The following is a 72089-nucleotide window of genomic DNA, read 5'->3' as shown; positions in this document are numbered from 1 at the left end:
TTTCAGTTCCAGCATGCATCTCTTTACACGCATGTTCCCTCGGATAAGAAGCATCTTTCAACACTGTAAGAAAAGCAGAAAAGGGGAAAGAGGAGAAGTCATTTAAGATTATGTTCTGCTTTAGGTGCATGGCCTTCAAGCTGCTGCTGCCCACAGGATCCATTTGCCCGGACCCCAGCAAAGCAGAGTTTACACATAGCATCTCTGCCATGGCGCCCTGTGAAAGCCTTTGTGTCTGAATGCACCCTGAGGTCACTCCTGGGCCAGCTAGTGTATAAGAAACAATTTTTTTGAAGGTTAAAGTCAGAATTTCAAGTTGCATTTTATGTCTCCTTTTGTGGTGTAGACCTCACTGCTATACCTCTGGGTAGGTGACCTGCTTCCCATCACCTCTGTCTCTGATTGGCCTCCCCCCTTCCACAAAAAACTCAGCAGCGGTTAAGTCACTGAGACTGCTCCATATTGCACTGTCCACATAGGAGTGTGTTATCTTCACAATCTCTAGTCCGCTTTACACATCAGTTGGTTGTCTGCTATCTCTAAGTAACATTATAGATAACTTGACGTATGGGACATCTTTGTTTTAGAACTTTAGCAAAGTGGAGGTCTTGGCCATGGACAGAGGACTGGACTCCCATGTTAATTCCAACAATATGCACCCTAATGTTACTCTTATGATTAGAAATGTTTTTAGAGTACCACTGAATTGTTTCTAATTTTGCAAATAATATCATACATGAGACAAAAAAAAAGATATTTTCTCCTTTTAACCTGTAAATATCCTACATTAAATTAGGTCAGTAGATGAATCTCTAGTTTAAAAAATGCACCAGGTATGAGGTGACCCCGTGATTGTAAAACACAGACTTCAGTCTGGGTTTCATGCTTGGTTGAGGCATAGAGATTCTGTGCCACAGAGTAATCACGTTGGGTCAGACCCCACAAAAGGCCTGAGTGCCTTGTATGGCAGCTGTGTAAGTGTTTTAGAAGGAAATTGGTGGAGCAGGTATAATCTGAAACCAAACATAAAGGAAGAGGAAGAGGGAATGGACGCCAGGGGAATGCACACATTTATGGGACTTGAACACATGGATGTAGAACTGACTAAAAATATAATTGTGTCTCTGTTTCATGACTACTAAGATACTATTTTTTCAATTTCTACATTTTTTTCAATTTCTACATTTCTACAAAGAGTGAAAAACTGAATAATTCCATATTTTGGCAGATGGTTGGTGGAAAAAAACCCCAACAAACTAGTTAGAAATGCCATTTTGACCATTTAAAATCTCCTCCCTGATCTCCTTGCAATAAAATGGTTATAGCAATCTTTAGACACTATTGATTAAAAAGAATAAAATAATAATAACTCTGTAATATCGAGCAGTTTTCTAAACTGTTTATTGAGGGATTTGGACATATACAGAATTTCTAGTAATATATATATATATATATATATATATATATATATATATCTGATTCATGCCCTGAATCTCTGAAATTCATAGTCAATAAATGCATTAAATAATACAACAATAAAACTTTGACATGAAAAGAAATACAAGAAATTAATAAATTATTTGCTTGGTAAATAAGTTCAGGCCATGTATCTCTTCAAGGAAATTGTTTAAGCCACTCTCGTACATGGTATAGAGCAAGTAATATGTACGGAGCCAGTTCTGCAGAGAATACAGATAGTGAATGTCCAATTTGAACATGTTAATCCAACCTAAGTCTTTTTTTTTTTCTTTTTTTTTCTTCCACCAAAGCTTCAATATGCATCTGATCTCAGGATATTGGATTTTTCTTTGAGGAAAGAAATAAATGACTTATCTGGGGAATAAACCCAGTCTTCTTTCTCTGTACTGCTCACCATATATATTGTGCTAAAATAAGGTTCACTGATTCTAATGTAAATCTCTAAATCTGAACCATGATAATATAAGTTTCTGCATTTTATGTGGTAGGTAAGTAGGTTGCATCTTTGAAAAAAAGTAGTGAGAAAGATTAGTGATGTACCTAAGGAGAAAGGGAACAGGCTGAAATACCTTTAGGGTCTGAAACTCCTTGACAGACTAGGAAAAACTGTTCAAACACATTTGTTTTCTTTTAAAATTAAGATGCATCTTGCAATACGATGGTTTCCCCCCATCTTGCTTTTTACACACACATTTTGTGACATCAAGATTTGTCTGTATGGGTGATTCATACCAGTACAAACCAGCTTGCATCACTGCTAAAAGATCTGCAACTATACGATCCTATCTTTGTAAGGATGTCATTGTCAACATGTCTGGGGGATTTTCACTCTTGCAGGAATTATTTTATCTTCCAAGGAAGTTACACTGTAGCTCTTTGCTGTCTGATGTGATGCTTTCCCACATGGCTTTGCTGCTAACCCCAAATGTCCAATCTGCTTATTGAAATACCTTTTCTTAACCTGAAGTCAAAGTAATGGATGATAACTCTCTGTGCTAGCACAGACAGGTTCAGCTTCTTTATAAGTCCAGAGTGTCTACCAAAGATACCTCCCACTTCTCATCAGGCAGCACACTTCAGTGTCCCAAGCAGGCTATGGATCACATCTGTCCCTGGAATACTTTGACTTGACAAGAGCACTGACTATAGCAATGTCTGGGAGAGGAACTGCACAGGATCTGGGATCAAGAATGGCGTCTAAAAACAGAAAGGAGAAAGGTGGAGCTCTCATATTGTTGTGAATATCATGCTTTGTTACAGCAATTCTGACAGGATTCCCGGCTGGCAATACCATCATAGATTCGATGGCAATGCAAAGCCAATTGGCAAGAGTATTCCAGTAATGAACAAATAAAAAAACACTTTTTGTTTTTCAAGCAGATATGCTTGTCAGACAAGAAGTTGTTTGATGTCTAACAATCCAGCTGTAGATCTGTAGATTGATCTAGTCACCCAGGCTAGTGCCTTTCCCACTGTCACTAATCTTTTTGTTCCTGGAAATGTTGAAGATGCCACAAGCAGGGTATGAAAGACTAATAAGAAATATAGGACTTACAGTGGTACTGTGCTCTGTCATATCGAGTGGATATTTATTGCCAGAGATGGATGTGGTCATATTTCATGGGAGTGAGATACTGTAAGTTCTGAATACAACTATTTCTGTTTCCAAATTGTGCCTTCCCTGAGAATATTGAGAAGGAGCAATTACAACTTGTAAGCATGCCCACTGTAGAAGGGGCTACTCCAAAACCTCTAGTTACTCTTCCATGATATCTTCTCCCATCTGTCCTATGAAGCCATGTCCCAGCTTCTGGATCAGAGAATCTCTACAATACAGTTTACTTAACTTATCTGTTCTCTGCTGGCCTCATTTCCTTCTCTATGCAAGATGGGCCAGATTTAAGAAAGTGTACTACATAATTTGGCTGTTGAGAGCCATCATTCTGTAGCTTTATTATTAAGTACCTATCCTGCTTTGATCATCCAGGAAATGAATCCTATTAATCAGTGCATAATTATTATGAGTTTTTAAAAAAACAAAAGTCTTATCAGGGTACTTTTCCCAGAAGAACCGTAGCAAGATTTTTTTTATTGATGCAAATCTGAGAAAAGCACATCATAAGTGCAACTTCAACTTTTTTTTTTAAAAAAACTGGTAAAGAAGTTCATTCCAGTAACTGCCAAAAATATAGGCAAAATATCATATAGCACTAGTAAGTCAGAAGTGCCTCAATGCCACAAAATAATTTGAGTATTACTGCAGCTATAGCAAGTGACATCTGAAAGACAGAAAGAAGGCTTCAGCTCTTGCATAATGGACCTACACCCTTTAAATAGTGAAAAGGCCCTTCCTGTCATGCAGATATGTAGGAATTATGTCTGGGTTGAATAACAGGAAGTTACCCAGGAACTTCTACTGAACCAGGCTTTCTAGGGAACAGGAAAGAAAAGGGTTACCTTGGTGTAAGCCTATCTGGTCTGCTGAGGAGACTAGGGAAAGAGATAGGAAGACAAATAGGCAGTTAATGGTGTTAATGGATGGAAGGCATTATTCTCAGAAAACATTCTCTGTCAGACTAGGCATTCCTCTTCTTTCTCTTTCCCCTTAGGCACACTGTTGCATATCCTGATTTTAGGAAACTTGTCATGTTAAAAAGAACAATTTTGGTTTGTTCTGCTATCACACTTTCCTGGCCTGGCGGGGAAAACAAGAGGTAGATGACACCTACATTTCTCTGATTCCTCTAGTGCCCTATCTCAGATAGTGGGATTGAGGCCAATCACATCAGTCCCTTAAATTCCTGACCAGCCTCCAACAGCAAAGCATAATATACATCCTAGGAGCCCTTTCTTACCTTTTTTCAGGTGAGCTCCTACTTCCAAGTTTTGTGAATTGAAATCTCATTTGTCCTTTATTTAAAATCTAGAATTACCTGGTCTTTATGCCTATTTGGGAGTCTATGGATTGAAAACAAAATTCTGGAAGATTTTGATTTTTACTTTTGTTGGAAGGGTTCTGCCTAGGTAGCAACATTGTAGCACATGATATAGAGAATGACTTAATTCATAATGAAATCACTACTTTTATATAGGAAACCAAACGACTTTGAAGAGGCAAGGGCTGTAGCATAGTAAGAGAGGAAGTATGTAATTTTTGGAGTTCTTTGTACAGATACAGGGTGATTGTACTTTGTGTATGTCTCAGTGTGCATGAAGTGCAGAACCATACACTGCATAAGGGCTTTGAGTGATAGAAAGCAGTGCTGGATACTTAAAGAGTGCTGAATGCACACATTGGATGACAATCCTTTTGTAATAGCAGTGACTCATAACGAAGTTATCTTTACTTAAATTCAAGTGCCTGTTTATAGGAAACATTGAATGATTTTCCTGAAGTGAAATCTTTCTTGAGGAGATAAAATCCACATACAGGTAGTTCAAAAATGGTTCTACAGCCCAATATACTACTCACCAATGTGGTCAATGTATTTACAGACCAACTTCCACTAGGGTTGTCATGGTTTCACTGAAGGAATCATGGTTATCAATTTCTGTCTTGTTGATTCCCCATACAATTTACCAAAGACTAATATGTATTGGCAAAAGAATTTACAATTCTCAATAAAAATGACAGGACATATATTTATAGAATGAAATTACAGAGATCCTTGTTTGGGTCAGATTCAGCAATAGGAAGGATTCAAGCAGTGTGTCCTGTGTTAGCAAATCTGAGGGCAGGTTGGATTTTTCTGGCAGGGAAAAGGAGGACAAAAGGACAGATGTGCTGGAGGATGAATAGTTGTGTGTATAGAGAGTATTCTGTCTTAGAAATATTGTCCCACAAGATTCCTAGAAAAACTCCTAAGCACTTCTTAGAAAGTTTTTAGTGTCCTGGGCATTCTGATGATCTTATTTGCCCAATTTTAAAGATTCTGAGTAAAACTAAGACACATGACTAAGCATCACTATCCAAACACAGTTATTCATTGCTATGAATAATAGGTCAGCTAAAGAAATTCTGGTTTTGTAAAGGTTTCCATTATCTCGCAGTTGCTCTCTGTTCTTCTTATCTTGTTCTCTCTCTTTTGACTCTTATCATGCTCATTCATCTCTAGACCAATACCCCACTGTTTCTGTGATAGGCCCTTTTGTGACTTTCAATGGGATGATGATGCCCTCTCTGCACAGCACACCTCTTCTAATTTGTCTCTCAGGAAAATTCTTTCCTCAAGAAAAGCTCCACGGAAAGCCCAGAATTAGAAGAAGCTAAGGAAAGAACCTCCCTGGAGTTTATTTTTCATGTGTCAAATCTTACTATATGCATTTTCTTACCTGCAAGCATATTTCAGATGCTAGCTACTGCATTGGTGAGGACTGAACTCAGTAATAAATATTCCTGAAACTTCAGGAATATACTCATGGCAGTCATGGTATCAGACTAGTGGAAGCAAGAGGCATTCATAAGTGCTCTGTTTCCTTTACACTGAATTTTCTCAGCGTACCTTGTTGATGTTGGTCAGTGTTCACTGACAGTTTTTTTTTAATGGATTCTCCTATTAGCTCAGGGATTTAAGTCTCCCTTTTTAAAAATTGAAAACATTGCAGCTCCAATTCCCCCCTAGTGCATCCCATAGCCTGGAATATTGTGTACTCAGCTCCTGCAACTGGAACTTGCAGCAGCTGAGTTCAGAATGTGTCATTAACTCTTCACACCTTTGCCAATCAAACACTTGTCAATATACGCCCAGTTAAAGCAAGGTCAGGTGACATGTGAAGAACAGAGATGCTGCTTGGCACTGTAGGGAGAAAATTCCGGTGGCCAAAGCTCAGCTGGAACTGAAGCTGCCAGAAACATGGGGAACAATAAAAATAGATTTTTCAAATATTCTACTGGCAATAGGCGGTGTTAAAAGAACATTGTCCCATTCCAGGATGAGGACAGTCACCTCATAAACAGGGACAGGGACAAGGCAGAGGTGTTAATGCATTCTTTGTCTTCAACACAGATGATGGACCAAGGGGTTCTTAGAGCCCTGAGCTGGAGGACCATGACTGCAAGAATGATCAACTCCCAGCTGATCCTGAATTTGTGTGGGATTTGCTGCTCCAGCTGGATCCCTACACATCTATGGGGCATAATGGGATTCATCCAACATCCTCATTAATGACTTGGATGCAGGACTGGAAGGGATATTAAGCAACTTCATGGATGATACAAAACTGGGAGGAGCTGTTGACTCCCTCGGAGGCAGGGAAGCCCTGCAGGACCCAGCGATCATCAACTGTATGAAGTCCAGTAAGGACCCAAGGGAATGGCCTAAAGTTGTGTCAGGTGATGTTTATTTTGAATATTAGAAAAAGTATTTTCACCCAGGGGGGGTCTGAAATAGGTTGCCCAAGGAGGCGGTCACAGAGTTCAAGAAGTGTTTGGACAACACTCTTAGGCACATGGTGTAACTCTTAAGGATGGTCCAGTGCGGGGCCAGGAGTCGGAATCATGATCCTTGCAAGTCCCTTCCAGCTCAGCTGATTCTTTGATTCTGTGAGCTCTAATTTGCTACAGGAAGAGAGAGGGAAACCCTGGAGCATTGTTAGTATCCAGGTCAGCAGTGGCCTGGATTTTGCTACATGAGTGTGTGATCGCAGATAGCAGATCACTGAAATACCTGAGCATGCAGCACCCATCAGACCCAAGGCAACTACCAGGAATACTGAAATTTGGGATTAGTCATATATTCTGAATGCAATGCAACACCCCTTGATGTACCATGACAACACCTAGTCCAAAAATTCACATGATGAGCTTTAATTTTTTTATCCTTGAGTTTTTCACTCATCTAGTTACAAAATTCTTTCCATAAGGTAATCAATGTCACTCTGAATCAATATAATTTTATTTTTGGCTGGAAGTCTGTTTGTCTGGAAGACTGGTTTGTCTGCAGACTATTAAGCATTTGGAGATTGAGAAATTTATCCAAATTTTGTCTGTGATTGATTTTGATCTTTTGATCTCCTGGTGATATTTCAGCTTAGGTAATTCCCTGCCACCAAAGAGATTCACACAAGCTCATGGTCTCCTGCCATGTTGCTGTTCCTACCCATCCAATGCTTTTAGCAATCACTGCCACATTTAAAGGCAGCTGTGGCAGGTCAGTGCTTTATGAATGTGACTGGTGAGTTTGATACTAGACCTGAGGTTTCACAAGGACAAGAGGTTCTCTGGGAGGAGGGATGCAAGGGTGACCCAGGCTGGCTGCAGGCTTGTCTGATTGTTTCCTCTGGAACTGAGCTGTGAGGACAAGCAGAGACAGACATGTCAAGGCAGAAGTAGGACATGTTTACCATGGTCTTCATTCCACCTTCTGTGTTGTGTTTACTTGAGTAAAGGGAAGATGGTGGGAGGAGATTGGGGCATGCCAATGCAGAATTCAGCCATATTCAGCCACGCAGAATTGTAGCTGCCACAGGGAGAGATCACTGGATATTCAGAGCGGAATACACAGAATGTGTTTTGCATTGTAAAAGAAACACATTTTTCAAAATCACTTTGTTTTGGAGCTAATTTTAGTTTGTGGTTGGGGCTACATGGAGCTGTGGTGGTGAAGAGAAGATAAAATTTACTTGTATTGTGGAAAAATCCTAGGGCTTCCCTGATCTTTATTATGAATATAGATTTACTTCAGGAGTGCTTTAACTTGATTCTAAGAAAAAGATACTAACAGCCATAACCTGTCCTGTAGGAAGGCTTACATTTAACTCCAAATGTCCTGCCAGTGACAGCTCTTGTGTCACTTTTGCATTGTGGAGATTCCCTGTAAGCAGGCTATTATCAGACACTCTCTGGCAGCTTCTTTCTGTTGCCAGAATGACTGAAAGATTTTCAATACAAACAAAAATCAAGTAGCAGTCAAGGCTTAGAGTCACCTCTATATGGATCACCAGGTTCTTCCCAGTTCTCCCCCATGGAGAAATAGAAAGTCTGGGAATCAGTACTTCCAGTCCTTGTATGCACTCTTAATAATATTTAAATAACACATATACCTCACATGCCTTATTTAGTACAATGGATTTTTTTCAAATGCTGTGAAGGAAAAGACACCATTTTGAATGCATTTAAAGAAGAAGAGAATGTCTTTCTCTGAGCTACTGCATGCCTGTCCCTTTTTGTTCCCAGAGCCATGCCCCTGGAGTGTAAATGCAAGTCTCACATGAGGTGAAGAAGTTATGGTGTGGAGTTGTGAGAATATGGCCTTTATCTGCATTCTGGGAATGGTTTTGTTCTCCACTCTCTGCTACGTGACGAGGAAGGACTAAAAAGCCTGGACACCCAGACAAAAAGAGGGCCATTTAGCCTTTTCTCTGAAGCCCAGGATCCTTGCTGGGGGATTATTTTAGGCGGGGCTGTGTTTGGGCTGAGGGGTCTGGTTTGTACTCAAAGCCAGGCAGCAGATGTCAGGCCTCAGAATTGCTCACAAAATGATGACCTTGCTGGGTCAGGGCCCATACAACCTGCTTTGCCTCAAGCTGCGTCAAACACAAGCAGCAGAAAGACTTTCCCCAGGCACGCCTGTCTGGGCGACCAGCTATTCCCAGGTCTCCCTGTAGACTGAATTCCTTGTGAAATTCTACAGCTCTGAGGAAAAAAAAAAAACCTCCTGACAGTTAACTTGCCTTTTTCTTTTTAAGTAATGAATAAGGCAGTGAACGTTTTTCAGGGGGTAGAGGTCCAATTCATTATTATGCTTTTTTCGTTGTAACAATTTATATTGTGGGTAAGTTTGTTTGGGGTTTCCACGTGTGTCTAAAATGTGTTAGTACAGATAGTGTCAAATACAGAGATGAAGAAACGAATGTGAAAAAGAGGGCTGTGTATGAGATGCAATCCATGGCAAATTCACATTGTGTATTGGATGTAAATATCTCCAGTGTGATGATTTTAGAGGAGGAAGAACATCTACTGTGATTAAGAACATCAAATTATGTTTGCTATAGTTATTGTCTTATTGGGAAATATTCACAGTCAAGGGTTTAAAAATGTAATATAAAGTGGATCAATATGTGTTCGAGGATTTCATCAATTGCATATTAACAGTACTAGTCCTTCTGACCTCTCTTCTTTGAGCTATTCCCTTGATCAGAGCAAAAATGATCTAATAAATTAAGGGTTTATTCATCCATGTGCTGATTTTTGTTTCATATTTCTATTTTCTTGCATGCAAAATTGAAAAAAACCAATGTATGATTCCTGAACATGGTTTGAGTCTTATAACAATGGATAAAAGCTGCATTTCTTTTAAGCAAAAATTTAAACCAAATTTCTGCAGAACAAAAATCAAAGAATTTTGAGTGATATCGCAAGATATTTAAGACTTCAGTTAATACCAGTATAGATTGGGAAATCAACAACGGGTGGCAGTTTTCACATTGAATTTACCCTTTCTGCACAAGCTGAGTTTCTGCAAATTTTGGAAAAGTTTTGTGTTTTATTTTTTTTTCCTTTGGCCCATTTCTGCATAAAGGTCACTTGAAGAGTAATTCACTGGACATTGCAAACTGATTTGCCTTCTGTATTTGTGGTGACCTGCATCTGCCCCTTGCTCTAGGTTCTGTATCCCAAGGGAGTCATCAGAATGATGTTCCTGAAAAATAAAATGTTTTGAGGTGTAGGAAAGGACCAAATTGATTTTTTAGGACTTAATCAAAATGAAGAAGAACAGTTATAAAAGATATTTCTGTTGCTTTCTGAGTCTCCCCTGAAAAATCAGACAGAATTCACTCTATGCAAATAAATAACACCTGCTATAGAGTCATCTACAATGATCTGATTTTTTTTATAGACAGAAGCACAGAGGCAGAGAAAGACAGACATCAGCATCTTTTGTTTTCCAGTAATTCATGTTCTGTGAAGAGGATAATTAGCTCGATGTAAAACTATACACATATAACTATGACAGTAGTGATTCAGTGCTTATTTTTTTGCCTTTTTTTTGTTCACATTTGTGCAGGTGAGCTAAACATTAATGAACTTTTACTCAGGAGTGTTCAGAGTTGCATAGGAACAAGGAGTGTTGTCCATTAATAATGAAAAGAGGAATTTTTCCTTTGATTTACATGGAGCCAAGATTTCAGGACATTTTATTACATGTGTCTTCTCAGTATGGAATAAAACATTTCAAGACAGTGACACCGAACATTACATCTCTCAGAATAACATACATATTTTTTCTTAATTTACTTAAGTATGTATGTGAAAATGTATATGAAAATGTATTTATTTATAACTCCTAACTAAAGAGTTTCTAAAATACATCATCTTTGCCATGTGTCTATGCTTTAAGATGTAGTGTTTCTCAGGAAACGTGATGCTGAATCAATTTTCTGCAGTGTTTGCAAATGCTTAGCTGTCCTAAGCCAAACTCACCTGTTGCTTCATTTGATTGTGGACACTGTGTGACAAACCTGAAAGGACTTGCTGCTTTCTCCTAATACTAAATCTATTATAGAGCAAATAAAATTATAAAGGGAAGCATTTGCTTAGGAAAACATTTTCTTCTTGAAAAAGGTTTCTCGGTTTCTCTACCACATGAACTTTTGGAATAACTGCATTTTTTGTGTAATAACATTTTCTCCTTTTGTTGTCTAGGAGCACCTATCCCCAAACTCCAAGGGTACTGTGCCAGTTCCTGCTCGAGGCTATTGATATGCAACTGCCTTTACCATAAAACTTTTTCCAGAGCTATTAAAAAGGCAAAAAAGAGCTTGTGCAGATAATCAGGGAGAACTATTGTATTTGTTAATTCCAAATCACAGAAGTCACATGAAGTTCAATATAAAATTCTGATTTTTAGTAATTAGAGCTGTATTTGTATGTCTCTCTTCTCCTAGAAAAGAGATGCAGGCTCTTTAAAAATTTTTTATCCCTCTTTCTCTGTCTGAACATGGATACCATAAAAGAAATTAAAATTTTAAAAAGAGAAAAAAGAGTATATGTGTAGTAAAGTAAATGGTTATTCCTCTCAATATCACCCAGTCTGAAGCATGAAAAGAGATATTCAAAAGGTCTAGAGCTAAATGGTTTTCTAGGTCAATGCTGGAAACTAGCCATTTTTAGAACTAGACTTACCCATTTTTGTCCATATTTCACTCTCAGGTAACTTTTAAGTACTACTGTCAAATAGTCCTGAGAAAGACTTATTAAATTTAATTCATTCCATATGTCATTATATACCTTTTGAAGGTGTACTGTATGGAAATCAAGAAAATATTCCCAGACTCTCTAGTCACATGTTTTGTGGATAGATTTATTCTAAAGAAGGTGTCAGTGAAATAAGAATGTTAAAGCAAATACAAACCAATTTACTTCAGGATATAAAAGACACATTACTTTTCTTTTTTCTTTTTTCTTTCCAGAGTTTATTGAATAGACAGGAAAATAATGCATACCTTTATTTATCCTGACATTTCTTGACAGTTTGCAGTGCAAATCCTAATCTATATTAGAAATAATCATCTCTCTAACTATCGTGAAAGCTTGTAGCTGAAGGTCAGACTCATATGTGTTTATTCTGTTTTAATATCATCTGCTTCAACAAACAACCATATTGATTTCATGAAAATGGTTCCATTAGGTAAAGCAGAACTTCCCCTCTGTAAGCAGAAGGAAGGTAAAAAGCTATTCTTTTTAAAATCTCAATAGAGAGTCAAGATGAAAACCAGTGTGTAGTCCTGTAACTGTAAGAATAGCATGACACTGTTTGCCTTGAGTTAAATGAGTGCTGGACTTGTCCATTCTTGGGGAATATTACAGATTCATTTTGGTACCAAGGTAATATGAGATGCTCAGCTTGAAAATAGCTATTCTTTGTTCCTAGGAACTGGAGAGCTAATCTTAGGGTTTTGTCATGTGAGTAGGAGCATTGTGATTTGAAATTAAATGAGGCTTTTGAGCACTGAAGTTTTAATGCTTCTTTGATGCACAGATACAAGTGAAACTGTCTTACACAAGTAAAAACTATCATCAAGTTATTTTAGTTGCATCTTCCTTTGGTCAGAGTTCAGTATCTCAGAGCAGATCCAACATTAAGACTGGTATATAATATCTCAGGAGATTTATTAGAAGCAACCTGCCCTTTTTTGGTAGCATTTGGGAGATGAGCATTGCGTCAACCCTGAACATATTTAGTTTTGCATGTCATACTTTTAAAAAACTTTGCAAATGGTAGCTCCTAGATCTAGACTGATTACACATATTCTGGGTGCTTAATGATATGCAACACATGGAGAGATACAGCATACAATTATAAAGATGTCATTCATGTAGGCACATGCCTGATTATACAATAGAAGTTGTGGTTTTGCATCTCCTAACCTCAGAAACTGTGATATTCAGCAGATTGATTTTGTGCAACTCCTGATTATCTCTTCTTTAAATAAGGCTATCTTTGCTTAGCAAGGCTTTGAGCTGATTGGCAGAGCCTTCCACACCTGACAATCCTGAACTGCGTCAAAGTTCCAGCCTCCTCCATGTGCGTTCATATTGGTCTCCTAATTTCCCATTGAACAGCACATCAGACGTTTGCATGAAGACTAATGTCCACTTTAAGGAAAGGGATAACAATTTTCCAATTTTCTGCTTTGTTTCTGGTCATAGTGAATAATGCCATGCTTGAACAGTGCTCCCTGCCAGCTGGGATCTCATGTTGAAACAGAATACAAATCTCCTAAGTTACAGTCACATTAAAACAGGAACAGGCAACTTACTCTTGTGGTAGGTCCAGCTGTACCTCAGTCAAGCCCTGGCAGCTACGAGATGAGTTTGGCCCTGTATTTGTACCTGTACCTTCCTTCAAAAGACACAACAACTATGAGGAAGTTAGTCATCTAAGGGTGCCAACATTTGCTCCTCCCGGAACAAAAGCTGCCACAGAGGAACAGATAAAAATGAAAACAAAACAACTTGAAAAAATTCAATTAGATTAACAGAGACAAGTGAGTGCTTGCCCAGCCATTCCTGAGCAACAATTTATTCCTAGGGTGGTGTGAGAGACTCAAGCCAGCGGTCAGCAAGCTGACAAATCTGTCAGCTTTGCTGGGTGGCTGTCACTCAAACTAGGTGCCTGCTGTGTGTTGTGGCGCTCCTTGTATTAACACCCTGCTGAGATAATTCTTTTTTATCCTTTTTTTTGCCACCAAGAGGGTCTGCCACCACACTGCTGTTTTTCATCTTGTTAATTGAGTCATTTATTTTGTTAAAAGGTGAAACTTTATCAGGGTTTATGTGCCAAATGTGAGAAGGCATATTTAATGATACATCAAATGTTAGAAGCATGCAGGTGCCTCTGTGTATGCTCTTTAAAATGCTGAGAGGCAAGGTACTTCTTGTAAATTAAAATCACCTGATATTAACTAAAAATAGGCATTTTGTTCCCAGGCAACAATGCAAATACACTGTACATATGTGTATGTGTGTTTGTTACTAAATATATAAAGCACATAGATATTTATATTTAATTTTCAATCAGCAGATTCATCCATATTCGAAAGCAGATAACTGCAGGGATAAACAATACAAGAGCAGAATTCAAAATTATGTAAAAAAGTCAGGAATTTCTAGGGTGGCTGCTAAAAATAATGTTTGAAAAAAACTTTCAAGCTTCTCCAAAGATTTTCCTATCATGATTACCACCACTCTTCCTGGGATAATTTGTTCATCTCCATTTTCTAGGTATTTCTGAAGCAGTTCGTTAGAATTTTTTTGTAGCCTTGTTAGGAAGGCCATTTAGTTGTTTAATTAGAGTCTGGGCAAGCCTCCAACGAAATTGATGAGAATCTCTCCACTGCCCTCAATGGCTGTTGACTCATCCCTCCAGGTCTGCTTTTGTGAGGAAATGAGTCTGGAGTCAAAGAAACCTAAGCTCTGCTGAAAGCAATGGGCCCTATCCTCCTCAGACATCCAAGAAATCACCGTGGGTTCCTCACCTGGTACTTGGATCACAAGATCAAACCCATCCTCCCAAAATCAAAAGGACAGAATGTGTCCAGGAAAGGGAACTATTGAAATATCAGGAAGGGTGGTTGGTGCAATTACCAATTTCTATGGAGCAGCCAAATTGGTAGTTGATGCTATTGCAAATTGTGTTCTGGCTTCTTTAATTTTTACCTCTTAGCAGAACTAGGGGAGATTGACAACACCAGCAGATTGTGACTTTCCTTTTAAAATAGCTGTGTCATTTGAAAAAAAGAAAAGTTGATTCAGTAATTTTTTTAAACAGTCCAAATTACTTAATTCCACAAACAAGGAAAAATTGCAGAAAATCCATCCTCAGTAAATGGCTTTCTTTCCCCTGAATCCATTGCTGAGTGCTGCCTCTCTGTTTGGGGTTAGCCATGACTCCCCCAGTTCCTGTCCCCCTCGTGATTGCCAAGCTCTCATTAGTTTAGGAGGACTAATACCATCTGTGTCTCAATGACATACTCCCACATGGTTTACTTAGTCAGCAGCTACCAATTTTGCCCTGCCTTCCAAGGCTGGGAGTAGGTGAGTGGATCTGAGATCAGACCACTGAGATCAGGCTGGTGTTTCTGAACCCAACAAAATGTGTGGGTAGGGTGTGTAAGTAAGAGATGCCTCACTTTGATTTCAGCATCACTCACTGTGCTCATTTATTGCTTGAAAATGTTCTAGTACAGGTGAGTAGTTTTATTCATGACACAGAATTAGTTTGAAAACATTTATCACCTCTTATAAATGTTTTCACCTGTCTCACCTGATATCCTTGTTCTCTCCTCACTTCATCCCCCATATACCAGAACGTGTATGATCATTTAGATGAATCTTCAGTTTTGTTGCAATAGCCATCAAGCATATTCGCTATGAAGAAAAGCTCTGTTATCTGCTTGTGCTTCTCCAAAATAGTTGAACCACAGTTCAACTTTTGAATGGCAACTTCTTTCTCAATAAACCCACTCTTGTGTGAGTTCACAGTCCCAGCTCCTCTGTGAGTGACAAAAATAAATGTTCACTGGTTTTTTTTTTACCCAAACAAGCTCCAGGAGAATAAACCAAAGTCTAGTAATGGATGTTACAGAACCAGAACTTCTACAAGGTGATAATTTTAAGGACAGCAAATCAATCGCTGACATTTTCCTACTTCTAGAAGGAACGTTTCAAATACTGGACCAAAGTTTTCCCTGCTTCAGCACTCCACATTTGATTCTCTGCAGCTGATGTGCTAACAGCCCTCTGGCAACCTGGAATCACCAGTCCACTTGCTGGAGAAGACATGTTTTCAGACCTGCCTGTATTGCTACATGTGAACATGATGCCATTAGGTGTCATTATGGCAGGAAAAGGAGTTTGAGTTACACTTGTTGCCACAGTGCCATTGCCTGTTTATTTCTGACAATTGACTTGGTGGAAGCTTTTATAATGGGTCTGGGCTATTGAAGATGTCTCTTTTTTGAAAGTTTTGAACAATATATTGCACCCAAATGTGGACAAAGTTCACATGAACAATACCACTGGGGTTTGCCAAGTCAGAAATCTTTTTAACTATCTGTCATTGCAAACATATTTAAATAAAAATAGTACAATCTCACACAAAAGGGACACAATGACACATCTTTTGCCTCGTGATGATCAGGATTATTTTTCTACTTGTTTGGTTACGCTAATGAAATAGTTTTGTCTTCTTCTCTTTACCAATGTTGTTGTTCTTGTTCTATCTGAAGGAAAACTATAGATCAGATTATTATTGTTCTGAAGAAACAGAGAACAAAATGAATATCCTGGCCTCCCCAAAATTTACAACTTAGTAGTAAGACAGAAGCTATTGAGACAGTGGGAATGAGACAAAGCAAGCACAAAGAAGTGAGTAAAGAAAATAGCTTGTTGAGATTGGGAAATACAAGGAGACTGTAATATTTGCACTGCATAGCTCAGCCTTGGTATGTAAGGAAAAATCCCCGTTGGGATTTTGGTGTCAGTAGCAGCTTTGTGTTGTCTTATAGTCCTGGGTGACATGACACTTAACAAATGTTAATTCTTACAGTTCTGAGATATTAGATAGAATTGAATTTTATTTACAGCTGAAGAAACCAAATTACAGAAAAAATGTATGCATGAGATCAGTGACAAGGACTGCATCTCATTCCCACAAGCCCACACTTTCCATTCTCTCTCTCTCTACTTACCAGTAACCCTGGCCTGTATTTTTCTAGTAGAAAAGCATACAACATAACCACCCCCTTTCTTGTACTAGTACTGTTTAGATACTATTTCCCATGAGGTCCCATCATTCTTTTCCTTGCTTGATCCTCTAATATGCATCATCTAGGAGTCAGTTTCCCCCCAACATTACTCTTTCCAGTAGTCAATCTGTCCCTCCACCCAAACCCTGGAACTTTCAAAGATAAGTGTTAGTAAAACTGAGATTTTTTGAGCTTAGCAGAAACATGAACAGCAAAAAGGAAGTTGCAATATGGAAACTAATGCTATTTGGAAACAAGTTATGAACACCTCTAAAACCTGATGTTTTTCTTTTCTATGAAGGGCAGAAACAGTTGTCTAAAGGCTCATGCTCTGTCGTGTTAATTTTTTAAAATTAGAGATGGTTGGGAAATCAGTTTCTCTCCTGCAATGCCTTACAAAATACAAAAAACCCCTGATTTTGCTGTAATTGAAATTATACAGCATTGAAATTTTCCCACGGTCTTAACTAAGAAATTATTTCCTGGTTTCTTGTAATTGAAAACAACTGGTAAATGAAAGCAAGGTGTCATTTTTTTCTGCTTAGAAGTTTGCACACTGTGCAGTCATAAGCTGAAAATTTAAAAATCATCCCAGAAGCAATGACTGGAACTCTTTTTATTTAGAGGAGCTCATCTTCTCTGTAAACTTCCTAAAAGCACACTATGAGTAAAGTATATAAACTACTGTTCAGCTTGGAAACATATTTTCAAAATAGAAATCCTTTGCCTTATTTACTGTGTTTGACAATTTCCAAATGAATACGATAAGGCAAAATTGGATTCAAATCTGTAGTTCATCAAGTAATGACCAGCAGGAATGGCACTGATTTATACCCCAGATCCCTTCTCCCAGTCTTTTGCTTGTGATTAATACCCTGCTAAGGTTGGGTTGATTTCTTTTCTTCCATCTTGTCTGTATCAAGCTTACCATAGCTTACACACTGTAATAAGATAAAACCAGCTTAGGTAAGTAAAGCCATAATCTGACAAAAAGCTGGGCCTCGAGGCCTTTTTCTTAGATTTGGGTCATGATCATGGTCCCACTTACTACTGGCCCATCAAGCAAAAACTAATGATTGTAAAATTGCCATTAGTTACCAGGGTGGCCTCAGGCCATAAGATCTCAGCTAATTTTGAACTCTGCTGATAGATTCCTGAGCTTTGTGTCTAAAGATCAGCAGTTAGCTTTCTGTTAAAGGCAAACTTCACAGCAGAGCCACTGACAGAGTAGTATTAATTTATCCTTGTCATCCAATATGTAAAGCTTGGATGACAATGAAGTATAAAGTTAAAAGGGAAACACTTGCACTAAAAAAGTGACAAAGACCTTGTCCATTGTACCTGCACCAATTGTTATGTTGACTAGTTATTATTTATTTCCACTCTGGAGTCCTTTAAGCATATTCTCTATATTTGACCCTAGAGATGGAGGGACACAGAACAGAACGAAGTCTTTCCCTGGATCTAGCTGCTTTTCTCAGTGGAAAAAAAAAAAAATCAATGCCAGTAACATAGTCAGAAAACACATCTTGCTGCTGTTTGAAAATGGAAGAGCATTCAGAGCATATTGAAATCAGCATATAGGATGCAAAGAACTAGTGTTGTTGTCACTGCAAATGTTACTTTTCTTTTACCACAGCTAGGCATGTGATCTCCCCAGCCCTCCTTTCCCTCATCATTATAAAATTCAGTGGTCTCTTTCAAAAGGTCCACATTTGTACATGTTTTCACATGCACAAATGCTCCTCCAGGCTAGTGTTCATTGTTCAGTGCCATGCTAGGCAGAAAGACTCAGCTAATTTGAAATGAGTTAACTGGGTTAACCTCTGTGACCACAGCACCACTATGGCTAAATTACAACCAGTAGCATAGACTTGCTGCAAGAGCATCACACATCTGTAACAGCTGTCATCTCCTTCTGCAGGCCTTGGAAGGAAATTTGGTGTCTCAGACACCACATTAATATAACGGTGGGGAAATTGATGATCACTTTTCTTGAGTAACATGTTTCATTGTCTTTCTTCCACTAATTGCTCCTTCTCCTCTTCATTCTTTTCCTCTTTTTCTGTATTGCAGTAATTCTTGACATCACAATGAGGATCCAAGGACCCAAAAGCTGTATAAACAGACAGTAAATAATTAAAGAGGTCTTTTCCCAAAGGACAGAAGAGAGGAAAAGTGCTCTCAGACAAAACTCTTACTTTCTTTGCATTGCACTCTACAAAGAGGAAGCCCACAGTGTCTAGTTCAGGACTGAGATTCATCTCCCTTGCTGGTTACTAGCAAAATTCATTGTCTCAATAAAGTCCTTGTACTGGATTTAGGCATTTGGCAAGGAATAACTTATGGTTCCTCTATCATGGCTGACTAGCACCTTAACCAAAACTCTCTGTTAGGCAAGGAAATGTTAAAGCAATAATTTTCCAATGAGACGTCACGATGGTTTCTGCAGGAGCATTACACAACAATAAAGCAGAAACACAAAGTTTCTGGTAAGTATGCATTATAAGGGTTTTCTTATTAATTTACTCCTTTATATTTTTGCTGCAATATTCTCAGGTATTGTATTTTTGCTGGAAAAAACCATGACAGATTTAAAAACCATTCTTCATAGCAATAGTTTCTTCCTCCCAGTGACACTTATTCTTTAATTCTTTCCACACACTGAAGAAAGAGAAAAAATGATAAGCCAAATGGAAGGGAAGGACAAAGAGAAATCCTCAATCCCCCAAAACAGTAATGCTAATCTAAGGAAAACGTATTTAATTTTTCATTTTATATTCTTTCAATTTTTGAAAAAAAAATGATGGAGAAAAGAAATATAAAGTCTTTCCTTAATTTTGTTCCTTTTTTTTAGGGCCTTTTAATTTTTAAAAACTTATAACAAAACATTTATAGCACTATGCTTGCATACAGACTATTAAACACATATGTTTTGTTCTGGTCATAATTCCACTTCTTGATTTAAAAGCACGTTTTTTACTCGGCAATAAGTAGTGAGAGGTATAACTTCCCTGTTTCCAGAAAGCTACGTTTAAAATGTTTGGGCAGAAACTTCAGGAAGTTCTAAGTACCATTTCCTGTGCACTAATGATGGGTTGGCATGAGGTTCTTCAAAATAATTTTGGAAATGCATAAAACATATCACAGCTTCTTCATTTGCTTTACTGTAACAGAGTTTCCAATCTTTTATATGAATTTCTTCCAGGGAATTTCATGAAGTTCTAAGATAGAGAAGCTACACCGACTCCTACACTACTCTCTGCTTTGTGAAGGAGGTGGGTGCATTAAGTGAAAGTGGTGTGGGGCACACTGTGATGAGTTTGTACTGACAGCCTAACGCCTCTTGGAGTTTATCTGAAATGGAACGAGGAGGTGAGACCCTGAACTGATTGGTGCCCACCCTCCCCCCTCCCTACACCCAGCACGTCACTTGCATTGTGCTCCCCGCACTGAGGAGCACAGGTGAGGCAAACACAACTGCAGATCCCTCTGCAAGCACAGCTGCAACAGCCATTCTGTGAACCTGCTCACAGGTACGACTAACATTATTTGATTAAATGTGTTCCTCTTTTAATGGAATTCAAACAGTTTCTGAAAGCTTCACAGATACCTCATGAACACCATGTCAGACACTACCTTGGTCAATTTATTGTTCTTTTATGCGTTACCTTTGATCCTGTTTTCAAAACCAGCATTTACATCAATGTATCTTCACAGTTAGCAAATGATAGATTAGATGAAACAGAATGATATTGATATATCAGGTTTGCAAGGGTGCCAGTTATCCTCATTTATTCGTTAGGGTAAGTTCTACCCAAAAATGCATTCTTTCCGAAAGACTTCAGCTTTTTGCAATTCATTTTACATCCTGGCATTTTGTTCTGTATTAAGACTGGTCACATTGAAATCTATGAGAATTGTGAATAGAACCATGTGAGGCATCCAAAGAGTAAAAGAAACAGAAATGCAATCAGGGTATTATACTGTTTAGTTTAAAAGTTTTTTTTGCATTTAATAATTTCACGTAGCTACCTACCTGCATTATACGCACACATAGACACAAAAAATGTATATATTAAAGACAGATGGACAGGGAAAAGGAAATATATATGGTATAAATATTGTATATCTTTGTTTAGAAGCTACCCTCGTTTAGTATCTGCACCTTAACCATGCACCTTTACTATGCAAGCCGCAGGGGAAAGTAATTAAATTTAATAGCTGCTGCCCTCGTTTTGAAGTCGCCCTCAATATAAAGCTGCACAGGGAAGTAATTAAATTTAATAGAAGCTGTGGATTCTAAACAAAGATATACGGTATAAAGTCCATATAGTTCTTGGAAAGTTAATTTCCAGCAGTAGCAGGCCTGTCGCTTGAAATATTCATGGTTTTGTAATTGTTTGAATCAAATCTCCAGCTCCAAAGGAAGTTTCTCTGTATGTGAAATGATGGAACGATGAAGGATCTGAGCATGTACTTGGATACCACCATAACAAGAATAACAACAACAACAATAATAAAAGAATGATGAACAAAATAAGATTATAATAGAAGCCCCCCAAAAGTCACACGTTAATATTCCACTCTCATTTTCATCAATCACTGAAGCAATACCCCCTAGATCAGTGCATTAACTTGTTTATCTTTTACAATGAGGAAAAACTTCATAGCTTCATCATTCATTCCAGAGTGAGGAGAGAAAAAACAAAAGGCAGCCACCGAAATTTGCATGGTGCTCAATTATACATTAGTGAACATCACTTGGCAATCTGTTCATATCAATTTAATTGGATTTTAATACTGCCTCTGATCTTGTTTTCTAATTAACAGCAGTGCCTGGCAATAAAGCAGAACCATGCACCCAGCAACACCTTTGATCTCAACCATATGGAGCTCCTCCGTGCTCCTGAAAAAATTTTTTTTCCTTGCCTCCAATGCAGGCCGAGAGAAACTGGGGCCCCCAGATGGCCAAATACCACTCATGAGTGCGACTTCATTGATTATTTTCCTTCCTGATTGATCCTGATTGAAAATAAATAAAACATGCACATGGAACTGGATGCAAATTGGTGTCACAAGCTTTTGGTTATGTTGATGGTTTTCTATGCTCCTGCTTTATATGACAAATCCTTAGTAAACATTAATTGACTCAATGGTCTGTATTTAGGGGTATAACTTTATCATAAGGACCTTTTGTTTTGTGTGTAGTTACTGTCCCACCACAGCCACTTTTAAAACTGGGATTAAAGGAAGTTAACTATTCATTCTTTATCTTTCTGATAATATCATCATAGACAAACTATTTAGGCATGAGTTCAGCTCACCAGTTTGATTTATATCTACTTTTTGTTGATTTGTTCTTGACAGCTGATTTTTTTTCTCTTTCTTTCTTTTTGCAGGACCTCTAGGTAAAAGGCTCTGATCTTTGTTTCCTGCATAGGTCTGGCTTCAGGTACAGTATGCTCAAACAGAACAAACATTGGCATGTCACTTTTCACATGTTCTCCACAGAGAGCTTGCAATAGTTCTCTGAGATACAAAGAACTAACTTGGTAGATTTCTTCCTTGGGTTCAAAGAAGAAATAAAAAATGCTCTAGACTGTTAGTTTATGAAATCTACTTTTATAAAAACACTTAAAAGTGATGTAAAAATCAAATATTTTACTTGGTTTTGCAAAGAAGTGAGAGGGATAAACAGTGCTGTCTTCTTGTATCTTAAGTATTATATAATGAGGGCACAAAGAACAACTTTGATTTCTGGCTTTGGGATAAATACAGAGAGAAGTCATGCTTTTCTTCCTTCTTTCACTTTCTGTTCTGAACATGGCATCTTAGCCTGTGCTTTGATTTGGATACGACCCATAAGCAAGGTCAGGTCACTCTTCTACTGAAGGAAAGATTTCCAGCAAGCACCCTGATGTGCTTCTGCAGAAGTAGGTGCTTCTGGCTTTGCAGGTGACACCTTTCTCTTTGTGTTAACAGAGACCCACCATAATGTTAAGGACATTGGCTCCAGGGCAGAGGCTTTCCCCCCCGAGGTGCAATACCCTGACCAGTTGTGCTCCTGACGGAACAAGCAGAGCTCTCCAGCCTCGCTTGGACATGGTTATGTGCTATTTGTACAGCGTGTGAGCGTTGCACAGTGCCATGTCCTCTGGTTTCAGCTGGATGCTCTCCTTGCATGGCTCAGAGCTATCATGCAGCACTCTTTGTGTGGTAACAACCACTGCTGCACACTGACACGTACCGGCGGAACTGCGCCAAGCGACGCGTCTCCTCGGGTGCAGGAAGCACATTAACTCTCCTGGCTTTGTTGAAGTAGTTTGTATATATTTTCTGTCTCATCTTCAATGTCCATCTGATTAAATGCTCTTACTTTTCAACTTTCATAATTCCATCAAATAAACTTCATGAGACGGTGTATGGTTTCCACTTCTGTGGAGGTATGGTAATAAGTACTAGCCCAAGGTCAGAGCTTACAATAAGTAAAACAGCCTGATAGTTGGGATAGAGGCAACAAATCCATGAACACACCTACATTCCATATGATCCATTTTCCACATATACTGCATTTCATTTCTGCAAGTGAGAACTTCTGAGGGGAGAAATCAGTCTGTCTGCTCTGAAAACAACTTTCATTTACTGCATGAATAAAAGGTAACAGGGAGACTGCGTTCCAGAGAGATGCTGCAAAGGTCCCCCAGTTTGACTGTCCCCCAGTCTGCTCAGTCAATATTCAGAAGATCTTCAGGCAGATGAGAGGACTTTACAGGTCAGAGTGTCTGTCCTACTGGACTGATTGTTTAAACAGGGCTTATACTTGTATCAAACAGGAGTTCAATCTGGATTTGTCTTTTTCTTCACTTGCTTTCCAGAATTTCAAGCTACAAATATTTTCATTTTATCATGGAGGTCAAAAAATAAAAAAAAGGAATTAAAGAAATAAATGACTCAGAAGAAGATAGAAGTTACATTTTTATTCTGTTTCTGATTTGCTGATAAATTAATACAGTTCTAGCTTCTATGGAGTGCATACACCGATGAGGGAGCAGAGCTGATAAATGTGAGGGTTTCCTGTTGCACCCTGCTAGTAAACTGCTGGTGATTGGATGTGTTTCACCAAGATTACTGCTGTGGTCTTTTTGAGCACTGGAACTTAAAGACTTTGTCAACATTAGTATGCTGGGACAGCATTTTGATCTTTGTTGCTGATTGCCTTGCTCTGATAACATGTTAGCTGCTGTCTTGTTTGCTTCCTGAGCTGCCTGCTCCCAGTTTGGATGAAAATTGGGGTTATTTTTGTTGCTATTGTTGTGTTTTCTTTCTTTTTTTTTTTTAATCTTTAAGTTGTATATTCAACTCATTTTTTTGACTAACCACTCTCCTGCTTGCACTTTACCTTCAGAAGTTAGAAAAGGGTTCAGGCGTGTCCCACCACATCCTTTATTTAAAATAAAGGGTACTTTGCTAAATTAAGGGTTGAGGGACCAGGTCTTCTTAAGAGAGCACAGTTTGAGGCATTTATGTTTAACAACCACCCCACACTCCTACTATGAAGGTCTTTATAAATCGATATAAATTTGTTATCATGCTATTAAACATGTGTAAAAGGTTCAAAATATGTGGATACAGGTATACATTACAGCTTGTATCTCTAGGATGAAGAGTAAGTCTGACCATGTTCTCAGATCCTACAATACAGAAGAGACTGCTCATTGAGAAGAGGTGGATAGAAATGTCCTGTCCTTCTCCCCTCTTTTATTTTTTTCTTAAAGACAAATAGAAGCAGGGGTGTGCATGCCTGTGAGTCACCTTAAAGATGAGCTGTGGGAAATGTGTATTCCTGAGCATAAGTGGATTTAGGCTAGGCATGGCTGGGGCCTGCAGCTGCCCAGCACAGCACCCCAGTGCTGGAGGACTCTTGCTATCCAGAAATGGACAAGAGATGAACCAAACCAGCAATGAGATTTCTGCACATGCATGGGACATAATCAGGAGGTGAGTGTAAGCTGGATACTGTCTACTTTTATGCTCATGGCCTTAAGAAGACTCCCTCTTCAGACTGTTGTGACTGTTTCCCTGTGGCTCATTATTCAGGTTTGCAAAGTTGACTCTTCTCCTCAGACAAATGTCCACGTGCTTTCCACCTACACTTGTTTGGAAATGTTGCCTATTGCTTAATGCACAGAATAAGTGATTTAGTTTCTTCATATCTCTGTGTATGTGTCCTTGTGAGTATCAGGTAAATTTTTAATATGATTTCTAAAAAATGAACATAAGTTTTATTTTTCTGTTATAAAACAATACTTGATAGGACTATCACAACTGAACAAGATATCAGGAGGAGGTTATTCAGCTGCTTTATTGACTTTAAACTTTTACTGATGTTGCTGCTTCTTATATTTAATGTTAGACACACCTCAGAGGTACCTAGGATGGCAAGAGTAAGCCACATAGCTGTCTCATAGCACCAGAAATAGTCCAGTTTCTGTCTTTTCCCATTCTCAAAATACAAACACCCTAGTTATTTGTGCTCAGACCAAAATGATGGATTTGCACAACAACCTCTGCTGACCAATAATATTTGATGTATTTCTTCTTGTTCTTTTAATTTTTAAATACTGTTTCCTGCATTTATTCTGAACTGATTCTTAAAGCATATAGTGTTTTGTGATGTTTCCTTACATTATATGCATTTTATTTTGCCCTTTTCCGTTTGTCTGGGGCAAATGTAATGATTTGCTTATTTTTTATTTCACACATTTATTTAATTTACTCTATTGTTCATGGGAAAAATTAATGACTGCTGGGTGGTTTCTTCCCCAAAGTCTTTTTCCCCTCTTCAATTTAATCATGAAAGGCTTCCCCAGCAGTGAAACTTAAACATACATGCAGGAGATGACATGGTATGCTGTGAATGTACCATTGTGAAACGGGCTATATTCTCCTTCAAGGACCTGTCATCACACTAAGGCCACTTGTAAAGAACAGCAGCTCTGGCAGCTGGCATTAAGCATATGGGTTACTCTCTGCATTTGTGCCTTGTTTTGCTGATCTAGGCTCATGGGTAATACTGAGTTTTCAAAGTCCTCTTCTTGCCTAATGATAACTGAGGAAGACTCATGCAGTATCTACCAAGAGAACCAGCACCTTCAGAAGGGTACTGCCCTATTGCCTCACCTTTATGCTTACTAGATAAAGTGACGCAGGAGGCTGCTCAAAAGATTGAATTGTTAAATGTTGTTGATTCTGCTATGTTATGAAGGTTATCTGTATGGTGAGTTACAGATTTATCTGATAAAAAGATCCAGTTAAGGGATCTGTAACTATGACAAACATACCAAATTAGTGCAACAGCTTTGAGACTCTATCCTCAGCTTCCAAAAGTCCTGGAATATAATTACCTTCAATCTGCTTGCCTTGTCTCAGACTTCCAGGTTAGTACTTTAGATCTACTATTCACGGCAGAGAATTCCTCTCCCACCTTCCTGCTGTTGCCCTCATGCTGTTGCCCTCAGTTTGCAGTCACTAGGATTTCTGGGCCTGACAGATTCCCATGTGTTTTGTAATTCTCACTCCTCCCCTCTTTTTTTTTTTTTTTTATTTTATTTTTTTTTATTTAAACTTGCATGAGTTCATCAAGGATAATACCTTCACAACCCAGTAAATGTGAAGTTGTGAGTTTTCTCTCTCTTCCAGACACTGTATGCTGGATTTAATATTTCAGAGATGTTTTGTTCTCATTTCTCTGGGAAGGAGACTACAACATGGTAAGACTAAGTTTCTCAAAGACACTTCCACTCCAAGACTGGAATCAAGCTTGTTTAGCTCCAAGTAGTACGAGTGGTATGGGCAGCTTCTGCCATGAAGGCTGAGAAGGCTTCTTGTCTGGCAAACAGGGGATGAACGACTTCCACCTCACTGTGTCATCTTCTTTCCATGGCATGATGCAACTAGCCAGGCTTTGTAATACAGGTGTGTAGAATGACACACTTACCCTGGAGACAGGATTTGTGTTCCTCTAAGACTAGAAGCAAGACTTTTGTGTTTCTTTGATTTTGTCTGATGATTTATTTCATTTCTTCTGTTCATCAATTGAGCCATTTGCCAAGGCAGAAGAATCATCATTCTGCAACATTTCCTCCTTCCAGCCAGGTAACACAGCTGAGCACACATGGCTTCTTCAAAATGGTGTGCTTTGTTATCCTGTTCTGCTTCTTTTACTTTCCTTTCATCCCCAAGGAAGCTGCAGTCCTCCACATGTGTCAGCAAATCCCCTGGACTTTCAGGTGTTTCCTCAGGGGAATTGTTTTCCAGCTTAATGCAGTAAAACCCTGGACACTCTTGGCTCTCCCTCATGCTCTTTTTCCCGAAATTAGACACACCTTTCTGCAGGTGGAAAGTGGTTGCCTCTCAGCTGCTGCATGTGCAAAAGGACTCAGATAGGGAGCACTGATTTTTCTCTTTCCCATTTCCTGCTCTGCTCAGATTTGAATGTCTTGTGTCAGTTTGTGCTATTACTCCCTTGCTACTTTTTTCCTTACTGACAGAGCAAGCCAGCCATGATCCATTAGGCTGACCAGAAAAACAAAAGCTTTTGTGACTGTAATACCGGTGTGACTCCAGAAGGAGAATATCTAGAATGTATCTATTGCTTATCTATTATATGTTCAATGCATCTATTGCTGCTTAACTGCCAAGCCTTATAGCAGCTCACAGAATCACCGAACAGTCTGAGTTGAAAGGGACCCAGAAGGATCAACAAGTCCAGCTCTTCAGCGAATTGCCCATATGGGCATCAAACGTGCAGCCTTGGTGCTGTTAGCACCAGGCTCTGACCAACTGAGCAAATCTCAGGGGATAGTTCTTCATGTTTGCAGCACACACAGCTACTGGAGTGACATTCCGAGTTGATGGGTTAAGATTTCAGTGCTGTGTATACAGTCAAATGAAAGCTAATCTGCATCTGTATAATTCCTCTACATCACCCCTGGTTTATAAAGAATAATGTGAATATCTTTTAACTTAAAATATGATAATATACCATTTAGCTTCCTCTGCTATCCAATGAAAGATGGGTCAAAATTTTGTCTGAGTGCTCAGATGTGTGGTGTTGAAAGGTAGGATACACAAAAGTATGAATAAAAACATGTACTAAAATGATATGTCTAGAAGAAGCAAAAGGTTTTTTTTAAAATTTGGATTACTCCTATAATACAGTGGCTGCGGTTATGCTATAATTAGAACATAATTACATTGTCTTTGTAATTCTGGTTACTTGTAATTAACATTAATGCATATGAGGAAGTAAACGATGTATCTGAATTGCTTATTAGTACCCTGTTAGGACTGGAGCCTACACACATATATGGAAGTTTACTCACCAAATATTTTCGTTGGCGGTCACTGAATGACTCATGTGACTAACGCTATGAATGGCTGTTTGTAGGCAGCAACCCTTAGATTCTAAATAAAATTAACATGAAGTTAACTGCACTAACCACTTTGGATTTACCTGCTGCAATTACCCTGAAGTTATACTTTGATTGTTTAAAAAAATTTATTAATGGTAGGCATGAAAAAAATGGGTTATGCTAAAGTGTTAGTGCTCAAACTATGTGGAAAATAGTAACCACAATGCAAGTAAAGTGGAATTCCAACCAGTTCAAACTGTGCCATAGAATAGATTGAGCATTTTTTTGGTAGATACATTTGTTTGTAACTGAAATTTGGCCCAGAACTGCCTAGCTCCAGAAGCTAACTATTTTTAAAATAGCTACTAGCAATAGCAAGAGCTGTGCACCCTCCATACAAGGGTATGCTGCAAGGTGCAGCATTTTCAGCCTTTCTGTAGGAAGTGGTAGGTAGCAGGGCCCCTTTCTATCCTGACATTCCTAAAGGGAATGTAAGTAGATGAGCATATTTGTAATAAGATGTCTCGCACAGATAGCTGGAGCTCCGGAGAGATAAAAAAAATACTGGTCTCTAAAAACAAGACTACTTTTTTCCCTCTCCTTAAAATCTTAAATGTTATTGTACAGAGAAAGAAGAGGGCTTAATCTTGCATGACACATGGAGGAGGAAGTTTGTGTAGAAGTATGTATCATCTGAGTTAAAAAAATTCACATTCAAATGCCATCCATTTCTAGACTTTCTGCTTGTCCCCAACATATATATAATAACCCCATGATGAATGAATATCAGAAATAGGTTTTTATAGATTAGATGCATGATAGACTGCATTGCTTCTGAGAGTCTATTGGGGCAATGACCATTGAACTAAAGAGAATTTACATGACCAACCATTAGAATCGATCCAGTCTGTATTATAGATAGTCCCTAAATACATATCAATGTGACAAATGGAAATAGCTGTACTGCACAGGCCAGTAAGTTGTGATTCAAGGAGAACATACTTATTGACACATAGACTGCTCAAAATGAACCTTGATTTAATGAACTAGAAATGGGATTTTTGATGCTGTTAGAAATACTATATTCTGCTAATTAGAGATCCCATTAGGTAACTTGCAAAGTTATTTTGTAGGCAGAAAAGGCTTCTTAATGAGTAAAGTCCTGTCACACATATGGCCAGCATTGTGGTTATATACACTGAATGGTCAGGCAGAAGTGAAGCGAAAGGAAGTCTTTACAGCCATTTCTTCCTTACAGCACGAGGATTTATCAGCTGTGACATTTATTGTGTCTTTGTCCCCCCTGTGGAAAGACATTGAGAATAGAGGGCATCAGTAATGCAGAAGTACCATGTGAAATTTCTGGTGTAAGTAAGACATAACCAGCATCCCAGGAGGCTCCTGAGTTTTGCCCCCAAGTTTTCTCAAGGGAATTGCCTTTTTATTTTAAGGGCAGAGGGTGAGGAGGGCAGGAGGATATTATGAACTTATTTACAGCAGCCCTATTTGGTGGACTGAGCAGAGGAATGGAGATTTTGGCACTGCTTATACACAGTAAATCAGGGTGCACTAGATGTCAAGAGTCCTCTGTTCTCTTAGTGTTATTTTTATCTCAAGGTATTTATCACACAGATGTTATGCTGCCAGAAGATACTGATTATTGATATTGATTACAGTTAGTATTATCTGTTATCAGTGACACAGAAATTTACACTCGACATGGTGGTAACTTCTTGGGTCCAGTGGGAGATATTTAGTAACTTAAACCTTGGTACATTTTAGCATGTCAGATGCCTTGGGTATCTAACACACCTTCCTGGGACTAGCAGGACCTTCATGAGACCTTTTCCTTCTCGAGTGGCAGCTGCAAGGCAGCAGGGAAACTCTGAGCCATTTTAGCTGCTTTTTAGGCACCATTTTTTTGGCAAATTAATCCCATCTTACATTTTAAGTTTTCCTACTGCTGTCCACAGCCCTGAGGGGGTGGATGGAATTGTCAAAGTGACTTCCAAAGTACTTTTGCTGTGAAGGACCAGCTGACTACCTTTCTTTCCCAGCAGTTGCTCAGTATTTACAGTCTATGCACTTCACTCCTTAGCACTGACAGAACCAAGGAGCTCCTCCAATGAAAAGCAGCACCCTGTTCAGTGACTATCCCACGTATTTGTCTCTGCATAAGAAGGAGAAGGTTGCAGTCAGGGGTTAAACCAAGACAGGTGAACCTACAGGAAGGGTGAAATTTGAGGATCTCATTCTCCATTGTGTCATGATCACTTTTACAACTACAAAGGAAATATCAAATGGCGAATCCCAATTAATCTAGTAGCATTTTGTCTCCAATATGCATAGGTGCAGAGCAAGACAGAAATGGTCCCAAAGTCTTAATTTTTAGCTTACAAATCAGGCAAGCTAGAAATCCAGACTCTTAATTCCCTAACACATGCCATGTTTTGTTTGGTGAAAAGAGATCTCAGGTTTAAAAGTACATTCAAAATTTAAAAAGTTTATATTTTTTTTAAGACAGAAAACAAAGAGTATTTTAGGCAGTATTTTTTGTTGGTCCAAGCTTTCCACCATAACTGAATAGACAGGGTACTTCCTCTTTTTTCCGAAAACCTATAGGCTTTAGCATACAGTTCTTCCTGCAAAGAGTTAATTGAAGCAAATAAAGTTCTTACATTGTTAATAATCCTCCCAATTTGATCTTGTTCTTTTTCCCCCTCAAGCAGTAAGAGGATAAGTGCGAGTGATAGCCAGATTTATAAATTATTTCTTGCGAGCTGAATGCTTTAAAAGGGAATATAAAAATCTGCTATGTGTCAGGCAATCCATGGAGGCATTAGCAAGCGTGGCTGATTCTCAGTCCCCTGAAAGCAGGAGTGATAATTTGTAAATCTAGGAACTGTACGTGGAGAATGGTAATTTGTCATTAGTAAGATTAACATGATCAAGGGAATAGAATAGATTATTTACATATAAAATACAGAAGATCATTGATGCAGCAGTGATGAATAAATACATTTTGATAAAATTAAGTCAATATTTTCCAGAATCAATACATAAGTTTTTGGCTGTCATATAACATTGCAGCTTATATTTTATGTTGTGTCTTATATTAAATGTTCTGTCTATTTGAGAATGGTTATACAGATGAAGTTTTTTGCCTGGGCTTCTTTGTTTAATCTACCTGTAGAGCAATACTTTTGAAACACTGTGAATTTAGCCACAAATTATTTTTCTTAGTTCCTTTAGAATGAAATACCACTTAAAATGTAGAATAGCCATGCACTCAAACACTATTTAAAGGGACATGACATTTTTATTATTGCAGTTTCATATTCCAGTTAATTTTTTTGTTCAAATAGATTTTCCTTCTGGCAGAGAGAAACCATCACAAATAATTTAATACATTTTGATCATGTTTTCAATGCAGAGTGAAATACAGTTGCTGACATGGTTCATTTACTTAAACAAACTGTTCTTGTGCTCATACTGTTGCTCAAAAATTCAACACTATCAGGTAAAAAAAAATTGAATGAAGACAGGAAGCCATTATCCTGACCACTAAGTAATAGGGAATGAGATATCAATTGGCAAGTTGTTAACTCTGATTTTCAAATACACCATTTGCAATGACTTGTAACTACCTACAATAAGCGGTTATAACCTCTTTTTTTTTAATTTTCTGAAAGCTTCAGCAAACTATGCTATCATAGTGTTTAAAGAATTTAAAGCAAATTACTTAAGGAATATTGCTCAAAGCAAATGCTATGCAAGGCAGTAAGTGACTTTTGTGGGTGACTGAGCACTGAAGCAAAGCTATGAGGTTTGCAAATGTCGACACTGTTTATTTGCAGGAAGATTCCTTTGCCACAGATGTTCTCAACAAAACCAGTTCTTGATCTTGCCAATGTGAATATGTGCAATGCTACACGTGTGAAGACCCAGGGAGTTCAGTGGGATTGCTCATGTGCATAAAATTACTTCTGTGCCTGCATGTACAAGGCTCAGGGCACTGTAGAGATTTAATCATTAAAAGGTGAAACAGAGGCATTTTTGTTATACTTTGTTATGCTGTGAAAAATCACAAGTCAGTCTTAGTTACAGAATTGCTTTTCTCACAGAACAGGATATCTAGAAAAATAAAACAAACCAGGAAACAACATTGTTTTATGGCAATATAAGCTTTGAACATTCTCTGCCGTAGGTTGCTCAGACTTCCATTGACATCATAAGGGGGCTGCGTTTAGATGAATAATTTTTTTGGCAAGGGCAAACAAATGAATAAATGCTCAAGGGAGAAAGCTAAGCTAAAAGAGGAGGAGGCCAGAAATTCAGGACTCTTATATGTAAAGTTACTATGACTTTACATATAACCACAGTATTTCACTCACTTACATGGTTTTGCTTGTAATTAGAACAACCAATTTGCAAATGCGAACCTGCAATAAGCACCCATTTGCTAATCCAAGTATTGGCCACAGAGAGCTGAAAATGGCTCATTTTGCATGAATACAGAGAAATAAATTGGAAGGAAATGGGTGGATGGATGGATGGATGGATGGATGGATGGATGGATGGATGGACAGGAAAACATAAATAATATCAAGTGTCTGAACAACCACCCTATAGAACACAGCTTAGTTGAGATGTATGAAAGAAAAAGAGATAATTTATAAACTTTCACCTGGGGAGTCTTGACCATATAGAGATTTCTGTCCTTGTCCAAAATGAACCTTAAAGTCTTCAGTGGTCAGATTGATAAGTAACTCCAAAAAGATTGCAGATACATCTGAGCTTCAGATTTATGATTTAAAATAATTTTGGATTGTAAAGGCTACATATTTAATTAATAGGAAAAAATGAATGGGCTTATCCTCCTGTTATTTCCTCCCCATTTTGAAACCTAGATGATGGCCGGAATTTTCAGAGAAAAGAACAGTTTTGCAAAAGATGTTTGATATCTGAGGCCTGTATTTGTTGCTCCTAAGCTTAGGCATTTATCCAGGGATAGAATTTAGATGCACTATTACTCCAAATTGACCATATAATCAACAGAGAAAATGAGAACTCTCCATTAATTGTGTATACAATAAATCATAGGGCAACTGTTTGAACCAATTACATACCTAAGAGAGGGACCTAATATTACTTAGAATAAATTTGAGCTTTAAATGCCTTTGAAATACACAAGCATGCTTTTCACCCTGAAATTAATGTCCTATAAAATTTCTATCAAGAACTATTGAAATCTAGCTTACAGTTAAGGATCTGTAGATACCCTTCAAGCTAAACATCTCAAATGAATAATTACTTTCCTAAACTAAAGAGTTAGTTTAATAGGATATTTATTGTGGGCTAAGATTATTAAAACAATACTTTGGGGGGAGCTTCATAACTGTATAAGAATGATAGTATGAGACACAAAAGATAAAGGTCTTATGTGTTCTTGCTAAACCAGTAAATATTGCTAATCATTTAATACATCTTTAAAAGCTTTACTTTATATTAGTTGAGCTTTTACACTGGAGAAGCAAAGGAGTCAAAATAGTGCAATTTTCACTTTAGCCAATCTCATCATGCATGACAACTGGCCATGCCCTCCTAACTGGAGTAAGAATTTCAACATAAAAATTAGAAACAAAATGAAAGAGAAAAATGCTAATTTCAAATATGAGTTTTGGGCATTAAAACTCTATACAAGAAAAGTGATGGCAGCAGCTGTTTCTTGAGTAGCTCCAAAGGCAACCGATTCCATGAATCACTTCAAAAAACAGTTTTAAAATATGTCTTTAATATATCAATGAAGAAACACAGAAAATACTTCTCAGTCAGACTGACAATTGTTTTGTATCTGATAGTTAAAAAGTACACTGCTTACTTTGATATTATTGGAGTAGTGGGTCCTAGGAGGCTTAACACGAACTTTTTGGAATTGTCACTTCAGGAAGAGTTTCACGTGTTCAACCTTTACCTGAACAAAGAATGCAAAATTGTTCAAATTTAGAAAATTATTTGAAAACTCTTCCATTTCTTCTGCCTCTGTTAGCTGTGATGGAAAAAAGAGGGAGCCTCTCAGCACCATGGAGGACACACTGTAAATGTACTCAGTATAAAGCTACACAAGTCCACAATGTCTTTTAGAAAACTGAGCCTGAGGCTCTAGCAAATCTCTTGGTAAGGGCTAACCACGGTGCTCTGCGTTCGTGGGAGAGGTAAATACTCTCTCTGCAGCAAGGCACATCTACACCCTTCCCTTTGCTGTGCTTGCAGGGTTCCTGCAGGGTTCCTGTGCTTTCCCTGTAGGCCCTGTGCTAAGACCCCATAGAGCCCTCACTGCATACTTATGCAAACATGGACTTTGTGGGTCTCAGCAACTCTGCAGGAAGTGAATTTGGCACACAGTGGATCATATTAAACTTTCCTCTGGCTTGAGAGGAAGACAGAGTTTTGCTTTCTGTTTTGTATTTAAACAGACTCAAAATCTCAAATCAAAACACTGTTGGACCTACTGAGTTCCACCTGGCTCATGTCAAATCCATGTAATACCCCAAGTTTTATATCGTTTTGGAAAAAACCCCATAAATTGAATCGGAATGACTTGAAAGACTGAACTTCAGTGAACTTTAGGACAAACTGGAGCTGAGCTACAAGTTTCTATGAAATCTGAAACCAAGCAGATTTTGCCTGGCTTCTTTTGAGGTTCATGAATTTTGAAAAGACCTATAGCATTGCCAGTATTTATCATGAAACTTGCCCTAACTGGTGTTTTCATTGAGGTCTCTCTTCTTGAAATGAAGTGACCATGTGAAAATCTCATGTTTCATTTAAAAGAGAGCAGAAGTTTTCTATCCCTATGGTTGCGGCAAGAATCTTGAATGTGTGCCCAAGCACACCAACAGTTCAAAACCAAAGGTGACTCCAGCATGCAGGGTATTATTTTAAACTCACAGTTTTAGGATTTTAGCTAATAGTTTTTGAGAATGAAATCTAGCATACTATCTGTAACTTTGCATTCTATCCAGAGGACATTAAGGGTTTTTATTCCTTCTCTTACTGTTATGGTGCTTTAGAAGACAACTTCAAAGCATTTAGGTATTGGCAAGTCTGGCTCCAGATCTGACAGCTGTGGCAATGTCTCTCTGCTGAAACCCTCCATCCCTGTGTACCTGGGTTTTGTGTAACCAGCAAGACAAAATTCAGAGAGATGCTTAAGTTCTAACTCAGCCCCATGTTTAGTAACCTAACTCCTTCCAACCCCCAAGTTTATTTTAACAGCATCATTTTCCTTTGAGGGCTGTAGGTAATTCAGTCTTCTTTAACAATGTACAGATGGTTTCTGGAAAAGCCCCTTTGTTCCTTCAAATAAATAACACAAAAAGGCTTACTGATTATGCCCACGTAGGGCAATGTGTAGTGCGTTTCATTTATTGGTTGATTCTGCCATTTATTTTGGCTTGTGCTTCTTTTGGACGTGTTAAAGATTTTTCTTCCTCGTGCTCAGAGAAAGAGTGTGTTTGATGTCAAAGCCAGGGAATTTCCTTGGTATCAGAGAGTCTTACAATTTCATATTAAACAGATTTCATGGACCAAAAAGTCCACCTAAATGGACCACACATCTTTCCTGAATTTAGCTCAAAGACATCATAAGTGCTTCTGAAAATTCAATCTCATAGTAAATGTTTAAGATGACAAAAATGTTAGTCACCAATACAGAATATTTTTGTATGTCATTAGCATAAAAATGTTTTGACTGGGAATTTTAGTCATGTTTTCATGTTATTTATTTTGGGAGAAAGGATAATGCTTTAGCTGGGAATTAGCTTCCTTTTCTGAATTAAGCTAGTCATCAGAAAAGCTAGCAGAACTAAAGGCCCAGTAACCTGATGTTTTGTTGTGAAATAGCACTCCAATTTATTTAGGAACTATGAAGCTCTGATAGGATTATGGAACAAGATCTCCTTGTGCTTACAAAAGTTGCAAAGTTATAGTTTCAGATGTGGTATTTGCTAAAGGCAATAGCCACTCCTTTAATTTCATATCGTATAAAATTTTATCTTTTCTGGAGGCTTATTTTATGAGCTTAATAGGACTATCTAGTCTGCAGTTCAGATGTAAAAATATCAGGTGTGTTTTCCATGTAGCAATGACACTGTAGATGTCCAGAAAAGGTATACTTTAGTTAACAATCCTGTGAAATTGATGCTTCAACTGGCAATTAGCTTGTGAAGAAATGCCTCAAAGCCTAGCATGCAAATAAAATCTTATAAATGTATAAATACATAAATTGAAGCTTTTTCAGATAAAATATAATTTCTCCTTCCATTTTTTCCTGCTATGTGACTATATCTGGAAGTAGTCAGGCAGTCAAGCTGGAAATATGGACTTCAAATTACTAGGGTTTATAAACAGTGACTTAGAGGGCAGTGATACACATTAATTTTCAGAGAAGCATTTCAAGTTCCATTAATTTCACTGAGAAATGTAGATAATCTGCACTTTGGAAAATCAGGTCAATACAATATTGTAAAGACTACTTTGCACATAACACCTCTTATGTATTCAGAAGCCTCATAATACCAAAAGTCCTTCATCAGAAATGGCAAGAGTGATCTTTTCTCTAAGTATTTATTTTCTGTTTAATGTCTCAGAAAAAGCCTCAGGATGTTAAAACATACAAAGAAATAAATGTCTGTGAGGTATACACAGTTAAAATTGATCTCTTTATCTCTGCAAATCAGATATGGGGAGTGATATAAGAAAGACTGGGCAAGTGATTAAATTACAAACCTTTTCATTGTCAAATATTTAATCATAAAGGGTGATATAGACTTAAATGGAAACAAATTTTCCTAGGGTGATTGGGTATATGCTTTAGGTAATGTTTCTATACTATTTTTCCTTCGGAAGACAACATATGAGGTTGAAATACTGTGTCATGTGCAGATTAAAGACAAATTACATATAGATGAGGTTACATTTAATTACCTGAAATAGCTTTGTATGCTGAGTGGAAACCACAGTTTTCATCAACACCATATTAATTATTGCTGCCGAAAGCTGTAATTGACTACTGTGTTTTTCGGCTCATGAGTCAATGGTGACTAAATGTTTACTTTACTGCTCCTAATTGCCTAAAATGTAGCACTTGTTTTTCCTTGGGAAATCTGTGGTCTAAGTTCTGCTCTTGTTTCCATGCATATAACCCCACAATCATTTACATGTATAGCTGAAAGCACGGTTGTGTTCAAAATTTCTGGCAAAAAGGGTTAAGTGGGGGGCTGTAATTCTCTTAGCACCCAACACAGAGAAAAGGAAATGCTGTGTCAATACTGTCCCACTTCTGGCTTCATTCTGCCATATGGTCTGTAGAAGACCTGAATTTGCTCTTGGAATAGTTTGTCTACAGACCTCATTTGACCTTGTGTCAGCTGTATTCAAGATCCCTGTGGTGAAAGCACAAGCTCATCTTCTCAGTTGCACCAAGCATGTAAGGCAAAATGGTATACAGGAAGGTGATCAGGACTACCATCAGGGTTTTCTGCCATAGGAATTCCTTTGGAGACACAGAAATAGTAAAAAAGGACCAGACCTGAAACCATGCTATAAAGTCACAGGAATTAGATTCTTCTCCACCTTTACAGATCTCTCACAAGACCAAGAAGAAGCAGTGTGATTCCCAGGAGAAGGAGTACAGAAGTAAGAGGCATTTCTGCTACAGGAAATTTGAGAAACTGTGGAATGACTAGCCTTGAAATGCATAATCTCTCCATTCAGAATCACACTTCATCCTGTGGAGAGGATAGAAATAATGCAGAAGATGGAGTAGAAAATAAGAGGAAAGAAGTGGCCAGCCTATTATGGAAAATCAAAGATTAGCTGTAGGGTAACAGAAGTAATTATCTTTTTCAACAAAAAATAGATGGGGAGGAAAAAGAAAGGAGAGAGTAGTTCAAACAGATTGGAGATCACTGCCCCTCTCCCTCCATTCTATCTTTTACTGACAGTGATTACTGTCCTGATAAAAAATGCTCTCCTCTAGGAATGTCATTATCAGAGTCCAGGTTGCTCTCAGCTTCACATGATTTGGGGAAACACTGCTGATTTTCAGGAGTTTTGGCAACTGTCAAGATAATAACAGCTAATTTTTCTTTTATATTATTCCATTTCACAAGCCTTCCCAAAATGCTGGTAGGATTCTTTATACTTCTGGAACAAGTATTTTGAGTTTGGAGGGAACCAATCCTAGATTTCAGCAAAATTCTCTCTCTGTAACAGCCAATTAAAAGATTTTTACCACAGGGTCACTCAGATCATTGGGCAATCTGATGAATACTACTAGACCTGTCAATGTTACCAGTAGTCACCTGAGTTATGTGAACTAAGAGGCTCCTCAGGCATAAGGCCTGGGACAAATGGACATTATGGACATATTTCTAGTATTTTCTCTTCATTGACTACCAGTCTGTCAAAAATGTCATGCATTCCCAAGAGATGCCCACCTGCCCATTGGTAACTAAGTGGTTGCGACACAGGTTTTATATTCAAACTTGAGAACACATAGTTGAGAGCTGTAGCTGATGGACAAAGACTTTTGGGCCCTCCAGGAAACTGCTTCAGTGCTGAACCACAATGACACAGGTTTAACAAAAAACTCAGGCTTAAAGAAAACAAACCTGTTAAATGAAGTGTGTGTCACAAAACCTTTCTGGAGTTTAAATAAATCACTTTTACTGGGCTCTTGGCTTTTGTGGTTATCTGTGGTACACAAAAACAACTGTATTGCTCTATATGCTTTTTAAAATTAATTTAGTTAATTTTACCAGTCAGGCTACATTTTCAGTAATGAATGCTTTCCACAGCCTTGCAAACTTAAACCTCTGGCATAGATTTTATTCATATTATCACATTCTCATTCTTTTTACTCACTATTTTTAATGTGCCTTGAATCATCAAGGTTTTTCTCACACTAATGGCAATGATCTTTCTTTTCTGGGATCTGCGTACAGCCACTGTGCTCATATTTTGTTGCAGAAACCAGTCTGTGCTCAGAGACAGATTTTGTTCTTGCTTCAAATCTCTATATATTTTCATAATGATCCTTAACATCCTTTTGACACTTCTCTCTTTGCCTTTTTGGCTCTATACTTTGACAGTTATTCCACAGGAAAATAAAAGATCTTTATTTTGTAGTGGTGAATATATGATACACCTGCACAGTTCCACCTTGGATCTGGCATGTAATGTCAACACAGCTCGTCTGGCAGTACATGAATTCTCCATGGGGCTTCTTTTCATTGAAGGCTCTACTACAGGAGGGATGTATATACATGGAGACGTTGTTGTCCAAAATTTGTACACACAGAGACATATACACAGACATTTGTTGCTGTTGTTACCTCCAGATGGGGACTACTGATTCACTGATTTTCAGTACTTGCAGAACTTTCCTTATTAATATACTAGGCTAGCCTGAGAAAAATGGAGATATGGAAATTTATTTCTGTTATATAGTTGCTGCCATGTTACACGCATACACATACCCCCATGTCCATATTGGATCATCAGTTTTTTAGAAGTCTACACTAGAAAAAATACAGGCATGAACTCAAACCAAGACAAGAAGACTGAGTGAAGAATATTTTGTGTTTAGGTGTCAAAACATTCCCTGAATTTTGAAGAAATATGTAGGAAATAGATCTCAAAATACCAGAGGGGCCTAAATGCTAGTTTCCTTAGCTTTCAGTTTCTTTCTCTAGTTGGCTCAATAGAAATTTAGATAGTTTAGATAAACATCCATATTTTGAAACAAGGCTCTGTTTTGTGGGGGAAGGAGAGGCTGTATTGTATTACATCAAGATTTTTAGACAGAATCACTGTGAAGTGATTCTTCATCAGTTCACAATGAGATCAGCTGGCCTTCTCACCTTCCTTCAACTTCATTAGAATGGCAATATATGACTTACCACATGAAAGCTGCATTCACTGCCAAGTAAATTAAATTCTTATAATAAGAAGCAGAGTGGTCCAGTGGTCGAAAAGCAGGGCTGGCAGCCAACAACTCCTAAATTTTAATCCCAGTGCAACATAGTGAATAACTTCAGGCAAGTTACTTAACCTCCTAGTTTCCACCTCATAAAATTGTAATAATAAAAGTGTTTTTCTGAAGACCAATTAGTTAATGATTGTTCTCCATCTGAAGAGAAAAATGCAAAGTACCACGGAGGTACTGAGCCCAATTAATTCTTAAATTCTAATCATATCCAAGGCTCATCGTGATTACCCCAGTTAAGTAAACTAGTAAGATCACCAAAAGTATAGAGCCAAAACATCCAACACTTTTGATTCACAGGATCTGTAAGGGCCTCATCCATGTTGACCCAAGGGTGACAGGTTGAAAAGCCAGCCCATGGCTCCCCATGGGGTTTGCCAGGGTCTGACAGCTCAGCTCTGCTCTCATCCCCTTGTACAGGCCATGGTGTCCCCTTGTACACCATGGTGTGGGCATTTTGAGAGCAAAAGGGTGCTGCTGTGAGTTGAAGGTCCAGATGGCACTGAAGTGTGAGGCTGCTGTGAGGCTGCTGTTTAGATCTCACATTTTGTTTAGGCTGAATCACTGTTTGAGGAGGATGAAAAGCAAAAGCTATTCTTTCCAAGGCTCCAAACGCAACTGATGCCCACTTAAATAGTTCCAGATCTGCTTTGTATAGACAGAAACATAGGAGTAATTTAAGTGTTTTGAGAGAAATATCCACTTCTTCCCAAGCCTCCTCTCTGCTGGAGACCTGCCATCACAAACATGGAGGACATGCAGATCTGAAGATCCATAATTTATGGAAGAGCGTGGAAAACCAGTCACATCAAACGTCTGGTGGAATGGCTGCTGTCAAGCCCTCAAATGTTTAACTGATTGCACTTGTCAAAGAGCTGTAGGATAGATCTGAGGGGAGAGTTTGGCCCTTAGTGTTGCTGCTTGTCATCCCATAATTTTGAGAGTGTTCTTTGTGCCTTGTTTACTGCAGAATATGATTAGATTTTAATTTAACAGGCAAGGAATGTGTCTTTCATGTGGCAAGTCGGAAGGGCCTTGGAGCTTTATAGTGGGGATGGGGGGATGGGGCTGGCATTCATTGTGAAGCAGTGGAGAGTCCTGCTATATTGCTCATCTTAAGATGCTGTTTATAAATAGGTCCCACTTGTCTGGGGCATAATGATTTCAATAATTTGTGCTGTATAAATAAACAGGGCATTGTGAGCTTACTTGTTCAGGAATTGTCCCTGGCTTTAGTTTTGGCCACAGACTCCCAGAGGCCTGCAATCAATCTAAGCTGGAGGATTGAAAGAAACAGTCCGTTTGTGATCCGAAGCCACCAGGGGAGAAGGGAGAGCCAGTGGGTCTGGAAGGGGAAGCAGAAGAGCAGGAACAAAGTATCTTCATGGGGTCCTGGGGAAGGACAGCCTGGGAGAGCCTCTGGCCAGCCTGCCATGGGCACGAGGCTGTCCAAAGCTGATGGGATGCAAAATGGGCTCTTCATGGTCTGGTGGAACACAGGCACGCCTGCAGGGAAGAAGACTGCTCCCACCCAATGTGGTATGATAGCACTGGAGGGCAAGCAAGGACTGTGGCATATCCTGTCTGGAAGGCACTGAGTGTGCCAGCCAAGAGGTAGATTGGAAAGGGCAGCACTGACTCCCTGCAGGCTGTGCCTATCCACCCTGTGCTCCGTTTGCTTCCATGGGCTCCTCTGTGTGCATGAGGACTACTCAGCCAAGCTTCCCTCTCAGTCCCTCAGCCTTACAAACTAGTTTTTGTCCCTTCTTGCTTTGGACCCTCAGACTTCCAAGAAGAAAGGCTTGACTTAGAAAACATAGAAAATAAAAAATTAGAGTTTTCCTTGATGACAGTAAATACTTTGCAGGTTTCTGCTGATGGACAATGTGCTTCTATTTTCTTACACAGCACTAGAGATGTGCAATTCATTTAGTAGCCTGTCAGCAAATCCTACCCCTCCTGTGTAAGCATTGCATATGAGGGGAGAAGCTGCGGTAGTCCCATGTTCAGAACTGCTCATGAGGAGACAGACATGAGCTTCTCCTGAATTTACCAGTTCTTTCCTAAATTTTGGGCTTTTTGTACCTCCAGTCCTTGAGTCTCAACTTATTATAGCCTTCGGTATTGGCCTGTTTGCACCTTGACTATCACCTTCCTATCTTATCCTATCTTATTTAAACATCCTCTGCACACGATGGAGAAGGAATGGAGAGGACCCAGTAGAGCATGAAACTCCAGTCCTCACCCTCCTCATTCCTCAAAGTCCTACTTTGGGGGATTTCTGGGTTTGTGCCACAGCCCTGCCAAAAGCAGGGGGATGAACCTAACAATTAAGAGAAGCAGAAAAATGATTTTTTGAGAAAATAAGTAAAAATTGTTCTAGGACCAGCCAGGAAGCTGGAATTGATGCCATCTAGTCTATATAGTTATCATGTCTAGCAGACAAAGTTTAATAGCTGATTAAGAATTAATTAGAAATAATTTCTTTGTCTTCCTGATATAAAAATAAAAATACTCACAACTAAATGAAGTTTTCTTAGTCTTTTCCCCAAATTGTTTTCAGTATCATTAAGTACCTGGAAACTTGAAGAAAAGCAAAAGTAGAAACAAAACCTTGGTTTTGAATGCTCCAGGTATACCAATCTTCAATTTACCTTCCAAATTCTGTGTACTTTATATTAAGAATAAGATCTTCTTTCTTTGCCCTTTTAACTCAGTTCAGAAAACATTAAATGCCCTGCACCTCCTTTTGAATTCCTGTCTTGACAAGGATGAACCTCTAAATACTTCATTTGCATTGGTACATCTTAAGATTTACTTTTGTCCCAAATATGGTTGCTTGAAAGGTTAATGAATTATAACTAAAAGGTTGTCATTTGGAAAATTTTGTTTTAAATTATCAAAATTAAAGAAATGGTACCTTTTTTGTGTGCATAAGGAAATTATTGCACTTACCATTTAACAATTTGGCTTTCATTATCATTATCAGAATCATAAAAAATGATTGAAATTATGGTTTCTTTTTAACATGCAAACTGCTTCATACCAGAAGTTCTGAGAAATTAGATTTGCTTTTTCTATTTGCAGGTATAAAAGGAATTATGTCTGCTTATTTTATTTTGGGTTTTATTTCTGTTTTTACCAACTCCATTTTATTCTACTTTTCAAATGTTTCCTCTGCTGTTTACAAGTGAGGAAGAAAATCACTACAATTATTTTTAGTGAAACAAATAGAGGGAGTGAAGAAGTTCAGATGAAAAGTTATATTTGTAAAGGCAGAATAGAAAAGCAATTCACATTAATTCAAAGCAGAGTCTCTTTATTGGATTATAGGCTGATTGTGTTTACAAATACACTGCCAAGAGGGTTTTAATTTTGGGGCAATTTCATTGTTCATAGATATATATCTATATATAGATATATATCTATGAAATTATGTGGTTATGTGTTTTAAATGAGATACAGCTCCTTACTGCTTAATGTAATATATGCTTCCACTTTATGACATAGCGCAAAAGCAGAGCAATTTCAGAACAACTTAGCTGAAATACCATCATAAATGAAAGATGTAAACAATGTTATGTTTATAGACACAGTTTAAATTCAAATTCATTCAAACTTGGTGATCTCTTTATTTAACAAGGATGGACTTTATTATGAAAGTACAATCAAGCCATAATACTTCCCCTTTGATTTCAGGCTTTGCAGCATTTACTACAGCAAGGTAAACACAAGAGTTTACATCCTCAGGCAGACCAGAGCGTCATCTAGTACAATATTCTTTCCCAAAGAGGAGTCAATAGCACATGTCCAGAGGAAAACACAAAGAAACTAGTAAATATAGAACTATTTTTTCTCAGTCTCTACCTTCCCATGCAATTATTTTCTCTCAGGTCTACCCTGTGTCATGAATGAGTGTTTTACTACCCTTTCATGTGGGTATTATATATATTAAAATGTGGGGTTATCCCCATTTTACAGAGTGATTATTTGATCTACGGAATGGTATCTGCAACCCTCAGACTTCAGGGCTGCAATAGAGACGTCTGACCTGGCTTTAAAGAAATCTGTGGTTGTTGGAAAAGTCTATGGCATTGTTCTCCCCACAAAGTATTTGTTGGGTTTTATCCAGACTTGCAAAAACCAGCTTGATTTGTTTAAATGACCATGTTTACCTTGAGCCAAGTTGCCCTGGATCACTAAGTAGATTTCAGAGAAGAGTATCCTTGGAGGAATCAGATCAACTATAGGGACCATTAAAAGCACTGATCCCTTGTAACTTAGTAAATTTTATCAAATGGTAAGAGAATAGATATGTATGAATAATCTCCGCCTGCAGGAGAAATTAATTTGTTGAGATCTTTTACAGACAGCATCCAAAGGCATTTAATGTGTTCGTGGACTAGAGTAAAAACCTTGCATGTAAACATATTATTGAGATATTGTTTAAAACCATATGTGGATAAACCCATTCCCTAAACAAAGTTGAAATCCTGGGTCTGAATGCCTGGAACCCTACAATGGGGAAAAACATCAAATCCACTCCTAGTTTTTCATGTGTATATCCATTACTCTAATTAGTTCAAGTTTCACTGTTGATAAAGTAAATTTTAAAAAACTTTTCTTCATAGGCTATGATAAAATGGAATTGATATTATATTGAACTTTTTTTCCTTTGGCTGTTCTGTGGTCTTTGCTAATTTTTCCTATTATTTTTGATATAAAAACAATAATAAAACAATAGTAGTAATGGTTGACACAACAGTAAAGTTTCATGGACAAGGTAAGTTAAAAAATCATTGCAATTACTCTGAGTCTGTTTTCCACTTCTTTTGAATACTAAATTTGAAAAGTGCTTATGCAGTTTTAGCACCTTTCCTCCTTCTTCCTTCAAATCTCACTTAGGTACTTTTTGACCTAATAATCTGGTCATGCATGACATCACAATCTGTTGCCATGGAAAGGACTATACTATCAAACAAGTAAGGTGGCCAAAGGTTGCCTTACAACCTTTGAAGAGGGTTGAATCTCTCTTTGAAGAGAGACAGAGATTTCATAGGAAAAATCCATTAATACTTAAATACAGTGCAATGGGAAATATCATACTATTCTCACTCAAATCAATTACATAATTTTAAAAGGAACCACTCAAGTTGGTCGAGCTCTTATCTCCTCTCCGAATTCTCCAGTTTCAGAGATAATTTCAGTTTTAAAAAAGATGTTTCTATATATAAACAAACCACAAACTGTGCATGCTATGCAATCCAGTGCAATCTACTGCAATCCACTGAGTCTTTCTCTTTGCATTCAGATTGAAATGTGAGAATTTGATACTTTTGCAACACTCCTAAATCTACCATAGATTTCCTGAGTGATGTAAGTGCTCTGTAAAATTGTAGGCTTGCTGATAGCAAAGACAAAAGTTGGTGCTTAAGAATTATCTGTAGCGTACAGAGCTGGCTTTAGGCTTCCAGCACTGCACCCCTTCAGAGGAAGCTGTGGGACAAAAAATAGGTCAGTTCTGCAGTGAAGAAAAAGAGAGAAATGAGGCACCAAGAGGAGTCACACAAGGTCAGATCCACTGCTCCTGCTGCTGCCAGGGGATCAGATGTCTTGGGGCAATGATTTGTGCCTCTGGGAGAGCTCCCACCTGCCCCCCTCACCTGTGTACCATGAACCTTGAGGCAGCTGCAGCAGTGTGTCTGGTTTTCTGAGGCTGTGGTATAAACAAAATAGGTAGCAGAGCCATGGCTGAATTTCCTCTCTGGAAATTTGCTGTCCAAGTCAGTTGCTTGTTTTGGTTATGCCTAGAGCTGATCCTGTCGGCTCAGCAATTACCCTTTATTATGCCTTTGAAATTAGGCAGTGGTAGGATACAGCAAAAGTAACGCTGCTTTAATGGTTGAAAAGCTTTTATGGACCATAGGTGTGGCTGTTTGTTTGTGTTTATGTTCCTAATTTGTAGTTTGCAACCTCACTGAGGTACTAGACCTCAATGAGCACTGAGCCATAAAGAAAGGTTTTCTTTTCCATTTCTTGAAGTTCTATAACAAAAAAAAAAAAAGTGAAAATTCTTTAAAGAGAAAAAATACTTTCTCTTCTTTGATTCTATCACACTCAGAATGGTTATCTTTGAACACTATCAAACAACTTGCATCAGGCCTGCAAATGGCTGACAGGATTTTCTTCAGGCTTTCAGAGAATTCTTTCTCATGGAGCATAAGAATGAGAAGATTTCAGCATCAAAGACTAAAAAAAATATAGGCCTGTCTGAAGGCAGAGCATTGTTACTAATTTTTTTTTTTTCCCAGTAGCATTAAGGAAGCTCAGTTTATCAAGATTTGGACACTGTTAGACAACTGCCCCTTACCTATTAAATTCGCAATCCCCTATATTTTGTTTATGTAATCATTTGTGCAGCTGGTGTAACTAGACCCTGCCTGCTGTTGGCAAGGATGAAAAATACATCACTGCTTCTATCTCCAAGGTAAATTATTCTTCAGGGAAGTGTGCCTCTAGGGAATATTTTCTTAGGAGACCCATGAACAATGAGAGATTTTCCACAGGGAATGCCTTCAGGGTAAAGTGTACTTCAAAGGGAGAGATCCAAGATGAAATGAGACTCTTCAAAGGCCAGCTCCACTTCCCCTCTCAACAAGACAAATGACTTCAAAGGGGAACCCACCAAGGTTGTAAATAACTTTTCCCCATAATACAAAAACTTCATTGAAGGCAAGTTCTCTCAGTAATGTGATATTTTTAAAGAAATCACCCAAAGCCAGGTGAGGTCTAAATGCATCCAATGACCATCAGTATAAAACATTTCTATTCTTCAAGTGAATGTATGACCATCTAGAGATCTTAGGGAATTGAAATGTGCACTGTTTGTTTCCTTCACACTTATATAAAGTTATAGCAGGTTTTAAAGTTTACAGGTCTGATGGCCTAAGGAACCATGAAAGTCTAACAGCAGCTTTAGGGACCCTAGGGACCATTTCTGTCCAGGGCAGTTTTTCAAGTTAGCAACAGTTACCAAAAGTCAGTGAGGCACAATACCCTATTTTTACTTAGGACATTGCATTTCACAGGAACTATCAGACTGAAGTGTCTCAGACTCAAAACTATATTAAAGCAGAATCAATTAAAGGTAAATTTTCTTCTTTGATCTTTCCCTCAACTGATATCTTGTGGCAAGGCAGTGTCTTCAGGTATGCCTTTGTACAGAAAGTGAAATAAAGGCCATCAGAATCATAAAGATAAAACAAGATTGAACAATTCTGATTGGAATGTAGTCTCTAGTCCTGCTTAAAAAATGGCCACTGAATTTAGACCAAGTTTCTCAGGACTTTGTCCATCTCATTCATGAAAACCTCGAGGGATGGAGCTGTGTTTCAATCTCTGTTGACGCTTTTTCATTCTGCTGTGCCCTGCTGTGAAGAGTCTGGCTCTATCTTCCAACAACCTTCACAGTGGGATTAGTTCCCTCTTACATCATCGTTTCTCCAGGCTACACAGCAGCACTGGTAGAAGAAGAAGAAAAGAGAAAACAACAGCAACAGAGACCCAAAATAACCCTTGTCATTAGCATTACAGAGAGTCCTGAGAGAAGAAAACAGCTACTGAACCCATTGCCAATGAGAAAAATGGTAGAGGAGGTCCAGCTGAACAATCTCTCAGGGTAAAATCCAGTTAAATGTCATAATAAACCTGAAAATAATCCTCTGATCAAGCCACAGAAAGATAAATAAAACCCTACTAATGTTTGTCTACCCCTAGAGATCTACTGTACAAGAAGTTAATGCTGACTTCACCAGATATATCATGGAGAAACAAGCCCCTACTACCTACAGCCACGCACATATATATGCACTCTAATGGAAAGGAGCCATACACAGTGGCACCAGACTATTGATATTTCTACCCTATTGTTTAAGTAATGTACAACATTTAATATGTCAAATGGCATGACTGTTAAAAAAACAACTAATTACTAGGTACTCTTCTCACAAATCAATGATGTCATTTAGAATTGGCCTGGACAAAACAATGAGTGTTGTATACATTAAGAGGCAATACTGCACTTAATGCAGGAGGTCTGGAAGAGTCTCAGAGGCTCTCCTTCTGTGGGCTTTAGCCTGGTTTTCTGAGGAAAAAAAAATTATGATTGCACCATGTGCATGTGTGATCAGTGCATCAGGACATTTAGAACATGCTGGCAAAACTCAAGCAAGGGTAGGAGAAAATATCTCCAATATACCAAGTTCTTTTGGATTTTATGAAAACTGATAGCTGTGCAGAGTAGAAAGAAGTTACTAACATTCTCAAACCTCCCCTGAGGAAAGAGCCACTGTGTGGATTAACCACTGGCTGAGTTCAGAGAGTCCACTCTGGATATCCAGATCTAGCTACAGATTTGGAGACGTGTTCTGGGGCTCACATGAAGGAAGTTGTTAATTCACTGACTTCAGTCTGCCTACTCATTCAGCTGAAAAAGTTCTGGCTGGAAAGACAATGCATTGTGATGCAGTAAGTATCTGTCGCAAATATTTGAATCCAAATATTGTCTATTTTTACAAAAGCTCATCAGTTCTCTGACACAATTAGCTTTTAATCCTTTGTGTGGCTCTTTATGAAACCATCCATAAAAATACCACTCCAGGGCCAAACTTCAAGTTCCTTCCTCCCTTCCCTAAATAGGAGGGTTGACTTTGGAAGGAAAAGCTTCCAAAAGTGCAGTTTAATCATGAAGTTCTCCAAGTCTTGCTCTTAAATGCAACTGACCTGTCAGAGTGAAGTTTTCCCATAAATTGTCTGTGCCCAACAAAGTTGATCACATAAACAGGTAAAGTGGAGCAATGTTATGACCGAATACAAAATAGTTCTCATCAAAGGCTTCATGCTGATTTTAATGAGGTGTGTATGATGTGTGCCCAATACCAGATGACAGTCCATCCTGCAAAACTTTGCAAGGAGGACATGGCTTTTCCTATGTGTGCCTTTTTTTGGTACAATTTAATCAGAGAGGGTGATAAGCAAATATTAATCAGAAATAAGGAGACACAACAACAACAACAACAACAACAACAACAAAAATCCCACATCAGGAACATGGCTGTACTTCTTTAGTCATGTACCCTTTGCTGTATTTTGCTGTGTGTCTGGAACAGAGTGTGGTGCTCATGAAAAGTCATAATGGCTTCCTTCATAAAACACAAAAATCTAAGGCTTGGGTTTTGGATTGGGCTATTAGGTCATTTCAGGCACCATCTATGAGGAGAGGGTCTGAAGTGACAGAGGGTCCCCAGGCAGGTGCAAAGGAGAGCTGCTTTATTCCAAACACCAGCCTTTTTAAGCCATTAGCCAGTTATCAGTTCCAAACTTTCAAATAATAATAACAAACGTAATTCAACCAACACGCAATGGTTATATACCATATTCTACCTCTAATTCAGCTGAGTCTCTCTCCCATAGTCCTCTTCTTACTTAGCTGAAGTAACAGGCCTGAACCATGATTTTACAAGGCCTTTTTTTTATAAAGTCTTACTTATCTGGAACAGTTCATGCGGAAAATTTCACTTTTCAAAATTGTGAGCTCTCCTAGCACACCTTGGAATGGTAAGTAAGCACTAACCTTAGCTGCACTTTCTGAGGTTCACCAATCAATAAATTCTGTGCATGTATAAATATATATTTCATTTAAATATCATGCTGTCACATCTTTGAGAAAACTCTTACCAAAATTATCAATAAAGGATTGGTTTTTAAAAATTTTTAAAATACATTTTTAAAATTTTTTGTCCAGCACAAGATTTTATTTAGATAACCAGATTAAAACTGCTTTTTTTTCAGCATGGCTGGAATGATTGTCATGAATCTTAATTCAGAAAGCACAACCTACTGTTGTAATGAAAGAAAATAATCACAAGAATCAGAATTGATAATAATGCATCAAGATACCTGAATTAGACTGTAAGTAGCTTTATTGCTTATGGGTTTCAATGAAATTTCATCTGCTGTTTGTGGACATTAAATGGAACTATTGTTAATAAATAGAATGCTAAAACCTGAAAGCTTTGCCTGAATTTTTGTTATGGCATTCTAAAAATTGAAAAATATTCACAATAATAATGAATCTAAGAGGAAACTTTGACTATTATGTTTTCATCATTACTCTCTCGCCTCTGAAGTTTTATACGCAAGTGGTGTCTAACTAATCTGGTATCGTTTTTCACTTTCAGACACTTAATGAATGACAGAAAATAAATGAAATTAGCTTAAAAATGAAAATAACTACAGTTGCAGTACCAGCAGTGAATTACCATTACAATCTATCCCGCAAGTTGAAAGCTGTGACCTCAAAAAAACTTGTGAGTTTGCTGCAAAGGCCTCTAGCAAAAACCCCCATATTTTGTGTGGTTTACTACAGTACTGACCACATCTGGTGGATTTCATCTACCTGTGCACCTGAAACTTGCTGATGCATGTCAGTCCACAGGGTTCATCCCTCACAGGGCACCTCTGGGCAATCCACACTCCCTGCTGCTGGCACACAGCACTCAGCTGGACAGTTCATAGCGTGCCTGATGGATCAAGGATCTGGGGTTGCATGAAGGTCTGAAAACAACCTGTCAGAGGGATCCTTGTCTGCAATCTCTGAGATTTTCCTTTCTTATTAAAGCCCTGTAGAGAGTTTCAAAGTGCTTAAGAGGTTTTCTATATGTTACTGGAATACAGAACACTTTGGCAGTGTTACAGAGAGTTTAGGCTGAGTGGGTTCTGAGCTAGTGACAATCTGGGTACCAAGAAAAGACTTAATGCTATGTAATGAATTTTCTGCTAAAACCTAATTTTTTTTTTCCTTACAGCAGCAGAGTGACCGTCATGTGGCTGAACAGAGATCAAACATCTCACTTATGTACCATTTAAAAATTACGTTTATTCCCTGTTGGTACTTACTTTTTTTTCCTCAAAATAAATCCCTTGAAAAATCAAACCTCTGGACTGTTTTTAAAAATAATAAAAGTAGATATTAATGAATACATTTATTTTTAATTTCTTATCTTGTTTTTTCTGAATTTTGCATAATAACTGGGTAATATTTTCAAGTTTTCAAAATAATGAAAACAGATTCTCACCTAGTGTCTTGATTAAACGCAGCAAACTCCCAAGGAAAACAAATAAAAATCTGATATTGCAGAACTTGGGATGTGATAGTGACCTTGTGATTGCTTGAGTGTGTTGGGGAAGGAAAAAGCATTCAGAAAGCTAGTGGGAACTATTGTGTACTTAACAGTTTTAGTATGCATACTACTTCCTTGGTACTGAAGTACCACAAGATGACCTTTACCACATGCAGGGGGAACAAAAGAAAAGTTTTTGTTGCTGAGAATTCATGCTGGGGCCAACCATAAGCAATAAAAGCACACACAAGTAATGTTTATAATAAAAAGCATGTTTTAGTGATAAATAATATTTAGTGACTCCTAAGATGCACTATCAGAAAACTGTACCTATCACTGAGGTGCAGGTGAACCTATGTGAGCATGGTAACCTCTGAGTAACAAATTCCTGCATTAAGTTGAGGAAGATGTGAAAGATACACCCAGATTAAATAATTGCATCTTTGTTCACTCATTTCCCATTCTAAGTTGGCTGCAAGGCTGGGTGGGGTGAGAAAGCTACAAAATGTAAACCAGCAATGAAGAATGTCCAATGCCCTGCCGTGGTCAGGATGAAGGAACCACAGATTGTGGACACATTGCCAGGGCCCCCAGAGAAACATCTTGCCCATCTCAGCATGAAGGTATAAACCACCATGAACTGAAAAGCAGCCAAACATTTTGCAGTGCTTTGGCTTCTCCTTGGATTCTCCTCTCCACTTACAGGCCAAGCCCTATCCTACTGTGAGTTTCCAAAACCTCACATTATCAAAGCCCAAGGCTGTAGGGCTGCAGTGGATCCTGGGAAACTTGTTTCAGCAAATCTTAAGTCAAAAACTGACCACATCTTGGACAGGACAGAGCATTGCCTGGCTAACAGATGTAGTTCATGAATGTTGGCTGAGGTTTTGGTATAGCCATTTGTAATATCTGACATGTTCCTGTTTTCTGTTTTACAGAGTGTCTGTGAAACTGGAATATTTTGTGTGAAAGGTTTTGCTATGTTTCTTTTTTTTTGCGTGTGTCTGAAAAATGTTTAGATCAATTTGAGTGTTCATAGGAGTTGGTTTGTCTGTTCTAGAAGCAGCAAGGGAGAATTCCTAAGCTCTTGTGCCTAACTGTGATTTTTGTACCACGTAAATCATGTGACACAGTATTCTACTTACACAGCTGAATTAAATGGAAGACAGTTGGTTTTTGCATAAATGTACATGCAAATATACCAAAGTATATTCTGGCAAATCTGTATCAACTGACCTGTATATACAAGTAAAAAAGCTATCTCCTTCCATTTTTGATTCCTCTGTCTATTAATTTGCCCCAGTATAGCTTCCATTGTTTTGCAACAATTGTGTTTTAACAAAGCATTTTCAAGATGCTTAACTTGAAAGATGTAGGACTTGGTGACTAAATCAAAGTTGTAGCATACATATATCTCAATAAATTGGTGGATGAAGGAGGAGATTTGAGCTGGTCTGGCTCAGTCCTACAATTTTTTGTTTCTCAGAGATGAGTGTGGAGATGGGGAGCAAAGAGAAGCAGTGTAAGTTTTTGTTTATATATATATATATATATAAACAGACCTAAACTACAGGAGGTCTCAAGTGAAATAATATCCAATACTAATATCCAATTATGCTAATATACAATACATAGAATTATGTAAGGTCCCAATCAACTCACTGAAAGGTTTTACAGTGGTTCATGTACTCTGGGTTAAATGTGTGGTAGTAATACCAACCAGATAGCCTCAAGAGGTCAAAACAAGACAAAGGTTTACAGGCAAACTTCAGAAAAATTATGGAACTTTGGCAAAAGGTTTAGTACAACATCCAATCAACATGAACCACTTCTTACAGCATTACCTTGGACCATTTAACTTAGCAAATTTTAAACTCATTTGATCTGAAGTTACGTCTTAAAATGTTGAAAGAAGAGGGAATTAGAAAAAGAAGAAAGACAGAAAAGATAAAGAAAAACACATATATACCAGTTCCTGGGTTCCAGCACTCTTCAGAGAGGAACTCCAAGAGGAGGCAGGGTTAAGAGGGACACTAACCTCCTGCTCAGCCCTGAATATTCCTCAGCCTCCATGGGCCCTCCTCCCAGGTGGGACTTCCAGTCATTTGGCCACTCAGGCACTGGGTTAGGAGCTCCAGAGAGGGAGTGTGGGTCATTTCCTGAGGTTTGCCAATGACTGGCAGCTCTGCCAGGCTGGGATACTGGCTCTAGGGGGGTGTGGGGCAGTTCACTGGCTTTACGGGGCAAGGCATGACCTCAACACCCTCCCACAAGTATCCCAAAATGTCTCAAGACATTAATCCTTCCAGGCTTTGACAACTTATTTATACAAGGCATACCTTGAATGTTAAGTGAGTGAGAGATTGGTCCATTCTTACAACCAGGAAAAAAGGAAATGTATTTCTCTCAGTAATATCACACAATCTATTGTAAACAAAGTCAGGATGGTAAACATTCAAAAATGTCCTTCCTGATAGTTTGTCAAACAATTCCATGTGGTTTTTGAACACACTGCCTTGAAATCTAGCAAAAGCATTATTTTCAGGGCACTATTGGACTAACATGGGGTAACTCTAGATTAATTCCTCTGAGAAATAAATAGATCAGAGAAAATACAGTTTGCCTAAAAATTATATTTACACTTTTCATTTTGTGCTGGGATAGACTGTGTTTTCCATAGAATAATATTGTGGCCCCACATAAAAGTCACGAAGGACTTGAGGTTAGGAGAGGTCAGCAAGGATGCTCAGTACTGTAATTAACTTGCTGGTGAGTGAGCAGAGGATATCAGATTATTAAAGTACTGGAGCAGCTCTCTTATGAGGAAAGGCTGAGGGAGTTGTTCAGCCTTGAGTTGGCAGAGAGGGGACCTCATCAATGTCTGTAAGTACTTGGAGGGAGGGTGCCAAGAAGACAGAGCCAGGCTCTTCTTGGTGGTGCCAGGCAGTAGGACAAGAAGCAGAGGGCAGAAACTGATCCTGGGAAATTCCACCTGAATATGAGGAAGAACATCTTTACTGTGCAAAGACCATGCACTGGAACAGAATGTCCAGAGAAATTGTGGAGTCTCCCTCACTGGAAGTATTCCAGAACTGTCTGGATGCAATCCTGTGCCATGTGCTCTAGGATGACTGCTTGACCAGGGGGTTGGGCCAGATGACCCAATGTGCTCCCTTCCAACCTGACCCATTCTGTGATTCTGTAAAGCAATAAATATGAAAATACAAAATTTTCTATTTTTTAATAATTTCATTTGAAGCATTCCGGCCCTGATTCTGGTAGGATAGACACTGGTGTATCAGTTTGTGATTGTAAATCTCTTGGCTTCAGGTACTGATTGAAATGAATTTTTGAAGAAGTTCTTTTGACTGCAATTTTGTATGTGTTTATATGAGACAGGCTGAAAATATTTCTTAAAAATACAGAAAATAGAGAATTAGAAACACAGACAAGGACGGAGAAATAAAGGAGAAAAGGCACAGGAAAACTGTATGTGAGAAAGGAGGAAAAGTGAGCTAACTGTGGTGTGTAAAACAAAAGAAAAAAGATCAGAATGTACCAGAGTCAGTGGAAAAGGGAATAAGTCTGGATAGATGGCAGGAAGCCTGAGGGAGGCCCGAAGAAAGAAAACTACAAGAAAAGGATATCAGAAACAAAAGGAGAGGCTGAAAGAGGAGAAATGTAGGACTAGAGATGATGAAGCTTATGAACTCACCAAAGAAAAAAAAATTATGCTAGTTTTTGAGTTTGGGTTTGGGTATTTTCATATATTCATGCCTCTACTTAACAGAGGCAAAATGTTTTTTAATGTATGGGCATGTAGTTTTTAACATTTGTTATTCTCTGTTTGAAAACCTGTGAGTCTAGCTCCTGGAAAAAGACTCTTCATGTACTTGTGGAACTAAATTTTACTTCAACACCTGTACTTTCCAGGGTAGAAAACCAGTCAGTAACCTTTGTAATCTTGGTTCATGAAAACATGATCTGCAAAAAAACGGATAAACTGCATCAACACATGAATACCCATGCATGTGCTCTTCATACAGGAAGAATACAGTGCTTAAGTGCTCTGTAACAATTCAAATTAATATAGCCAGGTTTAATAAGATATTGCCAACTGATTTTGTTACAAATAAATATTTAAAGAACAATTTTCATATACAATCAAAGCTTAGGAAAAACATCATTTCAATATGCCAAAATTCCTTTCATTTCTCTGTCTCTCGTTTCGCCCCTTGCCCTTCCATCAGTGGCTAGCTATTAAAGATAAAATGGTTGTAATCATTATTATAATAGATCCCTCTGTATGATCATTCTAAGTGGGCCTAATCCTCTGCTTTTCTTATTGCATTGCAAAATCCTACTATGGGAATGGAAGAGATGATACAAAGGATTATGAATCCTGGGTATGAAAAAGGAAGACCCAAATGAAAGTTACTTTTTCCACACAAGTGCTTAATAAACATTCAGATTTCACACATGGGTTGATAGGGAAAAAAAAAGCCACATGAAATGAGCCTCTTTAGCACAATGTTTTCTATTGCACTTTTACTGGAAACACAAGTTAATTAAAACACATACACACAAAATAGCCTACTTTTGAGTTCTAACTATGAGACAAGGCCATACTGTATGCAAACAAGCTGCAAGAAATAATTTATAGGACAAATTCCCCACAAGACCATTCAGGGAAAGGGGAAAAAAAAACCCAACAAAACCTAAAAGAAAGAGAGAGAAAAAAAGACCTGGCTCTTGACACTAAAGGCTTAACATCAAATGCGGCCAGAAATCCATTTTCACAGTTTTATTGCCCATTCTGGACGCTTCATTTCAAAGGGAAAGAATTTGAATTCAGACACATAAAATTCCCTTTGTTCTCTTGCCCTCCAGCCTTTGGTGCCAGTGTGGACGGTCCTATAGGGAGAGGTTGAGATCAAAAAAAATTTGCAGCTCAGATACCTGGCCCCAAATGATGCCCCTTGGCATTCTTAATTAAATCAGCTTTGCAATAGATTGACAATGCACTGTCAATTGTAATCATTTATATTAGCAAACTGAGTATTTTTAACACTTTGGAAATAACAGAACTTCAGTAGACTTGGGGAAAAAAAAAAAAAGAAGCTATAAAATTATACCACATGATGATCACATATAGTGCATTGGATTGTAGGTCACATAACATCTTATCTTAACATTGAATAAAGCTGGTGTGATTTTCCATATCTTTCCCCATCTGAAAGGGCACTCCCTCTTAGGTTAATCTGTGTTGTTTCTCTGTGAGATTCAAAACAGAGCTTGAGTGTACTGTAAGGGGGTAGGAGAAGGGGACATTGCAGCCTTGTGATGGAAGGAACCTTTGTTAGAGAGAAAGGGCCTGATCCAGAGTCCACTGCACTGGAGGGAGTTATTCCTATTGATCTCTGTAGGCTTTGCACCAGTACCTGCAGAGATTATTTTCACTGAGAGTTCTGAGGTACTTTTGATATTAAAATTGACACAGGCATATTTTTAAAAGGAAGATATCTCCTGTGCTAGCAAATGGCATCCCTTCTTGTACTGATGAATAAGGTACTTTCTGCTTTCTACAGTGTTATTTCTTTATGTTTTAGCCTCATGCTTCTTTCAATTCCACTTAATTTGGAATAGATACACATCAGCTCTCAGGCTTCAGAGTATAAATTGATCACTTGGAGAGGTCAGGAAGGCATTTTTTCCTCTCCACATATAACGCTTCACAAGAGATTAGAGGTCTGTATAACAATGCCTGCATTTCCACTTTCTGTGGAGTTTATAGCTACTTTTTTCTTTCTTCTTTTTGGAACCCACTGACTCTGATATTCATTTCACTATAGTGGATTAGGCATGACTTTTGCTTCAAACATTCATGTAAGTTGATTCTGATTTTCCTGTATGAAATACATCTCTACCATTGGACGTTAGCATTGGATAGCAGTGGAATTGCATTTTAGCAGTGTTTGGTGACTGTTAATGGGCATTTCTCCACCAAACCTACAGACATGGAAAATTTTTAATTGCTTATTGGACTGACTTATAGAGACACTGTTGCTGTAGCAGTTAAATAGAAGCTTTTTGCTAACCTTGAAAAACATTATTTACCATAAACTGTCCATGGAGTAAGGAAGTTTAATTTTTTATGAGATTAAAAAAAGTTGTTCTAACTCAGACATACTGATCAAGTGTTAGAAATTTCACCATAATTAGAGCACTTTTCCAAGCCTTACATCTTTGAATTTCAAACTCAGTTGGGAGATTTTGATATTTCTCTCAACTGAATCATTCTCAAGTTCTTGCGCATTAAGGACCTCACAGACATTCTAATAATTCATTTGTCCAGAAAGAGGAGGTAATCTTAAAAGACAAGAAAGAAGCTGAAAAAAATATTCTGAACTGACCTGAATTGTGGAAGAACCAGGACCTGAAACTTGAGAACTGGCCTTCAGAATGACCTGCCATAGGTCCCTCAGAAAGTATTCTTGTGAACTGAGATCAAGGGTTTTCAAGTAAGGATCTATTCACCAAGTATTATACTGAAAAGAAAGTGGCATCTCATTTGGTGAGGTCCCTTTTGAAGCATGTCTTGAATTTCACATTGAACTGCAGCTGGAAGTGAACAGGGGGAGATTTTAAATTCAGATATTCTGCAATATTTTATGTCACCATGGTGCCAAGCAGGTGGAACATGCTGGCATTTGCAACAGATTCCAAATAAATGCAAAATTTACCTCATTACAGAAGTTGATCACTAGTAGACATGTCTTGACATGATTTAGACATTACCATAATATCAAATACAGGTCTGTGCTTTTATTGCTGTGGTCACAAAAATATTCTGAAACTCTTCCCCTTCATGTTTTCTTTTCCAATTCCATTTTTCTTTTAAAGTGTTCTTATCTTTAACTTCTCTTTATTTATACTGCACTTTTTCTTCTTCCTAAGAATGTATATATTCAATGCAGGATATTGAATGTATACATATGATATGATAAGATGTGATATGATATGATATGATGATATAGAGCCAGCTGTTTCCTCTAAATGTGCTTTGTGAGTGCAGTGGTTGAACTCTACCGAGTATTCTTCTTCTATTCTTTCACCAGCCTCAAATCCCTGAGCAATACCAAGCTTGTATGTCAGGCTGCCCTCTCATTTTAGTATCAGTGGACATTGCCAGAATTTCCATTTTGCTTTTAGAAATTTTTTCTGGTTCTTAGATAGTTCTTGTTTCCCTACTCTAGAATTTCTTCAACCAGACTATACCCTTCTTCCAAATCAGCAGTGTTTGCCAATAGAGAACTTCTGTTTAGCTCTGGGAACTTGCTGAAATGAGAACTAGTCTCCTTTTATATTTAAACAATAACTTTCCAGCTACAAGAAAACTGAGGAGCCCAGTAAGTGCCTGGTAGTCCAAACAGCCATTGACTTTGTGGCACATATCAAAGTGGAGGAAATGGCAACTCCTCAATGGCATCTGATCTCTTTTCCCAGATTACACAAGGCAGAAATCAAGCAGGTTTTGGTTAATTTCTTGGTACATTTTGAAATCCAATTAAAATGATTAGTGAATTTATAATTCATTATTTTTAGATAATTTTTATCCTAATTTTTATGCACTCTGTGTAGGATTAGTGACTTTTGACATAATTAGGTCCAGTGAATAATCAATACCTGTAACTTCTAAATGTCAAGAAATCATGGTGCTGCAATGAATTAAAAAGTATTGTACCCTGGAATCATGCTAAATGCACTTAATTTGGGCAGATGTTTTCAACTGGGAAAGTTAGATTTTTTGATTAACCCATTTAAAGGAGGACAGATTTTTGCAGATAATTTCATTGTAAAACAAAAAAAATCTAACATCTGAAAACTTAAAATATTTTTTACATTTGTGGTTCAATATTTGCAAATCCTTGAATTTCAGGTAAAAATATCGAGATTTTGGCTGACCCCATTTGTAAAAAAAAAAACCAAAAACAAACAAACAAACAAAAAAAAAAACCAAACCAAAACCACAAAACCCAGAGTAAAATAAAACCCCCAGTAACAAATTATAAAATATTTGCCACCATCCACTACCCATTACAAGCAAAATCTTTACTGAAGTCAATACAAGAAAAATGCTAAAATACATTCTGGAACAGGAAAGCTAACTTTATTTTTAGTTTTTTTTTTTTCCTTTCTTGTTCCAAGTGGATATCTGTGAAGATTTATTTCCTATGTAGATCCCATGGTAATTTAGAATGATAAATTTCTCAGAGACAACTCTCTGCAGCCTTAGTGAAAATGTATGCCTGCAGCTAATTTTCTCCAGCAAGTCTGGCTTTTCCTTTTTCAGTTATATTGGCTTCTGAATAGTCCAGTCCTTTGTTTTCCTGGGAACCCAACAGGAATATTGCTTCTCAGGAAAGACACAGGGTCTTATTTGTCAGGGTATCCATGAAAATTATTCCATCAAAGGATTCCTGTGACTATGATTTTAGATAGGTAAATGTTCTCATTTAAGCTCTTTCCATCGTAATTGTAATAGAATTTTAATATACATGTTTATGAAATAAGTTGGAAAGAAAACTAAAAAGCTCAGATCTCTCTTTGTCTCCCAGGACAGAATGAACTGTACCTAAACTGGACTTGTCATCTATATCTGACCTGCTCTTAGGAATTTCCAACCATCTCTTTAGATAACAAAATTTACAGTTAATATTCTCCAGCTCAATATTTTTTGCCTTGTAGCAAACAGATGGCAAACAGGTGATTCCATTCTGCTTTGTAATGTCCTTTTCTGACTCTCCACTGTTTTATACTGCCCCGTCCCTCAGTCTCTTCAATGACTTTACATCTTTCTTCAAGCTGAGAGGACAACTGGACACAATATTCCATTTTTGCTTGTATATTACCAGGGTGCCTTGTAGATGACACTTTTTTTTGGTATATATTGTGTACATTTTGCCACAGCATGTCATACCTTATTCCAGGTGAGTATTCCTAAACCTGGCTTTACCCTTGTCCTTGTTGTAGCCTACTTTTTAAAGCCATTATTTAATCCAATTTTGAAGTCTAATCCAACATGTCTGAAGTGTGGTTTAGCTGCATGTCATCTGTTCATTTACTGCAAGTACGCTTTATTCCATCTTCAAGTCACAAAAGAAATACAAATTAGTGCCAAACATATGACAGACCCCGCAGAACATTCAATGAACCCATTCAGGATGAGAAGAAATCACTAAATATATCTGCTTAAGTTTCACTAATATTTTATTTGCCTGCTTTTCATCCCATGCTACAAGTATTTGGTAAAATGTAGCTGTTGTAAGTTGTAATTAAGAACTCAGATGCAGAAAAAGGGAGATAGGCTAATTCATATCAGCAAAGATCAGTTCGTTTTAAACTTAATTTTGGTCTGAAGGACAAAAAATATACAAATTTCATTTAATTGAAAATTGGACTTTATTATGACAGCTGATCTACATTTAATTATGTTGGTTGTAAATTATAAGCATATTCAGCTTGTTGGTTTATATTAATTCCTTTTCTCTTGCCCTTACTCTCCATCCCCCTTGTTTTCCCCTACTAGCTTAGAGTGGAATAAGTGAATCTCTTAGCAAAATAACTGAATAATTGAAAAGTGGCATAAAAAAAGAGCACATCTTATGACTTAAGCTGTATTTGTTTTGGAAGAGAAATGAGGTCTGATGTCTATTTCTGTTCCAGATAAACGTAATAAAAACCTGAACTCTACCTATGAATATAATGCCCTATTTAATATCGTTAGTATCTAAACTACTTCATAGGGCCTCACTGCTTAGTATTTTCAGTGTATATATATATATAATCTCAATTCAGCTTTATGTTCCATTTGGCTCTTTCTGCCCATTTTTTCAAATAGAGCATCAGACAGCCCAGCTTACAACTCACCACTGAGAGAACTCCACATTGTTCACATATTTCTCAAAAAAGACTGCAGTGAGCTCTGTTAAAAACAACATTTACCATGGCTTGGTGCAAATATCTCACAGTGGAAAACAGACCAAGCAAGGAAATATTGTGGTAAAATCAATAGCCCGGAACGCTATTATGCTTTCTAATGGCACCCACTGTTTGAGCAGGGCACATGTACACATATTTCCACGTTTCTTATGTCCTACTCATGACTACTGGAATCAAATTACAGTTAGGTCTGCAGCAAATACATAGATTTATATCCTAGACTCCAGGCTCCTCTGAAGCAAAACTTGTCTGGGGTCTGGAATCCAACCTCAAATCCACTGAATTTGGGGTAGATTTTCCCTCTGACTCAACCAGCTCTTAGACAGATCTGAAGGGAACAGCATCCAGCTCAAAGTGGGTAGTGAGGTTTGCTCAAACACGGCTGGCTCTGGGTTCTGCACAGTGCTCCTCTTGGTATGAGAGGGAAGGAGAAACAGGGGTCCTGGATGTGGCTGGGCACTGGGAGCAGGGGGGAACAAGGCCCCAGGGATGACTAGTGGAGGAGTAAAACCCCCATCCCAGAGGATGTGGATCCCCACTCCTTGGATGATGTGCCTCATTCCTGTTGAAGCAGGGAGTGTTTTAGCCAGGAGGAGGAATACGGTGAACCCATTAAACATCCCCCTGAGCTGCAGTCTGTGTGGACATGCAGTTCTGGTCATATCCTGCCTTTGGTGACTCATGGTAAACCTCCACAGCCTCCAGGCAGTGAGTGTCAGAGGGATCCCTGTCCGGGAACACTGGGCTGTGGCAATCAGGAGTGCAGTGTTGTCACGAATGGGATGGCAGCCCCTGTTAATTCTTCAGAGACACTCTGTTTGGGACAGCACAGAGAGATGGTGCTGAGGTGAAACCACAAAGTTGGTAATTTTTTAGATTTTGAAGAGGGGAAAAAAAAGGATGTGTGGATATGAGAGCATATAACCATTCTAAGAATTAAATTTGCTCTTATTTTCAGTATATCACACTTTTGAGCATAAAACTGGATGCATCTCTTCTGTAAATATTATATTTTTGGGGGATTTTTCTAGACACACATAGGAATAATTCTTTACTCCCTAAGAAGTGTAGAATTGTTCCATACGTTTAGCACAAGTCCCATTGTACAAGACAACTTAACTTTTGTCTGTTGGAAGGGAAAGTGATTGAAACTAATCTAATGTGTTTTACCATTTCCTTGGCATTGTGATTTCTAAGAACTGAGCCTGGAATAAGGCACATGAAATAACAAAACATTTGTAAACAGCATTTATGTGTATTTTATAGGGAATATTCTTATATGTATTATTCTTAGATTTTGTGGATAATATTTAATAAAGAATATGAAATACCTCTGTATTTGTAAATAGTCCACCTTCATGTGCATGTGAAAGCAAACACATTGTAATTTGACAAAATAATGAAACTTTGCATAGTTTAAATCTTCAGCATGTGGTCAAAAAATTTGGCAAGTGGGCAGCTAATGACCCAAATTACAAATAAACCTGTCTTTGAATTCAAGAATAGTACAGATTCATTATTATAGAGACAAATTATGTGTATATATATATATATATATATATATATGTTGTATATATGTATATATGCAACATATATATATATATATATGTTGCATGCTTAAATGCATTTTAGAATCAGTATTTTTAACAACTGGTCAAGGGTGAGGAGAGGTGGAAACTAATAGGTAAAAAAGGATCCCAATGGCTAAAATTTCCCTACACTTAGATTTTTGTCCTTTTCATATTATATTATTCGTAAGCTTGACTGAAGTACTTTATACAAGACTCAGAGGCAAACCCCCCCCATTGTATATGTTCTGTATTTAAATAATTGAATGCTGGTAGAAAGGTGTAGTTTTGATGAGTTTGCAGTTATGCATTGAAATCAAATATATTGTAAGCACAGGGAAACACAGCTCGGTGCCCTGTGAAGGTCTGGTGTCATGGTCAACATTTGAAATTTGCATAAGAGGTTATTCAAAAGAGAGGCAGGAGACTTCCCTATTGTATTAGCACGGTAATGCAATTCTTTGTGGCTATTATCCTGACCCACATCAGCTCTGCTATGCACAGGGTCTGAGTTTTTATGAGCTATAGGCTTTTATGCTGAGAGATTTTATTAACCTAATTAAAAGTTTTATAAAAGTAAATTATATTTATGTTTGTGTGTCCTATTTGCAATCATTAGGGAACCCAGACCACCTCCGGTGACTTCAGAGAGGGCTGGTCAGGTCCCATCTGTGTAAATCTTGTGAGCTGTCATGGAGTCATTGCATTTGATTTACATGTGAAACCTGCGGACTGAGCACAAATGCTAACCAGACAGCTGATAAATAACACAATACCAAAGCAACACTTTTGCATTTCTTTAACTCCTTTCTTACAGGGACCTCCAAATGTTTTTCAGGCCTTAATGAATAACCCTCCCAAGTTAAAAAGAATTTGTTACAATTGTATCCACAACACCAGAATACTAATGTATTATAGACCTTATAATGTTTATCAGTCTGGTGCCTGATAACATCAGAAGTGGACTGAGTCTCATCACACAAGTTTTTTAAACACAAACCTGTCCCAAACATCTCACATTTGTGTCGATTGACAAAGGTAGTCCTCTAAACTCACCACTTCTCTGCTGAGACTTGTCTGTGTAGGTCTGATGCATGTGAAAACCAAATATGCTCAAGTTACCCAGGAAGTGGCTTAAATCCACTGTGAATTTGGTTTCAGGCAACCAGTTTTTTTCTTCTTTGCAACAGCCTAGAAACATGTATACACTCAGTTATTGAGTCTGAGCTGAGGGCTGTGCCCCAGTTGCTTGTGGTTGACTTGCTCATACCCCAAATCTTGTACCCCTTCGGGTGATGAGCCTTAAAATGAGGTAGCAATTCCAGCTTTACAACCATAAAAAAAGAGATGTTGTACAGCAAAATGACTGGATCAGATGTCAAATCCAAAAACAAATGTTCATTTCCCACTGTGTAGCCATAAGTGTTAGGAGACCTGCAGCATGACCCAAAAGCAATTTACGTGGATATTTGGGAAAAAAGTCTCAAGTTATACAGAAGTGGGTCAAAGTTTGCATGTAAAAGTCACCTGACTCAGCTTCTTCCCATCTGTGTAAGAGCCTGATCCACTGTCCAGTAACGCCACGGGGAAGTTTTGGAAGATCTTTCTCCAGAGATACATTGGGATGAAGTAAGGTTTCTCTTCGAGAGCGGAAGGGAACAATGTGGTTAGTGATGGCCCAGAGGAGAGAAACCACAGAGACTGTAACATCCTGATGCTTGCTGCGAAGCAAACAGCAAACAGGCACACAGATTTACACAGCTGATAGCCCTGGTCCTTCTGTCGCTGTGCCTCTTGATGCACTTCTGACAGTCTCTAGAAAAACCTGTCAGTATGACCTGTCTGTCTTCCTTATAGCCTTTAGTTTGGCTTGTTCAGCCCTACTGAACTCTATTAAGACTTCAGTGGCTGCTGGATCAGGCCTTGGATTCTCTATAAAACAGTGTTATGCACCCAGGTTAAGCAGTTTCTATGGGGGAAGAAACAAATTGCCCGGAGTGTAACAGAAAGGAGCTTTAGAAGAAAAAGTTGTGAAACAGACCTATTAGCAACCATACAGGGCTGAAAGCCACCTTGATGGTGGGGGGACAGGGACAGCACATAGGGTGACATTAGCCATGTGCTGCATGGTTGTTGTTCATGGCTGGGCAAGGGGAACACGTGCCAACCTGCTGTCTGTTTTTCAGCATGTGATGTGTATCTTGATATAGTTGCTGTTGATGATATGGAAATATTTACTTTACAAGACCTAATGGTTGCTGTAGGTATTCTAGGAGCAGGGTTTTGATGGTCACTGCTGCAAAAAAAGTAACCTATAGATAGTGTTATAATAATTACAATTAAACCAATATGTATTTAGTATTGTTATTATGATTATTATAGCAGTATTTAATTACTGATAAGTAAACCAATCAGATTTAGGTATTTTCAGAATTAAAGATGACTGTTCAGCTTTAATTTTAACCCACATATGAATATGGTTTATATTAATATTCATTATGCAATTGCCTTTTTGTTTTCCTGTAAGATCCAGGGTTTATTCTGAACAGAGAATGGGTGGTGTTTATTGTAAAAGCTACTGTTTCATAGGTTGTTCTGTTTCCATTATTTTATCTGTGCAATTTTAATATATTTTGATCAATAGGATGGATTATGACTGCATTTACTGTACAAAAACTTGCCAGTTTTACCTGAAAGTGCTTTTTCATTTTGTTAAGGTACTTCTTGAATGTTTCTGTAATTAGGACATATGCAGAATGAATAATTCTGCAAATCCCATAGAGGTGCTCCATAAACACTAAGACTTGTCAAGTTTCCTATAACACCCATTAGGGTGCTGTCAACACCATATTAATCAATCAAGACCAAATTTTGCCAGGTTTTATTTCCATCACTCTTGGATAAAATGAAGCCTGAGTCATCATTAAACAGTTTAGAGTCTTCTGGTTGCTTTGAGCTATGATGTGAAGTTAGGTGGTTTTCAGCCCGAATCTTAGGCTGTGCAGGCTTACATCCCAGAATCCTCTTGCTCTGGCTCTAGAAGTGTGTGTCCCCTGCTTGTTGAGTGCAATGCAGAGATACTGCCTGGCAGCAAAAGGATCCCCATGTTATCACAGCCAGGGTAGTCTGATCAAATTAAATGCCGAGTAACAGGATACATCAGCTTAGTGGCGTTGTTTGCCAACCTGATTGCACTGTCTGTGATCCTGACTCAAATCACTTGAGTGTTCCCCCACGACATTGCCTGGTGGTAAATAACATGTATCAACTAACAACAGGACTGGCAATCCAGGAAGGAAGGCAGGGCCGAGTAGTGACACGGTGCAATGGAAATATGTGGCAGAATTGTTCTCCAGGCTGTACTTTCATCATGGTTGCAGACCATGGTAGACTGTGGTACCTTTTAACAGTACAACTTCTTTTGGTTTTGTTGTTAACTGAAGTAGAAGATGACTTTCAGAGCAAAAACAGAGCCATTCTTCTAGGCAAGAGACATAAAGGGAGAAAACTGACTGCATTTGGGAAAGGTAAAACATTTAAGTGTAGTCTAATACCTTAGGGAAATGCCTTTGATGCGAGAGATGCTGTGTTTTGCAGATGATTTCCCTTCCCCTGCTTTATCGTACAAGGTGACATCCTAGACTGCACTTTCTGGGTTTCAAATTTTTGGGCAGTTATGAATAATTATATACCCTGGTTTTTTGTTTTGTTTTTTTTTTTTTTTTCCTACTGGAATGGAAAAAAAGGGTGAAAACCAAGTTAGAGAACACCTGAAGATGAGTCAGGAATGTTCTGTGTTTTGCTGGCAATCTGTGGAAGAATGGGAGCAGTTACTAAACCAGAGCTTCACCTTCTAACATTAAAATAAAATAAATCAAAAAACCTCCTCTCGTGCATAAAGCTGGAGTGAAAGTGCAACTTAGAGTCACTTAGATTTTTCACCCATGGAGAAATTTCAGCCCTGCCACCAAAATAGGCCTTACAGAATAGACATAAGTTAAAAAATAATTAAAACCAAGCTCTTTAGGAATTTTGATTTTTTTCCTTGCAAATTCAATAGAGTTGTACCTAATTTTTAAATGGAAAAATGAAAAACTTCAAAAAACAGAAGAGGAACATGGTCATTAAAAAAAAAATTACCATACATAAATGGTTGCATTTTTTATGAGAATTGGTGACAACACATTCACCAAGAGCTGCTGGTACTTCACCATCAGGTCATTCTGATTCATGGGTAATTTACATTCCTCTCACTGTGCTTTTCAATAAACAGCTAACTCTGATCTATATTATAGTTAATTCTAACAAGCCAGATTTCTAAAGGTTTATCCATCTAGCTAAAATGAACTTCAGTAATCTTTGTGCATAAAACACCCACATAGGTTATTTGTCTTGGATTTGACTGTTTGGCAAAAAGCCTCACTTAAGCCTTGAGCATGAGAGCTTAGTGAAAAATGCTGCCATTCCTGGGGTGGGGGTTGATGTCCAGGGCCGACCCTACCCTCTGTACTTAGCTCTGAGCTCCTTGTAAAAGCAGAGAAAACACAACATTTGTCATCTGGCAAACCTGTTGCTTGAAAAAGAAAATCACTTCAGTAAAATACTTCAACAATTATAGTACATTTTAATTAGATGTATATCACATAATTGCAGCTCAATTTTTATTGGTATATAAAGTTTCCAAAAGAAACTCAAACCAAAATCCCAACCCAATGCCATTCACTGTAAGTGTTTCAGAAGAGACCCTTGATAGTAGTGGTCTGTCCTCCTCCACCTGTGGAATATCTGTGTTGGCTGTTGGAGCATACTCTGATTTGGTCATTAGAGAGTTGGGTTGGCAGCTAGATGATAGGCAAAAATGAATGCCTCACTGCATCCCACTGTCACACCAGAGTAAAAGAGAAAGGATTTTGACTGTCAAAGAGGAGCAAGACAGGAAAACAGGCAACCTGGAATAGCAGAACTTGTTGCCAGTTCAGGGACAATACTAACATACAGATGCAGTGGAAGAAACATTTAAAGCAGAGGGAAATGCCAAGCCTGGTGAGCTGTACCTGCTTCAGACAGTTATCTGATGAGTCTGCTTTTTTTCTTGTATTTTGGCAAGACTTACTTAACTTGTCTTGCCAGTAAATTCTCATCTAATTGAATTGACAAGCATGGACATTTTTTAAATGAAAGTTTCCAATCTGCCACAAATTCAACTGGTTATATTTTATTGCAGTGTAGTGTCTGCCATATGAGTTAATATATTGAGTCACTTAGTGCTGCTGAAGAAGAAAGCTGATAAAATATCTTTGCACTGACAGAGAGTAGACCTGTGATCTTTTTAGGTCATTCTTTCTGGTACTGTGCTGGCTTTAAACCCCTTGTGTTTGGTTTGGCATGAATATCTCCTTTCATTATTATTCTCATCCCTAATTCTTTCCTCAGCTTTAGGCAGTGAGTTCTTGGCTGCGAGTTCCTCCCACCCATTTCATTGTCTCATTTGCTGATCATGAAGCACCAAGAGTATGTGTTCAAAGAGGTCAGCCCTACCACTTTTGAGAAGTCCTGATGGGTACTGATCAGCCTCAACTCCCATTAAATTTAACAACAGTGAAGGCTTCTCAGTGCTTCTGCAGTTGGCAAGATGAAACTATAAGTTGCTGATTATAATTAAGTAATTAAGCATTAGGTATTGTGAAGTATCTTGAAACACCTCTATCTTTCCCTCCCTTTCCCCCCTTGTTGTTGAGACATTTCCAAAAAGCTTAATTTTCTACAATTTCTATTACATGTGAAATTGTAAATTTACCTTTTATGCTTCTATTTCCATATTTCTGAAGTGTGCGCTTTCAAAATGTGTGCCTATGTGAACATTAGTTATTAAGACTCCTTTTGGAGGGATTAGAGTCTATTATGCCAGTGAATATAAAATACTAAGTAATCTTCAGTATGGAAGGCACATCCAAAATCACAGAATATGCTGAGTTGGATGGAGGCACAAGGACCATTGAGTGCACCTCCTGGCCCTGCACAGCACCATCCTCGAGTCACGCCATGTGCCCAAGAGCATTGTCCAAATGCTTCTTGAACTCTGTCAGGCTTGGGGCTGTGACCACTGCTCTGAGCAGCTGTTCCAGTGCCCAACCACCTTCAGGATGAAGAACCTTTTTCTAATATCCAACCTAAACCTCCCTGACACAACTTCAGGTCATTCCCTTGGGACCTGTCACTGGGCACCACAGAGCAGAGATCAGTGCCTGCCCCTCCTCTTCCCCTCACGAGGAGGTTGTAACTGCAGTGAGGTCTCCCCTCAGTCTCCTCCTCCAGGCTGAACAGACCAAATGACCTCAAACACTCCTCACATGACTTCCCCTCAAGGCTCTTTATCTTCATTGTTGTCCTTTGGAAGCTCAGTAACAGCTTTACCTCTTTTTTATATTGTGGCACCTGAAACTGCCCCCAGCACTTGAGGTGAGGCTCCCCCAGTGCAGAGCAGAGCGGGACAATCCCCTCCCTTGCTCGGCTGGTGATGGTGTGCCCGATCACCCCCAGCACACCCTTGGCCCTCCTGGCTGCCAGGGCACCGCTGACTTGTGTTCAACTTACCATCAACCAGAACCACAGGTCCTTTTCCATGGCACTGCTTTCCAGCACCTCACTCCCCACTCTGTCCGTACAGCCAGGGTTGCCCCGTCCCTTGTGCACAACCCATCACTTTCCCTTGTTGAGCTTCACATGGTGAGTGATTGCCCAGTCCTGTAATTTGTCTCTCTGAAGAGCCTCCCCGCCTCCAAGGGAGACAACAGCTCCTCCCAGTTTTGTATCATCTGTGAACTTAGTATCCCATGCAGGCCTGAATCCAATGTAGATATTCTGAAGAATTCTTATCTGCTGGGAAATTATATTTGTGTATTTTGTATGTTAGCACACACATGCGCAGGAGTGTGTTTTGCCATTGTGCATACCTGGTGCATTAATACTTGCAAATAGAGCTGCTGTATATACAGTTTTAGAACACTTTGCCAAGTTTTACTCAACTGAACCATGATTTTAAAATGACAAATATTTGCTTGGAGGCTATGTCTATGCCAAGATTCAATCCTAATTGCCACTGCAATATCTGAGTTAGGGAGCCATGAAAAATGATATATATACTGAAAAGTAAGAAGAAAAAAGTAAGCTTTTGCAGTTTTGCCAGGTGAGTACTTAAATAGTTGATTCTAAGCTTGCTACAGTAATTTACAATTACAATTACCTGCTACAATCTGTATATTGAATGATGCTGTTTAGGAAAGAGTTTTATCTGATTGCAAGGAGCACTTAAAAAAGGCACTTTTACATATCACACCATTTGGAGTTGCTACTGTCAGGATCTGATCCAAAGCCTACTAAAGGCAAGGGAAAGAGACCGGTTAACTTTAAGAACTTTGAATTGGACCTGAATGACAGCATTAGATAGATCTTTTTTCTTGTCTTAAAAATAATGCGGACTCACCTTTTAAGTTTTGAAGGTTAAATTCTATCTGGATTATTATGTGCTAAGAGCTAAGGATCTTTCATGTGCCATGAGCTATATGATATTAAACCTCCTCATAACATTAATTCCTCATTGAAAATTCTTCTGTTCTTCAGTGGTCACAGGAAGTTGAGTTAGAAATAGAGTCCACAGTCTTTCAGATTCTTTGCCTGCATACATATATTGTAGAAAAGTTCACTTCTTGTCTCAGTCACATCTATGCTTGGATAAAACAACCCAGTAATTGTGTTGTTGTAACCCTAGTCTTTTACCCCATATGGCTCTTATCAGCATTTTTTTCCACGATAGCAAAAATACAGAATGAGTCTCACTTGATTATACCATTGCACCACAATTATCCCCTTGCAATACAGAAGGCACTGCCAATCACCCCTCTTGGTAGCAACATTTAAAGGTTAGGTGTGGAGCACTTAGAAAACAGGGACTGCATGTCCTTTGCCTGCCATGGCACCTGCAGTGAATTGATCATACTTGATTACAATACATGAAATCCCAGCCTGCAATACAGTGGTTATATTGCAAAGCTTGTATGCAATCAGGGGAAAAATCCAAGTGTCTTGCTGCGTCACAGTAGGGTTGGAAGGTAGAATAGAAAATATGGGTTGTCTGCAGGTAGAAGCTCAGAGGTTATGCGAAGCTGGGGAAGTGTCTTTTTCTGTGTCTGTCCTGGCAGAAATTCCTAGACAAGCCAACAGCTTGAACCTGTGCAATATCTTCCAAGAAAGGGAGTGTCCAAGAAAAGGCATGATGTGAGGCAGCAATATATCACACCTGAAAAGGAAACCTATGGTGATATGGTGAGGAGGATGATCATGGTGCAACAGTTGTAGAATACCAAATATATACACCATGAGACAGTTCTGTTTTGAATTGGGACTTTAATCCTGCTCAAAAAACAGTGAGAAATTAACTGCTGTAACAGATTACCTTAAACCTTTTTAAAGACACTAGCAATGTCTGCTTTCACAACAAAATATCGGAAATCCTTACTACCATTTCATCTCCAGGTTTATTCCTCATCTTTACATTGCCCATATTAGCATTAGTCAGCAGCAGGGATGGCTCACTAGATCCATAGCATGTCAACAGCCTGGCTATGAACTGCTTGTGCAGCGGGTGTAATGTGTTCTAGATGCTGGAATAATTGCTCAAGCACTGCAGAGGTGAGCCAGATGTATCACAGGGTATTTGGTCCCGAGTGCCATGAGATGCAGCTCCTCTTGGGCTGACTGATGATAGAAAATGCTGAAAATCTCAGTATTTTTAGACATTTTAAGACATATTAATTAAAAAAAAAGCTAAGTTATATATGCAAACATATGTACAATATTGTCATTTTCAGTTTGCCATTATTTAGAAGTTAATTTTTGACTATATAGCAAAATGCACAAAGTCATACAAAACCCAGTCCAGTAAGCTGCAGGATGAATCCTTCATTATTCTGGGCGGTGGTGTTTGTAGGAACTGAAGCAGCAAAACATCAATCAAGACAAGCCCCTTGTTTTCCAACTTCTGTCCCATACAACCTGTAGCCTGGTAAAAGACATCTGAATCACAAAACAGAAGAATGCATGAAAAGCTGGGACCACTAATTGAGAGCCCTATATCACCTGCAAC

The 72089-nt window shown here is 38.3% G+C and overlaps 1 long non-coding RNA gene across 1 annotated transcript; it reads left to right on the top strand.

Annotated features, from left to right (window-relative positions):
- The first annotated feature begins 20174 nt into the window (after positions 1 to 20174).
- On the top strand, positions 20175 to 50166 carry LOC119701922. The gene is made up of 3 exons (XR_005257209.1): positions 20175 to 20264; positions 22131 to 22183; positions 50047 to 50166. It is a non-coding gene; the product is annotated as an uncharacterized LOC119701922 (long non-coding RNA).
- Positions 50167 to 72089: the final 21923 nt, after the last annotated feature.

This window comes from Motacilla alba, chromosome 5 (assembly GCF_015832195.1).
Source record: "Motacilla alba alba isolate MOTALB_02 chromosome 5, Motacilla_alba_V1.0_pri, whole genome shotgun sequence".
In the NCBI taxonomy this organism is placed as follows: domain Eukaryota; kingdom Metazoa; phylum Chordata; class Aves; order Passeriformes; family Motacillidae; genus Motacilla; species Motacilla alba.
Note: the sequence above shows the minus strand (reverse complement) of the source record. Positions and strands in the feature narration are given on the sequence as shown.